Source organism: Mya arenaria, chromosome 17 (assembly GCF_026914265.1).
Source record: "Mya arenaria isolate MELC-2E11 chromosome 17, ASM2691426v1".
In the NCBI taxonomy this organism is placed as follows: Eukaryota; Metazoa; Mollusca; class Bivalvia; order Myida; family Myidae; genus Mya; species Mya arenaria.
This window is the reverse complement of record NC_069138.1, coordinates 30,831,830-30,903,918: the sequence shown is the minus strand read 5'-3', so window position 1 is coordinate 30,903,918 and position 72,089 is coordinate 30,831,830. Positions and strand designations below refer to the sequence as shown.

Sequence of the window (72,089 nt, the reverse complement as noted above, 5' to 3'; positions counted from 1 at the left end):
CCTCGTGGATTAGCCGTATTTTTTCCTTTCACATTTAATGCCGTTATGGACAAAACTTATCACTATTGTGATCTTAAAATAAGTCTATCAATATATGTTCATTTGGGCCACAAGTCATCACCATGACAAGTGATCGTGATGACATTTTGCTTTTATCAGTGAAAACTATATTAACAAAGTTGACATTAAGTATAAAAGGAAATTTAATATCAGGAATATTTCATTTTTAAAAATATGTGAAGTTTTAGAAAACGTCTGATATAAAACATCCTATGTGGCTTGTTTCACTAATTTATTTTTTTCTGCAATTTGCAGATGATATGAGGTCACCACATTTTTTAAATATATCTTTGTCTGTTTTAAGTTTAATTCCAAACGCTCGTAAGAAATGCATTTAAATGCTATTATTTTTGTTTCATTTAGGGATGTGTTCTTGGAACAACCACTACTGTTGGCCTGGGAGCTGCAGCACAAATGGTCTTACCAAGGATTGCACGTGCGCAACGGGGTTTTACAAGATTTCAAATTCTGCGGAAACCTCGTGTCATCCAAATAAGAAACCATCTATCTTAACTTGTGATACAGTTGCAATCGGTCCAAACGGTGAAAAGAAGAGGGCAATGCCATCTAATCTTTTAAGTGCGTGTCAATATTTGCAAGACATGTACGGAAATTATCAGCCATCTACACTTCAGTTTAACTTGAGCACGGAATACACAATTGACATGTCCAGATACTCGCCTCCGTCATTTATTGTCGAACAGGCCTTCGGAATAACGGACACAACAGTATATATCAAACGGCAATCCGTATCAGGTAAGTACAGCTAATCTAATATTCAGAATTTCTTTTCCGAATATTAATGTTATTTTTTTCCATGCTCAGAATAACATACTTGTCAAATGCATTCATTGTATATATGAAATATGCGAGTATGTATGTCTATTTTTTAGTACATGTTTGCATCTGGTTTTCATAATATGACTTTACCACAAATGAATGCAAGTTCAAATATAACGTTGTTCGTGCATATATACATCGAGTAGGTTTGTTAGAACTGAAACTATTTTGTGAAACAATCTTGTATTATGTATGTCATTCGCTGTTATATGTATTGATATATTTATAATCAAAATGTGTCTGCATTTGGGACAGCTTTGCTCACTACGTTAACAACAAACCGACGGCTTATTGATAGAAATTTGAGCCAGTATGTTAGAAGAACGCATTACGATTCACGTAATCTTACTGTTTCCTCAACTGCATACTCACTCGCAAATGGCCAGGCGTAAGTAAATTGTTGATTATAGTATTCATGGCATTAAATCAAAGCGATAACATTTTTTTTTTGTGCAAAAGTACAAGTGTTTTATAAACTTGTATTTGATTATTTGTAAATAGGTTGTGTTTAGAATTCGAAGCTAAAGGCGGTGGTTACTTAAAAGCCAAGGATACGAGAACCCACCTTGTTGTCAGCTCCAAACCTTATCGTAAAACTGTGGAACGACGAACAATCTGCTATCGGTATGACAGCCAACCACCTGAACACTGTTCACATCTTTCGGCATGTAGCACTAAGCCACTCCAACTGGACGAACGGATAACAAGATCAAATCTCCATCATGTTGAGTTTAACGGTTGGGTAGATCCTGTCCCTCCAGGGGGAGCGTCGCGCTCCGCGTCATCAATTGAGAGCTACGAAGTTCGCGTAAATGAGGTTTTGCCCTCTGGCGGGAAATTACATGTAGATTACACAACCAATGTATTAAATAAAAAGGTTAGTAATACAGTCAAAAACATGAATCTAAATCTTACTTCAGAGACACCAAGGCTCTATTGTTTTACACTGGAGGTTAAGGATGTAGCAGACAATGTCCGTCAGTGTCGGCGTTTTGTTCTCTACGATAACTCTTCGTCAATTCAAATTTGGAATGATAAGCCATTTAGATTTACATCTGCCTCACATGACACAGATTACACATGGCAAACTCATCACAACGATGTCTGTGTAAACTGGAAAGATTACTTTTACAACGATTTCTACATTCATAATGAACTTCTGAATCCTATTGAGCCCGACCCGCTCGGTCTCATCACCGGTTCATGCGAGCAAACAACTGGAGAAATTCCTGTCTCCGGAACATCAAATGTATACGGTATTGTAGCATACGAAGTTTCGTGGAGCCATAATAATGGTACATTTTCAGGAGAAAATCCTGTTCCTGCGTTCACGAACCAATCGTTTTGCAAAGATTTGATGGTTAATGACGGGGATATATACACACTGAAAGTAAAGGCTATTGATATAGCTGGAAATACTCTAAGCGATAAGCAAACTGTGTTTATCGATCGCTCAGCGCCACACCTAAGCGAAATTAGGCTTGAGAAAGATGGATACGAAATGCTGTATGTACATTCCATCACGGACTTATCGAAGATGAAATTGGCTTTCAATGCTCTTGACAAACACAGTGGAATTTTCAGTGCAACTTGGACATTTGGCGATTCAAAAGCTGATACAGAGGTTTTATCAGGGCAAATCGTTTGTCAAAAGGCTTCTACGGTAAATATATTTAATCGTTTTACTAAAGTAGTAATACAATACTTTGAAAGCATCTCAATAATCTGAAATCATCTCGTATGCAATATGAAATGTAAGACGTAGAATGTCCATGCTAAAGTATTTATTACATTTTATTTAATTTACTTTAAGGCTTTAACAATTTGTACTGCCTTCCTTCATCCGGCATACAAAAGTTGTCTGACAAAAAGCAAACAAATTTCGCCCGATATTTCTTGCAGGAAATTTGTGATATCAAGTACGATAGCACATGTTATTGTCCGAAGATTGGGCATTGTGAAGTCTCCAAGTACAACATAGACCTATCCGAAAGCGTGAATGATAACATGATCATCGGTGTACAAAATGAAGAATACTTCTTCAATATATCGGTCAAGAACAAAGCAGGCTTGATACGTGAAAAACGTATTACTATAGTTGTAGACGAAACACCGCCACTGCTGGGAAATGTATCCATAGAACAATCGCAATTCAATGGTAAAACTGCTCATTTTTAATATGAATACGATTTCTTGCATGCTTTTTGGTGAAATATAGGTTTTGCCATTGAAATAACAGCAATGAAAATTTCACTGCAGACTTGGCAGTGAAAATACAAACTTTAAGAACTACTTTTTGAAATCAATAGTAGTAACTTCCCTTTGATAAAAAGTAAACCTCACTTATGAATCAGTTAATTATGTCCAAAAAATAACTCGATCTTAAAAAAGATTGCATGTGTTTAAATAAGTTTTTTTTTTAGGAACGCAACACAATTGACCGTCAATCCCCTTATTGAAATGTTTTTGAAGCTGAATCCTCGACTATTTACTTCCGTCCAAAACAGTAGAAAATTAATATTCAAACATAAAAGAAACTTTCAAATACGCATTCATAGAATGGCGAATAGTGTAATTCGAAGTAGTAATAAAATGGATAAATAAAAGTTCATGGGTAAATTTTTAAAAAAACTAAACAAGACAATAAAATTCAATTTAAAATCAAATCTTTGAAAACTTTTTTATCCACGAGCCGGCGTTGGAACGAACGTCATTCATCAGCGATCAAAACTGCGCATAAGGGGCGTCCCAAGGCTGGCCGGGAAGCAATGGGGTGTTCCAAAAAGGACTATCTATCCTCTATTTAATATATTTTTCGATGAATCATGAACATCAATATGTAAAATTAAAATACTATTTCACTTTTTCAAACATTGAAATAACAATTTGAAAGTTTTCAATATTTTAAGATTTTAGACCGATTTCACGCCCAAATCAAAAATCATCGCGCACATGGCTGAGACGCAAGACAACGACGCATTCGCCTACGATTTCGTGAACTTTCCTTAACCAAATACAATCATCACAAAACATACTACCTCGTTAACACAAAAAGTAAATATTTCACTCGTGGCCACGCCACTATAAAAATATAGTTTTACATGGTCACTCAGTGAGATGTGTTGCGATCTTACACCCAAACAAACAACTATCAAACAATCCTGCTCTATGTGTTGTTGAAGATTGGCGTTTAACCCATGCATATTTATTTCTTAACTGTATTAAATTCGCTATATTCTCTTCCATAACGTCAATTGATATTTTATTTCATGTATCGGAAAAAAAAAACTATCACTATTGCAGATACAAATGGTACACAACTATTCTCAGTTGTCAACTGGCATGGATTTTCTGATCCGGAAAGTGGAATAAGATCATACCGTATAGGTATAGATACCCGATGTTTGATGAAAGAAGAACTGCACAATTTCTCGAACACAACAGAATCGGCGTTGTATGCTGAGGTTTCATTCAACGATGCGTCAACAAAGATAGTCGACAATTTCACCTGCATAACTTATATCACTTTCATTGCCATCAACAACGCTCTGCAGCCCTCGACGGCCGTGTGTATCGAAGGCATAAATAAGCCTGTCGTTTGTGAAGGTAAGCTTTGCATGTCTAAACTGGAAATTGCGATTAAGAAAACAATCTTTAACAGATGCGAAGATATTTGTTATTATTTCGAAAGAGTCAATGTATCAAACTTAATTGAAGGTATGTACACAATGTGTCGATACTTTTCATGGTTGTACGTTTATCAGGTGAAATTCTCGATCCCTTAAAGCATATATTAGCAAAATTATAAAAAAAGATCTTTTTTTACTGATCTTATCGGGTTTGGAAATTCAATAAATGTTCTCTATTTATAGCTAACCTTACACAAGGGAACACATTACTTGTTTATAAAGTGTCTATTTGTTTAAGAAAGCTTTGTGTTTTAGCTGATCAAGTATCCATGCAAAAAGATGATACTACAGTGATCTCAGTTGTGCTTTCTACATCCGGAGCTATAGTTGTTATTCTTGGTGTGGCTGCTGTTGTCTATCTTGTGATCAAAAGGTAAAAGGTATTTTACATAAAAAATTGTCTGTTTTGAAGATCAGACTATTAATTTTTTGATAGTAAGTTGTGTCTGTTCGTTTGCATACCTTTTAAAAACTAGCATTTCATTAGATTAGTTTCATTATTTATATGAAAAACTACATACACAAAACAGAAGTCGAAAGTTTAAACATAAATTCGGTTAAATGGCACAGGGTCAACGACAAAGACATAGAACACAAAAATAAATAATCACAAACCAGAAACATAGAACAACAGCACCAAAAATCCACAAACCCAACACATTACATATATACTATATACAAAATAGGGTTCTTTATCGAGGATTGTTAGAAACCGCCTAGAAACGGTCAGTAAAATGGGGGTTTAAACTAGTTTGTATTCACTACCTCACTCTTATCCCAACAATCCCGAATAAAGTAAAAGCGTATATGTAAATCTTATCAAAGTATGCATAAACTTGAGCAAACTTAATAATACAACAAATAATAATGATAAACTATTACTAAAGGTAAACCCGAAGTACAGTCTGCCTTAGTATAAATAAAAGGTTTAAAACTGAGAAAAGCATCATTGTTTTAAAACTGGGAACAAAAAAACAAAACACCTAAGTAAAATAAACACGCATCATATATTTGCTAAAATCTTCTTCCAAATAATTTCCTTAAGTAAATTTTGGAACAAAGTGACATCACACGCTAATACATTCCTAGCGAGCCAGAAACGGTTTTAAAGATAACACGAATCTCTAAATGTTTCATTAAATCAAAGCACTGAAAGCGTAGTTATGTTAGGACACCGTATTTAACTTGTTGTTTAGTATGAGGAATGTATTATAAAAAAAACCCAGAAGGCAAGTACTCTTCAAACAATTGCCATTATTTCCACGGCTTAAATTGGATCCAAACAAGTCATTTAGTCGATCCGCCCAACTAGCTGCTGGATTTTTTAAAACTCTTTTCAGTTAAATAATCTTCAAACTCAAATCAAAAATCGTTTACAACTTTAAGTGCATCTATCTATATCCATTATAGACCATTACAAAATGATTTATATTTACTCAATATAGGAAACGAACAAGTTTGTAAGATTATGAGTATAACAGAAACACATAATTCTGTATGAACAGTTCTGATACAATTTGATATACTCGTTATACCATCTTAACACTTGATGAATCGAAATATTTTTCCGGTTAGCACAGTGGTTAGCGCACACGCCCCTCATCGTCCCAAGTTGAATTTCCGGCCTGAGCCTGTGAGTTAGCTTTATGGTCACCAAGCTGGGACAGTGAGTTTTGTTGGAGTTCCCCGGGTTTCCCCTCAATGCAAGACCACACTTTTGCAAAACATTGCGACAAGGAGTCTGATTTATATAATAATGCAGTCACTTCTTACACAAGCTTTGTTAAATAAATAATTTAACATTTTTTAACAGGCGCCGTTCCAATGCTGAGGACAGAAAGGAATGTCAAGTATCGTATCATAAAGGTACACATTCATCTTTTGGATCACATATAAAGCGTTAACCTTAACAAATATAGACTTTTTTCCCTAATTGTTATACAGGCTTAGAGAGTCACCAAACCAGAATTATATATATATATATATATATATATATATATATATATATAAATAAACAGTAGTTTATTATTATATTGTTTTTGTTTGGTAAACAACCGGAAGCCATGTCTTTCATAGTCATTACTATGAGATAAGGGTTTTAGAATATACTTATACGGCTCAAGCAAATCCCTCCGTAATTAAATTTAGATTATACCTAAGTCATTTAGCTCGACTTTGACAAAACTTGGTAGAATGCTTGTGTCGATTTTCAGAGGCTTTTATAAAATGATTGAACTCACATCTTGTGTGAGAAGTGGCCACATGTACCACTTCTCCAGTCTCAACCTGATGGGGATCGAACCCACAATGTCTAGTATGGGAGATAGCCACACGTATCACTGTTCCAGTTTCCCTTGAATGGTTATCAAACCCAAAACATCTAGTGTGGGAGGGGACACTTTTACGAATACGCCAGTCTAACCTGTTTTATATGTCTCCCTGAAAGTTGTTATCAATGTTTGTTACATCTCATATTTTATGCTGTTAAAACAACACGAAGTACTTAAGCAACGACGTTCTGTCGTTTTCTTGTGCAGACAACCATTAACCAACGTATGCACATTGCATTAATACGTTTCGTACTTTCAGATAAAGCTTCCTACGAGTGGACTGAGCAAGAAAATGATAGTGCTTACTCGCCGTACAGTGATTTAAGCAAAGGCTGTGAGGAGAACCCCTACATCTCGCTTTCGAATGAAATTGAAGGAAGAAGAATTTTCTCCGTGGAGAATGCAACATACATGAACCTTAAACTGAAAACCTTCTGAATTCTTGAATTCTCCGCTTTGGATTTCAAATACATTTTGTTTTCAATTTTTTGTTGAACCTTTTGTAATTTTGGATATAATTTACTCAATTTGATTTGTTGATACCTGTAATAAAAATGAAATGATTTATATGGCGTTAGTTGTAAATTCAAATTTGCTTGTTAAACGTCTCGAATATGAGTGGAATATACCAATAATTCGTTGTAAGAACTGTACACTTAGATCTTGATGATCATAAGCAGCATTTCTTTTAAACAAACAAACAGAGTATTAAACATAATATATAATTTGAAAGGCTCATCCGCTGACAGGTTCCGCTTTTAAATTCTCAATGTGTAAATAATAATTTATCACTTCAAAAGAAAAACGAAAATATCAGGTGCTTCACTAGATATCTTTTATACAAATATCTTAACGGAAAAAGAATTTTGTTTTCAGCAGGATGGCTTTCACTCTCTGGACAAGATGTGGTATTTAAATACCAGAACATTGTTTAGGGAGCAATGTTGAATATGAATATCAAAATTAAATAACAATGGCTAATGTTTATTTTTGTTCGTTTCAAATATATCTATTAAAACTATTGAGGTGTAACGATACGGTATTTCCAATCAAACTTTTTTCACAGTTTGGATGTTTAGGTAGTAATTGATTTATCATCGAAGCAACCATGTCTTCATAAACTAAGGTTTCTGATACTGTCAGCACTAGATGGAGTACTTTGAATTATATGATAATTTAAGTACCTCCTCATAGCAAGCCCTTTTCGCAAACTACACATTTCTATGCTGTATTTATCATGTGCATATAATGCTTCTTGCAGCTATGCTGTGTAAAATGCATATTATTATTATTAAAACAATCATGCTCTTGAAACTGTACAGCCGGGAAAACTAGTTGACCTTATCATTGTATACAGTGCTCTTATTCATTTTACTTTCTGTAAGTGTCTGCATGAATTAAATTAGAAACGGCCTTTGTAAATATAGGTTAATTACTTTGAACGATATGCTTTATTTCGTGGTCATCTATTCATTGTAATGTATTCTGATGTTATGCTAAATATGTTTGTTAATCATGTCAAAACTTAGCTTATTGAGCAAATGTTGTATTTTTTTATCATAAACCCGACTATAAAAACAGGTTTTTGTATCATGTATCTTTAAGTACAAAGGCGAGCTCAGACCTAAATTACACAAGAGGCGCATAACTGTTCTGCTCGTCGAGGGATAACACTGGAAAGGATATTGGATCCCTTTATATGTCTGTCGTGATACTTAGACGATACTTAAACCCTCAAATAAAACAACGATCTACCTTAAATATCGTATTGCTAAAAGTATGACGATGGTTTTGTTCTACTGTGTAAAAAACTGCTATAAACAAAAGCACTTTGTCTCAATTTTCACCAACTTTTACACCCTGGTTTTACTTGAACTTTTAAACAAATTTACAAGATTTATATATATATATATATATATATATATATATAGTCCTTTGTTCATGAACCAAGATCGTTAAACAATGTTCGTATTAGTTTGGACCTCGAAATTATTGCCAAAATTCAAAATAAAATGTTATTGTAAACAATATTCAATTGCCATTTTGTTTAAGAGTTTCCTAGAGTTATCTATATAAACAATATTTCAAGTTATAACAATATCGAATATATATACCCAAACGTTGTCCATTGGCAATAAACTAATAGAGCGGGGATCACAAAATAAGGGCGGGTCAAACAATCAAAACAAACGATTTGTTTGTATTGAATATCTTTTCAAACTTGCCGGAGATCATTGCGTAGGAGATTTATTATTGCAGATATATTTGTTTCAGAAACAGCCGAGCGTGAACCGGATATTAATGCATATCCAGCAATACCAAAGTCTCAAAACAAAGCCCTTGTAGATATGGCAAAGATGGATATTTATCAGCTTTTTATCAAGCAAACTTTCGTAAAACCTTATATTCCTGTGGAATTGACTTGTAGGACACCATATCAAATGGAAGTCATGATTACAACTAGGTGGCAACCAAATTGAATTTATTTTAAAGCTGACCGATTGTCCGTGATTTGAATACATTATTTAGATCAATATTTGCCATGGAACTTTTTGTAGGAGTTTTTATCTAGTGCATGTTTATAAGATCCAAGTTTGTCACATAGCCTGCCATTTATTTTCTGATTGTGAAATCCGATCGACCCTCCAAGTGATGATCGCACATTTAGACCAATGTCCGTATTGATAAAGAAAACGTATTACTAAGATACAGTATAGAATAATCATGATAAACAAGATTCAGTTGGTAAAACATGGGTCACTTCAAATTGCATAAGCGTGTATGAGTCCTTATATAGTAAGATTCTTTTTACCTTATTATACCCCCACAAACGAAGTTTGAGGGGGTATATAGGAGTAAGCTTGTCGGTCGGTCGGTCGGTCTGTCGGTTTTGATGGTTTCCGGACGATAACTCATGAAAGGCTAGACAGATTTGAAATTTTTTTGGGACACAGGTGTAACATCAGAAGATACAGGTCAAGTTCGATATTGGGGCTGGTGGGGCCAAGGTCAAGGTCACTGTTACTAAAAATAGAAAAACGGTTTCCGGACGATAACTCATGAAAGGCTTGACAGATTTGAAATTTATTTGTTTCACAGGTGTAACATCAGAAGATACAGGTCAAGTTCGATATTGGGGCTGGTGGGGCCAAGGTCAAGGTCACTGTTACTAAAAAAAGAAAAACGGTTTCCGGACGATAACTCATGAAAGGCTAAACGGATTTGAACAATTTTTGGTACACAGGTGTAACATCAGAAGATACAGATCAAGTTCGATATTGGGGCCGGTGGGGTCAAGGTCACTGTTACTAAAAATAGAAAAATGGTTTCCGGACGATAACTCATGAAAGCCTTGACAGATTTGAACATTTTATGGTACACAGGTGTAACATCAGAAGATACAGGTCAAGTTCGATATTGGGGCTGGTGGGGCCAAGGTCAAGGTCACTGTTACTAAAAATAGAAAAATGGTTTCTGCTTCATAACTTTAATTGGGCATGAGATATTGTGATGAAACTTGCTGTATAGGCAGCCTCTTTGAAGACAATGCTTGTGATTGAAAATAGGGCCAGTGGAGTAAAGGTTTTTGTGCACTGTTACGAAAATAGAAAAACGGTTTCCGAACAAGAAGATGCAGTGTGCAGTAACCTTGGAGTTATGGCCTGTTTTCAAAGGAATGGTTTGCCATTCCTGTGTCCAGGCGGCATTTGGGGTATTCGTCACTCCTGTGACAGCTCTAGTTTTTCCTAGACTCAACGCAGTTGTAACTTCTGATTGTTGTACGATCCCCAAACCGGACGCACTATTTAGTTTAATGAAGGCACCGGTAAACACCGGGACTGCCTCTGTCGGCCTAAAAGGCGGGGAGAATAGTATGCGTGTGGAAATTTCACCTGGTTAGCTCTGGTTGTTAAAGCGTCGTGCTAGTGATCCCGCGATTTAGGGTTCGAGTTTCACATCCGAAGCACTTTTCCAAAGTTTATTATAGATAATATACCAGGTATGATAATTTGATGTCTTTCGATCATATTTGATAATGTACAAACCTTATTGGAAATAACAAAACTAGGTTACCATATAAGTACATTTACTATTTACGTTAGTGCACATTTCTCATTAACTAAATAAATGTTGAATAACTCAATACACTTGATAGAATCAAGTAAGAGTTTCAATAACTATTTAAGTATTTATAATTACAGAAATTGCACTGTGAACTAAACCTTCAACTGACTTCAGATAAAAAAAATTCCATTGGTCGAAGCTGCTTTGTTCCTTACTACCTTGATCATTCTCAACTTACATATCAATCATCTCTCTCGAGGCTGAGCGATAATATACCGTAACATATACCTTGTCTTTGGTACACACAGATATGTGGTAGGTTCCCGTCGATGTCCTCTACAGTCAGTTTTTCAAGGCGACCGTTGGCCTTTATTTACCGCGAAAAGGTTTCGAGAATTGATAAAGTTTCACACCAAACAATCGATGTCAGAATACACAAACCCGACTGACATAATTTAACTATTTGGATAATCGTAAAACTCCGACATTAAGACAATGCAGACGACGTTGGTGAAAAAAAGGCGCCGACACGGGATGCTGATGGTGTGTCGTAATCCTATATCTGTTTGGGTGAGCGTGTATTTTGATCGCCAGATTGCGCCTGTTTACGTAAAGTGCGGATAATTACATATACATCATAGTTTATAAACAATTTATTTGCATCATCGATATTTTATTTACCGTCAGTAGCAATAATTGTTTACATGACGACAACTTTGCTTCATACATAATCGGAAATTTTTCATCACACCAGCGAAAAGTAAAAATGTCGAGAAAAGTTTGCGATTTAAAAACGGTTTTAAGAATGTTAGCCTTATCAGAATTCCCGGTAGAAAATTGATCATGGTGATTTAGCACAGGAATATTCTGGTTGATAAAAGAAGTTGTTTTATTACGTAATCGTTTATAGGTGATCTAATCGTTGTGGACGTCTGATAGGTTGGCTTTGTCGTAGGCTCTTTTCTCAAGACTGCGTGTGTGTACTCTAATATAGTTCTGCATTAATTCTGAAACAGATTTTCGAAGCGTAACTCTTATATGAGGATCTGCTGCGTGACAGGTTAAACAGACTTGCAGTTAAATTGTCAACAAATTTATCAATATATAACGTAAAACAGAGTTCCAAGTTGAATTCAGAAAAACTACGTCGTAAAAGGTAGAAGTAACCGTGGTCATACTTCCATCCGTTTTTTGTAAGCCGATGAACATGGCTTTGAAATCTTAAAGCAACAGAAGATGGGACAATGAAAGCGCATATTCTGGTCTAAAAGTGTTAACATGTTTTGGAGTTTTGACTAGAAGAAGGTCATAAAAGAGAACTGGAATTTTCAGTGAAGTTAGTTGGTTCTGATATGATTTGTGTCATAAATTATCTTAGAATTGTATTCAACTCGGCTGCGTTTGCATGTTGTCTAGCCCTGCGACCAGCGAAACGAAGAACGGACGATAGAAAACGTAACTTAAATCTGTACGTACGTCACCGATTGCAACATGCATACCAATTTTGCATATTTAGAACGTCTCAAAACTATATATTCTCTTTATTTTCACCCGAGGGTGATTCCAACATATTCAATATTTTAAACAATCATAACTATACAATATATTCATCAGTACAAACATGTATATATACAAAACTAAATAAATGCAACTTATAAGATATAACGATATTTATATATGGTATCGTGAAAGTGTTATAAAACAAACAAAAAAAGCAATGATAATAATGATAAATAAATCTGAAAGAATAACGTAGAATGTGAAAAACATATGGCAATTACAGTTATAACCGAGTAACGTTATAACGTTGTTACAGTTATTTGAATGATAATAATTATGCCCTAAGGTTAAATCGCTAAGGGTGGCGTCACGCAATTATTTCACAAAGGGGTGCAGCCACAAAATTACTTTTTCTTTCATTTGTCTTAAAGTATGTAATGTCTGTCCACATAATAGATGCGAAACAAAGTCTTGCGTTGTTGCTGGACGTAATGAGGGATATTAAGAAGTGGTATACATGGCAACATAGTGAGCTCGAATGTCTTCTGCCTCTGTTTCACAATGTCTGTAAATAGTTCGATTCTGAGCACGTGTGTCTGTCATGATCCGCACAGTGCTGCGTGAAGAACATTGTCAAAGGCAGCGGAAGTGTCCAGCAGGGAAGCATGAGACGGTGATTATTATTCTGCATTCGAGGCTATTGATTCTTGCAAATCAAAAGAGACTGTTAATGACCCAAGTTCACGCTGATAAGCGTTCTGCGGAGGGTTTGGAAAATCGTTGCCTAATACATTTGACCAAATGATAATTCGATCATGTACTATTATTCAAACACCTTGAATACAACAGGTAACAAACGTTATCGGTCTGTAACTTTTCCATTCAATATTTGGCTTATTTGCTTTATGAACAGCTATGATAATGCCCGTTTAACAGTCTTTTAGTATGACTTTGTTAGAATCATTGTGAAGAGCTTTTGGAGATACATGCGAATAGTTGTCCCTATAGATAAGATGTTCATTTACAACATTATCATGATCGCCGGACTTTTGATTTTTGAGATTACGTAACAATGGTTCATTTTCCTCGGCGGTTACGTCGCAGTCCAGTATATTGTCAATTGTCTGTATTTTTCGGACGAAATACGTTTGTTTTATATTTGCCAAACGCCATGGATATTTCATTGGGGTTTCGCACCTTGGTTTCAATTTCATTTATAGTTTCCTTTTCTTTGTTTTATTTCATGCGTATCATACGCCAAAATAGACGCATGTCGCATGCGGCCTCGTCATTAAGCTCTTTGTAAAATTGTTCGTTGCAAGAGGCTTTCGCTGATCTCTGAGTTTGCCTAAATATTTGCTTGAATTCTTTGTATTTGTCAAAAAATAAATTGCCTTTGATTCGTATGTTGCCGTTCGTTAAGAGTTACTAACCACATCCTAGTCGTCATAGTAGATATTATTTTTGCAGCAAGGCTATCCCGCTTAGTGTCGATAAGCCTGACCCCAGCAGAATATATTCTTTTATCTGTGAAATATTGCATGAGGCCTGCGCGTTTTAAGAAATACCACCTAAGTAATACCGTCCTGTGCGCCCCGAATGGGCACTTTCAAATACGGGTTCTGTTTGTGGGATTGATATATGTTGTGTATTATAGTTGACCCGTCCTGAATGATCAGACCGCATATTTTCAAAGACATGAGCTTCCGGTGTGGTACACGCGCGAAGTTTGTGTCCAGACAGGTCTCGGCTGGAGGTATGTTTCTGTATGGCTGAAGCGTACAGATAGTTATCTTCGTTTATTTCTCTATTACCTTTCCGTGTATTTTTCATCGGATTCGTAAAGTTTTTAGTGGGAAGTCGGTTAGTGACACGAACGGCTATATTCTCAAAAACTAGGTCGATATGAGGAGATTTTAGAATTGTCGCATACAATAGTTCCTATGAGGTAACAAGATGGGTGTTTTGCTGTGGCGAATCCTTTATGGATTTTGTCTTGGAGTTATTTCCACGACCTGAGATATTTCCGCGATGGTTTGGGGCTCCGAAATGCTTTGTTTGGCATTGCTTGTGCTCAAGTTGTCTTCGAAATTAATGTGTTTGAGTTGAACATGAGTTGTTTATTCAATTGACTTAATACTTCACCCAGTTGTTCAGGGCCATCACATGATGAGGTAAGATAACTCCATATTATTCTTTACACAGATTATGGCCCCTGATTGACTATGGAACTTAGGTTAAAGTGTAAGGGCAAGTTGGAATATTGTTTAATAACTTCTATACCCTTTATTCAATTGACTTAATACTTCACACAGTTGTTCAGGACCATCACACGATGAGGTTATATTACTCCATATTATCATAAATACAAGTTCTGGCCCCTGATTGACTTAGGTTAAAGTTTTAGGGCAGGTTAAAGTTTTAGGGCAAGTTGGGATTTTAATAAAAAAACTTCTATACCGTTCATTAAATGCACTTAATAAAATTCAAAATTATTTACGACCATCTTACAACAAGAAACATAACTCCGTGTTAAGCCTAAATACAAATTATGGCCCTTGATGTTTTTTAAATTTCCTTTGAAAGGCATATTTGTATATTCTTAACCACATTTTCATTATGGGAAATCAAGTTATTTGAATGACTTGCGTCATTATTTGGGCGGGCTGGTGGGAGGGTAGCATCAAAGTCACCATGTGTATCGAATAATTTTAGTTAGGTTTGACATAAAGAGATATATAGTATGTTTTTGCTGAATTCCAATGGTATAAATATCTAACCAAGCGTTTCGTTTGCTTTTCGACCACAAACAAGGGGTTCTGGAATGTTAGTACAATACAGTAAAACTGCGATCACCCGAGGACGCCGGGGCCCGAGCTAAAACCTCGAGTGATTTAATATTTCAAACGACCGAAGTATACATTTTAGTCTGTTATGGGTTGTTGTAATAGCTCATAAATTTTTAGGCTGTAAGAATGTGAACAAACCCCCAATAAATTAATAAATAGCGAAAAATTTACATAAAAGCACCATTTTTAAACAAGCAACATTGTAATATGACAATGCATATTATGGCACATGTGAGATTTATGATAAAAAATTAAAGATGGATAATTGGCGCATCTTCACTGTCTCGCGGAACTGTTGAATGATAAGAACTCACTATTTTCAGAGATTCTGGTTTTTGTCCGTAATGAAAGTGCTTCATTACTCATTTATTACTCATTTATATTTCTAACAATAAAAGTCTTGTCATCAACTTCCAACATTTATCTTCTCAAACTACCTTATCAAGAGTAGAGTAGAGGCGGTCATGTATACACGTTTATAATAGGGGTTTCATACCTTATCAAATCTTCCCTCCATCTGTCATTGTACTATTTACAATTGCGAAAGTTTTAACAACTGGCAATTGTTTGTTTATTTTTGAATATGCTTTGGAAATTGTGTAAGACCTCGAGCGAATCATAAGGTTTTGCATATGATTTGTGTAATTGGGACCTACAATGGTGCCCGACTCCTCGACTTTTTAAGGTTTCGATCCAGCGTCCATATATTTCATATGAAACCAGAAGGTAGGACTTATCTCCGACCTCGACTGACCGCCAGTTTACTAACGACCGCCTGTTCGAACGACCGCAGTTTTACTGTATATGTGTTTTCATGGTGAGTGTGAAAGCTCGTTCGGAAACCGGGGATATTCAAATATGAATATACATTAATATGGAAATTTCAGAATATTTTCTTACCATAAATATAATTTATCACTTCAAAGCAAATTGTAAACATCGTAAGACCTTTGCGCAGTAACGGACAAACACACACACACGCACGCACGCATGCGCACAGACACGCACACAAACACACACATACACTCTCTCTGACACACACACGCGTGCACATACACACACACACACACACACACGCACACGCATAGTATATATATTTAATTATTTCAAATTGTTCTTATTGTAAGACATATGAACATCCGTGATATGCATTAAGTGTGTTTTGAATTAATAAGCAATCAACATTACACGCATAAAAAAAACTTTCAATTTATACGATTATTTATTTACAAAGTCTCGAATAATCCATTATTGGAGTGTTTGGAACAAACGTCAATTCAAACAGTATTCATTCTTATATAGTATGCAACTACGTTTACTAAAAACAACAACATCTGAATAGATACACAATCAAACAAAATCATGCTAAAACGCCATATTATAAGAACGACATGTACTGATTAATTTGTCGACACAGTGTTTAAATGAATACTTTTAACCAATGAAACTATAAACTTAGTAACCACTGGCTTGGTATTTCCTCTCAGATACTCAAATACAAGTGTTCTTCTTATTTATCTAGTATATGACAATAGCGTTCAAAAGCATTGTACTTCTATCAAACCTTATGCACGTGGTGCAATGTTCCGTGATAATGAGCTTTCTGTCAATAACAAAGAATATCGTGATGTTATTGACACCAAATATGGATAGGCTTGATCAGCCGTTCGAAGACGAAATATTTGACTCTTTAAACAACAACAACATAATGACGGGTAAAAATTGCAAAAATACAGCCTCCTCAATAAAAATGTTTACAAAATACAAAAAAACAATAACATCATGATGAACATCTCTGTTTTACGTTTTGAAGACGACGTTTTCGTTGTTTCCCAGGTAACAGATCAACTCATATGTTTCCTTATCTGCCGCTCCCAGGTTATTGATTATATTGCCGATTTCATCAGTATTTTTAGCTGGTAAACTGCCTTGCTTATGCGACCACCTATAATTGTTGTCGAGGCGGTAAAAGTGGAAATCCGTCCACTTTTCGCTGAAGGTCAAGGCAACGGCACCAGTGTTTTGACTCATGGAGGGTGGGCTTCCATCTGTCCGCTTTACGTAACCATCTTTGATGCATCTGGCGAGAACCTCTTTTCCGTTGGTAGGCAAACATTCACCAGTACCCCCTAAGAAAACAAAATACAATCAACACATTAAATATGAATATTATTACTTCAAAAAAGAGCTAAAATTTAATTTGATTCCGATGGATTATAAGATGGATTATTATTATTATACAGATCGGCCTAAGTTGTCAGTCAGGCGCAGAATCTGAGTGAAATTTGCATTATGTCGCAACAACGGCTGTCTGGGACTACTCATTTGTCTATCGTGCCAATGATATCATTTTTGACATTAATAATTGCTTGATTACATTTAATTGCTATGACCACGCCTCCCTTAGGGCATATCATCGGCTTGAGGCATATGTAATGTTCAAAGATGGCTATACTCGAGATAATGAGACGGTGCCATATCCAAATACTGGTAAGATTATATCAGTCTGTGGTGTTAACATATACTATGCTTGGTTGTTATGATGATGATGATGATGATGATGGTGATAGTGGTAGTGATGAAAAAATATACAAAACCTATTGCCATTATGCATGTTCATGAACCAGCATTTGCAAACTAAATATTTTTATGAATAACATACAAATTTCATGTGTGCAAATATCAAGCAGGTTAACTGCAGAGGGAATTGTTCAATTGTTTTATCAGACGCTTTATTAATTTTTATTCCATGCTTGCGGGTAAAAACAATTAAAAAGTAAATATAAAAATGACCATGACATGTGAGGCGATTCATCGTTCAGTAGAAAAGGATACTATGCCTTTTAAGCCAATCATCAAGTTAATTTATGCTTCGATAATTAGAAACCAAGTCATATTGTGTATGTGAAAACAATGACAAAGCTATCATCGCCGGCTCATATTAAAATGATCTTCAATACCGTGTTACCTGGCTGTGCGTATTCGACTGTCGTTAAGTTTGTCGCATAGTTGTAACAGTTGTTCTTGGTTAATTTGTCAGTACTATTCCAATAAGCGGGATCATATTTGGGCAATGCATACAATTCAATTGGTTCAGAAGGACCGCCTCCGCCATCTCCGCCACCTCCGCCTCTACCACCTCCGCCGCCTTCACCATCTCCACCACTTTCACCACCTCCCCCGCCTCCGCCACCTTCATCACCCCCGCCACCTTCACCACCTCCGCCACCTTCACCACCTCCGCCGCCTCCGCTTTCATCTTCGAATCCGCCTCCGCCTTCGCGACCGGGTTGGCCACCTCCGTCACCGAGGTGGCTTCCTGCGCCACCGAGCTGGCCACCTCCGCCACCCTCGCCACCTCCACCGCCTTTTCCATTGCCTTCGCTTCCACTACCTTCCAGCACCTGTAAGGATTTATTTCCGTATTGTATATGGTTTTGCTATTGACAATCATCACTCAATAAAACTCATAAATCTCTAGTTTTGATTTTGATAAACTACAGCTGCTATTAATTGAATTGAATCATTCTCACTGCATCAGCGATTCTATAAAATCAGACCATAGTAAGTCGTATCTTTATCGAGGCCCCAGAGTTATATAATTAGAACCACCTTACCACAAAGTAAATGATATTGCACTAACTACACTAGTTTCGCTCATGCCTTATAATTTCAGGAGTTGGACGTAGTAACTGGTTTGACTGTGGAAATGGTATAATGTATATTCAATAAATATATAATTAAGAACACGCTATTCAACTGACAAAATCTAATACTTTACTAAAAGGGAAACATACCGATTGATTTTTTTTGACAATTAAATTCACGAATTGTGAAATGTTCCAATTATCAATATTAGAATTTGATTACTTCAGTCTGATAATAGCATTACTTTGTTACACTTATAATACAATTTCGTGCATCAACGTGCGTAAAAGTGTTATAATCGGTATGTATCGACATATTATGTATACGAAAACCATGTCAGGGTGTGTTTTTTGTGTCTATTGAAAACCAATTATACGCACGCGATCATGCACAATCATTAAAAACATGTTGTTCGTATGTAACGTATGATATCTGTAATACTACACCTTAATTATATAAAAAAATCGCGCAATCTGTAAATCGCGCGTCGCGTTATTTTAATTAGTGTATTATTTCCATAATTGTGACAGAAGTGGAGGCGAGTGCAATAAACCATTCATGTATTTGTTTAATTAATATTATCCAGCAGTTTACCAATTACTTATGTTCACTTACAGTTGTTTGGCTCTCCTGGACAAGTTCGGTCACATATTTGCCAAGGTGAACAAATTTCTTCAAAAGAGAATTCTCGAGGCCAACATCTTTTCCTTTCCCTATTGTCATCATTTTGGTTTCTTTGGATATTCGTTTATAAACGCTAAGACCTCTGTATCCAAGCTTATTCTCGAGGCTAAAAAAGACGTTTAAATAAATCGCTAGACACGACTAATATATATTGTTTAATACATGATGATAAAGCGAAACACTAAACCGTTGATGCATATGGTATATTTGTCGTAGACCATTCGTACAGTTGACCGAATCCCAAAACATATGAACTCGGAGAATAAATTATATGATCTTGAGTATGAAGTGTTCAATTGAAATTTCACCTTTATCATTACACTACTGTGTCTAGGTACCTTGTGGAATGAAAGTGCTCGTGATCTGTGAATTCCGCCATTTTCTTTTCATTGTCTATCTTCACAATTGGATTCGGACGACCGGAGAATATGTTCAATTCGACCACATACGTATAGTCTTCTAAAATGTATAATGTCAGTCTGATGAAAAAAAAGAATTCGACCCACAAACACGCTAGTTTTCGGATAGTACTAATAACTTGAATGTTAAATATTGATGCTTGGTGACCCTTTATAACTTTTGTCTCATTTGAAAGTTATTTGCACACTGATCTCCAATAAATGACCAGCTATACATAAGGTTATTAGAATTTGTACATTTACTGAAACCGTATGAACAATTATCAGTTTTGCAGTATTAAATGAACACAACACGTGTTCTTTGTTTTTAAATAAGCTTCGGTAATTAATTACTTTTTTCTATTTCTGCACACCAAACCAAACAAAAGTACGAAAGATTTACAAATTCGTCCGTCGGATTCCTTAGATAAGGAAATGTTTCACCCTTGCGTTCTACGCTTCTTATGCATGATTGTTCCTTGATTGTCGGATAATTCATGAAAACAGTAATTAATCTGTTGTGTAATCGATATTTGCGTATACAACTTTGAAAATGTAGGATGCTGCTCATCGTCTGCTGTACCCGGTACTTTAATCCGTTTATACTACATAAGTACCGTGTGGAAATTTACTGACACAATTCCGTTGTATAGAGTATAGATAAGGTAGAGCAGAAAGCTCTTCGACAAATAAAATCTTACAATTTAACAGTCAGTATATCAACTTTAAGAAGTTGTTATGGTTTTTGTTTCTAAAGGTAGAAAAGAACACACGACGTGATTTCATTGGTTTAGATGCAGTTGAGATACCTAGTCAGCACATATGAAATGATAAAGAGATGAATGCGGGGATATGCGCCGATTGTAACTGTTATCATAAACAAATATTTAACAAAAAAAACAAAATATTGTTTTCAGTCGTCCAAATGCCCTGTTGTTGACTATTTATGCAAATATGTGGATAATTTCACCATTTGCTCCTTGCTCAATGCAATATATTTTATCATTACCAATGAAAATGTCATATGAAATTAGATTTTACATACGCAAAAGAGCTTAAAAATAAGTCTTACTCAATATTTCCAGAATGTCTGGCCGAATCATCCGTTTTGATGCCATGATGTCTGAAAAGGAACGTATCAATTTTTTTTAAATGCTTACGACTCTGCCACTTCGTGTTTACGCCACGAAAATGCAAAATGCTCCAATTTGTGGGCAAAAAGGAGACTAAGTGATACAAATAAAAATATTTTCCAATATTGCATACGCAAAAGACCTTAAAATAAGTCTTACTTAATTTTCCCAGAATGTCTGGCCGAATCATCCGTTTTGATGCCATGATGTCTGAAAAGGAACGTATCATTTTTAAATAAAAATGCTTACGACTCTGCCACTTCGTGTTTACGCCACGAAAATGCAAAATACTCCAATTTGTGGGCAAAAAGGAGACTAAGTGATACAAATAAAAATATTTTCCAATATTGCATCATATTACTAATCTTAGACTATAAGAATATACAATTGGTCAAATCGTGCTTTGAATAGTTATGAGAAGGTGCAACTTTATTTCTTCAGTGCAGCGACAAAACGTGGTGCCATTTGAAGCTAGAAATGATATATTTGGATTTTAAATATTGACACAAGACAAGATTTCCATAGGGCTGCAGACAACATTAGGCAAGATAGAGATTTCCAGCATGGCCAAACGCTTGGATCGAACTGTCTTTGGTGGGAGAAAACAATTTTCTTTAAGTAGAATATCACATTCGCGACTTCCAAAGTAAAAGCATTAAAGAATAGATTTTCAAAAAGTTATTTAACTATCTGTTTTTGAATATTGTTTAAAGTTCACAAGGACAGATTTTATAATTGTTCAAACTTTCAATTGGAATATCAACGCAGTTTCCAACTCCGTACCGAGTAAGATTTTTGTTTATTTCATTAAACGTATTATCTTGAAAGTCAAACATATTCTCATTTCATATGCTAAAAGGATCGACCTAATGCAAACAAAATCCATTCAAACATGTCGATGCAGTTTGACAAAAGACATTAAAATATTTTTCATTGAATGTCAACACAAATTTTGAACGCCATTGTTTTAAAAAATCAAAACAAAATCTGCCATGCCATGTGTGCACGTTTGTGAAGCAAGTGCATTTCTTTATGTCTAAAAAAGTCAGGGCCGCAGAATATACCAGCATTTTGGGAATTTTCGACCTCGTCGTAGCGATTCCGGTTATAAGGAGACCTCATTTTCAATCTTATATTGCTATTTTCAAACCGTCTTCAACTTACCAATAATCAATCCAAAAGTCTTAAAAAAGACGTTTACACTCTTATTTTTAAAGTAAACTCATCCCAGCCGATATCCAGTGACAGCGACACATCGATAGGACTGTAACATAACTCATTAAAATTTCCAACAGCGATAAGTGTACAAACACTTCAGATTTCTATCAAGAATTGTATACATTACATTGTTTCAATTTCATACAGACAAAAATGGAGAGGTATACTAAGCGGACTACAGAATTTCAGTAGACCGTTTTAAAGACCAGTCTGTCAATTGTTTAATGAAGCGTCCATTTTTCACTGAAACAAGATCTAATGGGTAAGCTTGTATTGTAAATAAATATCTAATGCTTTTGAAATTACAATCACGAGCAGGCATAACTTACATAAACATGCATACACATTTTGTCAATTTAGTAAGATATCCGACAGGTTTCATATACATACACACCTGAACCTGCCCTTGCATTAATTTGTAATGATATACGATTTTTGCCAACCCAAACAAGTTTTAATATGTAAATAGTATTACAATTACATAAATCAGTTTCAGAAATACATCAAATATCAAAAGTAACTCAGTATTCTTGTCTCAAACTAAAACTATTACTTTCTAAATTAAAACTACAGCCATTAACATGCAAGAACCATCAACACACCTTTCTAGGTCCCACATGGGCTCTCTTACAATTCCATCCCTGCCAATAGCCTCTGTAGTCTTGATTTTTATGACCTTGTATTCGTTGACCTTGATCTTCAGCTTGCTCTCATTGAACGCTACCAGTGTTGTCACTGTAAGCGCCAAATCCCCGAGAGTGATATGCACCAGCGTCACCATAAATATCACCAAGGTTGTCCCAAATATCACTTTGAGAACCCAAGATATTATCACAATAAATACGATTAAAATGCACAATATTTGAGTTTCAAACACGTCAGGTACCGTCTGACTTCCACTTCCACTTAACACAGGGATTCCAAAATTGGACAGATGACGTCCTTGTTTATAGCGTTGGCTATTGCCCATAGATTTATAGTCGCAAGCTGTTCTTCTTTAGATTAATCTACGTGAACAAATACATCCTTATAACCTTTTTTCTTGTAATTTTGCTTTAGCTTTTAGGCCTTTGTTTACATCATCTTCAATGATGCTATGAGGACATCAGGAACTCGAAATCCTGTGTTATTTCTTTCAATTATTCGGACACTTGACACTTTTATATCATCAACTTTCATATACTCATTGATAATCATGCCTTTGTTTCTAATCTTATTACAGCTTCTGGAAGCGTTCGAAAGAAAGCATCCTGGGATTTTTATGATATTTTTGCATTTATCTGGTTTGACCGCCTGAACAGCATCAATAAGAGGGTTAACCTTTCCATTTAATGAATCTAAAAGAATACCGTTATCAGCCTGCCATGTGCCTATGTGTTCGCCAAGAGACTTTTGTAAACGTTTTACCTCGTTGTTTATACGTTTACATCCATCGTTTTTTGGGAAACCTATCTGTAATTCCATTTCGTTTCAAGTTCATCTTATAACCTGTCTATTCTTTCTGTTACTTTTTTGTTAAGCTTTTTGAGCTATGTGTCTGTTTCGTCGATTTTGTTCAGGATTAGTTATACTCTTTTCCCATTAGCTTCTTCATCAGATTAACTGGGTGTATCTCTATACAAGGTTCTCTGCGCCTAAGCCATTATGCGGTCATAGCTATCACCATTTAAAAGTTCGGAGTCACTGGAAAGACTCGTGCTCTTCTGAGAAATGATAACTTAATCACTATTGGAGTTGTGTTTCTTTCTAGCAATCACCGGGCTTCTTTCGTTGAATATTGACTGCGAATCTGACATAGTATTATCAACAAAATCCATTTCATATATCACCTTCAGGGGACATAGATTGTTTATAGGCTTCATAGACATTTGGCAAAAGTCATAAGTGAACATTCAATGACATACCGTCACAGAGCATACTTTCTAAATAGGATATAACTGACAAGTCGCCCAATCAGTAAGTTACATTATTTCTAAATAAAACAAAATCAGTTAAGATACGAGTAAATCGATATTAAATGTTGAATAAATGCATATTTCATTACGTCCTATATGAAATTAATTCATAATATACATGCAACACAAAACTTTTATCGCGAGCATAAATAGTAATGCTCTCATTTTGACATATTCTAAGCAGAAATGGCAATCAGTTGTACACGTATATTTAAATATGCAATATAATAACCAATTTTAAAAGATATGAATTTGTTTTAATACATCATTTTGATCTGAAGTTCTTACAGTAATATTTAGGTATGTCCAAACATATTGCCACATGTATAAAGAGAGGTGCTAAACGTTTTTGAAACAACATCCACTTTGTGTTTGCAAATCCTGGACTTTGCAAACTCAAGTACCCTTTAATAATTATGTAGCAGAATATTGGCCATTATTTCTATACAAGGCATCACTAAGATATGATTTGTGTGTATTTTGTTTGCGAAATGTGTTTAAAAGCTAGTTATATTGACCCGCGAAAGTCGGGCCCCCGCGTTTTTTTGCTGAAAATATACTGGATGTTTCACTCTCTCATACGGAAACCGGACTGTGGTTCTTCAAGTGAAAACGAGATGCAACCATAGTGTTTTTATGCTGCTTAAGTCTGAAACTGTTTACCAATAATATCTCAATTATTCTCAGATTTAACTTAAATAATGACAGGTACGCTGCGTTTATTTACATGAATAAAGTTTGATGCTTAGTGACTGTGTATAATATTGCTATCCATTGATAATTATATGATTGCTTATAACTAGTTATAACTAATAAATGACCGAAATAGAGTAGACATACATATATCACAGCTTGTACAGTTATTCAAACAGTGTTAACAACTACCAGTTTTGCATTCTTTAAAGAACACAACACATGTTGTTTTTCGGTATTTACTTACATTTTCTATTTCAAATACAGCATTTACCCATGCATCAAATACTCACACATTCATCAACTTTGATGTCATAATGTCATCTGGATACTCTTGACTTAAGGTCGGTTCATTAAAGCTGTAAGTAACATATAAAAACATTTTCAAACTATTGTGGCTGATTTTATTTTTGGCATTTTGAGTCGAAAATGCAAAATTCTTCAACATTAAAATCAAGAAAAGCATCTTATGGCGGGGTAAGAGGCGACAAAGTACTACAAATAAAAGTTAGTTAGCAAACGAATTATCATTTTACCAGTCCAAGAGAAAGGCTTACTTTTAGTAGATAATATTCTAAGAATATACCTTTAAATGCTCTTTTCATTGTGTTTCTATTTATTCATTTTAGTTTTGAGCTTCTTGAATACATATACACCTTTTCTTTCTGATCAACCTTGTCCATGTTTTTTTCTCCCACCGCAGCTAAACATAATAAAGTTAAACTGTATTTTATTCGCCCTGGAACTCTTTTATAGGCAGTGAAATTTATTTGCATATAGTTGTTTGATAGTTCGTGGTTGTCATAGATATGCGCGCATTTATTAAGATTATGTTAAAAGTCAAAGCGTGAAAACTATATTATGATGCCTTAAGTAATAATTAATGATTTTGAATATTGCCACATGACGAAGTTTCCATGATGCTACAGACGAAGGTCAGCAAGAAGAAGGTAATTGTTGATAACAATAAAATGGAGCTCCATACGGGTACTTGTTTTATCTTTGCCCGTGGGCAAGATAGAAGTTTCCTAACATAGCCTACGTTTTTGGATCTACTTGTCTGAGGTGAGAGAAAAAACATTCATGCATATTTTGATCTACTTATCTGGGGTTGTAGAAAATTGTGTACTCATCAAAACCTAATAAACCTGTTTGTCTTGTTTGAAACGTTCATTGTTCTTTAAGTTCTACAAAAATGAATTTGTTTTACGACAAAATCTGTTTTCTTCTGTCGTTCTTGTTTATTGTTTTATACTTACTTTATCTTTATTAAAAAATATAAGGCACTTTCGTACGCAAATGAGAACAATGATCATATCATCCTTCGACATGTAAATACGTTCATTTCAGAGCATAAAATGAGGATAATATACTTAAATAACAACATTTTACGTGTTTAAATATTATAAAATTATTAAGAATGAATTGAGGATAATGAATTTGAATATCAAATATTCTTTGTTACGTTTACATAATTCATATCCATTCAAATAAACCATACGTTTTACAAAACAGTTCTCAAATAACCAATTCAATTATAAAAGATCAGTGAATATTGATGAGGCTTGAGTTACGCTTTGTGAGAAGAATTAAGAGTTTATGGTACATAAATGTCTTATACTACATTATAATGAATAGTAGTTTAAGACATTTTCACAGTCGAATGGTGCCACAATTTCATGTTACTTCAGGAAAATACATTTTTCATGTAGCAATCGGTCCCGTCATGGGTCTGTTCAAAACACTGTTTTCCTTGGCCATGTCCTTATTTTTATTATACCACATGTATTGTTTATATTCAAACACACAAATAGGAAAATCTACTTTACAGTCGTTGTGTAAACTACAATTTTCGTTCGCGTAAACTGGTATCCTAAACAATACACACGTTGACTGATTCATTCAGATTGTTTGTGATTCATTCACTGTGATTTACGATTCGTTTCGTAAAAAACCCATAAAGAATGGAAGAACTGTACAATAAATCATTATGGCATGTTACGATATTTGTCAAATAAAAAACATTGACTTATTAATTGATTTCGTTCTTCATGGAAATGCCTGCGTTCTGCAAGAACATGTATTTCAAGGTGCGGAACAATTTACAGGAAGATTCACTCGACACTCGGTGAAGGTATATCCCTCCCAGAATGTATTCCCCACATCCTGCCTTTGTTACGTAAGGAAAGGACCCTTTATTCACCAATTGTTAGTTAATGTGCATCAAAAATACAAGAAAGAATTAGATTCGGCATAAAATTGCAATACCAACTGTCAACCTCGAAAAATACCTACACAATAATTTATATTGTATCACTAAAGTTTAATGTGAAACAAAAATATGACATATATAATATTAAAAGTAACCTTGACTCCAGGGGCAACGCGTAACTTGCAGACCAACATGCATATTAACTTTCTCTTAAAGTTTTAAGGCTCTAACTCGATCAGATATATGCCTTATGTATACATTCGAACCCAGTTGGCTCGAACACCAAGGGACCAGCGAAAATATTGGAGCCATGCGGGATTTTTTTTTCCATCAGTTTAAATAAATCGGTCTTCAACATCCAGTTCGAGTCAAACCGGCTCGAATCAACGGGGTTTGACGATTTTATATATACTTAACGCGATAGGGGAAACAAAATTGCCTCATACGAATTGTATACCTTAGTCAACGATAATGATATTACTCTTACGGGTAGTTGTCAAACAGATTGCCGAGGATGCAAAACATCACAAGCTGGTTAATAGTCATGTTAAGGGTTACATTCTTTTGAAGATATTAGCGGCACAAGATAACCGAGTAGCAGCAAATTCTAACTTTATTTTAAGTGCTTAAATATTTAAGCAAAGCAAAAAAAAATACATTCCTACGTATTATAACGTATATAAAGTGTTTTTTTCAAAAGTTCATTGATATTTTTGTTCTTCCAGTTACTTGATCATTAACTATTTTTGCTTAACGCTTCATTAACATTAACTGAAATTAACGCTACCCGAGTCGAAACTTAACAATCAAATATATGAAAACAATAGCTACGGAATAATACAATCTAGTGTATTAAATATCAAATAACAAGGTTTAAAGCGACACAAATCTCACTGTTTCACTCTTTGTATAATGTTTTCAATAATCTGAATAAATCTCTGGCCGTGTACCGAATTTTGTTTTTATTGAGTTGAGGGAGAGTGAAAATGTTAATGAATATTATTTGCGATTCGAATGACATCGAAACAATGTCTGTCATAAAACAAATTCCCATTTCACAATAACCTTTTGTTAACGTTTCATTGTATACTAAAACACATGCTGTGCATTTGTGCTTTTGTGTTCAAAAATGTAAACTAAACTCGGTTATGGAGAGTTATAATATTTATATAGTTGGTTAGGCGATTTTAATGCATATTTCAGCGAATGCGTCATTTAAATCCGTAGTAGACATGAACTAAATCTAGCCAGGTGCCTTAATGTGATATCAGATTAGCATTTAGGGTATTAAGTATTTGTTCGCTTTTACTTGCTAGCTATGAAACCCGGAGATAACTCTTGCTACGACAAGTGTTTATATTTGGTTGCAGTTACAGCCCTGCCATATTTGAAAAATTTACAACGTTGTTGCATTCAACGATAATCGATGCTTAACGCATTGACACAATCTATAACAACTCAGCTGACTTTATAATGCTTGTCAATCGGATTCTAACAATAATGTTTCCAACTAGTTTTTTCAAGTATTTGTGATAAACTCGGTGATCTGATCATACAACTCGAATAGATTTTGAGTGGACTGGTTATAGTTTCCAACTCCATTAATACGTGAACGATTTAAAACAAACGATTGATTCGCTTGTGAGACAGAATAAGTTCAAAAGGCGTCAAACGGCACGGCTATTTTATGTGTCTTTTGGCGCCATAAAATGCACGATGTTATAGTCAACTTTCCCCTCAACCTGGAATGGAAAAGTCCAGATTTTGGAAAAATATCCCCCCGCCCCAGTGAATATTTCAAGTGATTGACCAAAAGCAACAAGGTATTTGATTCAGGCACAGCCTGAATGGTCACTGTTCGTTTTTTTTTTCAAATGACCTTCACCTTGCTGGAAAAAACATTCAATTTTGGGAATATCTGCCACTTTTAGACGCGGGTTTGTTAGCTTTCTATATTTGAATCGAACACATTGCTATTAAAACTAGTGATGCTATCTTATAAACTTGGTTTATTACGAATTCTTAATATTAAGCAAACTTGTAAAAGAGTCATGCAACCCTAACATGCGCTTTCTACTTTTAAACAACATTTATTTATATTTAAATCGCAGCACAAAGCTACTCAGCACAATGTCGTTGTGATTTTATTTCTTGCAAACGCTGCGACAAGTTTTGTCTGGCGGCTCCAACTGCAAACCCAGCACCGGACTCAAAACCACCGGCGTCTTTGTACAATAAAAACATTTACAAACTACTTTTTTTGTATAGTTCTCAGAAAAAAATATTGATAAAGACCCAGTTTAACTATAATAAACTATATCACATACTAAAATCTGCCTTATCTACTTTATTTTTACATTTGTTTATGTTAAGGAATGGATTTTGAGTTCAATTGCCATTGCAACATATTTTCAATAGGGTCCTTAATATATAAAACATTGTTTCACTCTAATTTAATCAATATCAATTGTGCTAACAATTTTGAGTTAATCTGAATTTTCCTTATTTGCCATAGAAAAGGTTTCACCTGTTTGCCGTTTTTGAAGGCATGGGTTGGTATTCAATATACAACATCAGTTAATCTTATGATTATACATCATTGAAACGAAAAATTAGAAGGGTTTATAGAGTAAAACTATGTCAATCTTAGTATTGTTTTGGATACCAATTTTAATGCATTGCTGTAAAAGCTGAACCCTGGCGGCGACCCCCTGGCGGAGTGCGAGACTTTGATTGAAAAGATAAATGGACGGTTGCGGACCGACATCATGGCTTTGTGAGTGATCGTGACTGTAAAGATTAAGAAAGTGGACGGGGAGGGTGGTAGGGTAACCCCTCCTGTAAGCGGAACCCTGGCGGCAACCCCCCTGGCGGAGTGCGATATTATGACTGAAAAGATAATTGGAGAGTTGCGGTCCGACACCAAGGCTTTGTGAGTGATCGTGACTATAAAAATTAAGAAGTTGGACGGGGAGGGTGCGGGAGGGATATCCCCTCCTCCCAAGCAAAACCCCGGAAGTGCCCCCATGGCGGAGAGGGAGATTATGATTGAAAAGATAAATGGACGGTTGCGGTCGGACACCATGGCTTTGTGAGTGATCGTGACCGTTGCTGTGGGCCACAGATCGTGTAAAATAGTGTATCTAATAAGTCTGTCCAGGGTGTGGAGAAGGTGATCCATCCCGCCAAACACCACCATGGCTGAGTGAGAGTTCCGGTACCCTTTCCATGGAGCAACATGGCTCGGTGTGAGAATGTTACTGCACCTTTAAATTTAAAATGGAGGTGCACCTCTTTGAAATATACAACTGCACCTCTTTATTTAGACCGTCATGCCTTTTCTAAGACATGCACCTTAAAAAATTAAGTGCAACTCCATTTTCAACTGACATTGCCATTTAGTAACTTTTCACCAAAATGGTATGTCAAGCTGTACTGGCTTGCTCAGACTCAATCCCATTGTCAAATAAATAGCCATTGTGCCATTCACTCAAATCTGCGTGCGATAAGACCCCAACTTCTCCATAAATCTTAAGCGTAACCGACTTTAATAGCTTGAACCTATTATAAATAAAATATTTCCATAAATTTGGGAAAAAAACATGACATACAAAATAAAAAAGTCATGTACATACAGTGTACTAATGCTCAAAAGCAAGTACAGGACAATCAGATTTCAGTGTAAATCACTTGTAAATTGAATATGTCAGATAAGCACAAATTTCAAACTTTTTTCTATATTTCCGAACGCATCTATGCCACCTGGGTTTTTGACATTTATCATATAAGCTCATTGATATACTGTTTGTTTCTTTCCTAATTGAATTTCTTTCATGCCGTTTTTGGTGCGACTTTGAGATAATATCATTTTCTAATGAAACTGCTGACCTGTATTTGTCTTTGGTCTGTATTGTGCATTTATTCGCACATTTTGCTTGCTCTTCTAAGTTTGCGGCTTAACATTTGATGGAAATGGCTATTTCTGCTGTATTTTCTACATCATGTAGTCACCTCATAGACATGAAAACACTAACAATTGTCATGAATCTTTCAGTTTTGGTGGGGGGTTTTGCCATTTCCTTTGCTGCGCCATTTGTCCAGGAAGCAAATAATTTGACATATAGTGGTGTTTAGACTGTTTATAAACACATGATCACTAAAATAAATTGTTAAACTGAACAGTTATGTTCCCTTTGTGTATCAGTGGACCAGAAAAACCATAAATTTGACTAGTTGAAGCATTTCAGTTTGGCTCTAAGTCATTTTTTGTATAAAATGCTAAGCCGATAAAGTGGAAAAATCTATTTTTGCTTTAAAATAAACTTAAAAGAGTAGACAGACCATTTTTATGGTGCTGTTTTATAGACTCCATTGAAAGCTACAAGGAAAACTTTACTTGGTCAGATTATTCCAATGCATGAGGAAATAATGGCTTTTCAAAAGTTTGCGGCTTAACATTTGATGGAAATGGCTATTTCTGCTTTTTATGAAAACACCACAGGTGCTTATACTCATTCTTTAAGTGTTTAATATATCATTGCCAAACTTTCATTATGAGTTGCATACAGCCTGAAATTGAACTATAGGAGTTTTGAAGTCTGTTTTTGCAAAAATGATATATGCAAAGACTGTTTTGAAGAGATAAGCAGGGTAAGTGTCAATATGAAACATATTGTATAGGTGACTTCATTTTTTGTGTGATAGCCTCTTCATCTGTGTAAATGTGAACAAATTGACCCTTGTGTATTACTTCAGTTAGGTGTTTATCTGTTTCAGATCGGGATCCATCACTTCAGTACCAGGATCCATCACTTCAGTACCCTATTCACCAGTAAGGTTTTATCCAGGATACCAGAGTGGCATCTGGGATTGATCACTTCAGTACCAATGTCACCAATAACGTTTTATCCAGGATACCATATTGGCATCTGGGAATGATCACTTCAGTACTATATTCACCAGTATCATTTTATCCAGGACACCAGAGTGGCATCAGGGATTGATCTCCTTATAACCGTATTAACCAGTAACGTTTTATCCAGGACACAAGTATGGCATAAGGGACCGATCACATCAGTACCCTATACCAGAGTGCATTATGTATCTTGGATCAGTGACTTCAGTACTGTAATCATCAAGAACATTTGAAATAAGAGACAAGAATTGCATAGGCATCTCAAAGTATTCTCAAAAGAGCATCATAAACTAGAATATCTTTTTAATTTTAATTTACAAGTTAAGTTGGTTAAATTTTATGAAAACACTAGGGTTGTTTTTTTGAAAGTTTTTGTAGAAGATATTTATTTCCTTTACTTTACAAATCTTTCTTATCATATTATAAATTATTGAAATTGTTTTTAAACATCTTGCAGAATTGTTTTTTGTCAGTATTGTAGAATAACCATTTCATGTTTTTTGTACCAAATGATGGCATATCTTCTTACAAAAGATCCTGATTCCATTATATTTCCAAATTTCATAGATATATGTTTAATTTGTATATTCGCACAAAAAACAAGTTATTGGATGTTCATTTCTGAGTCGTATAAAATAATGTGAAAGCTCTGTATGTAATGCTGGAACTAACTAGCCCAGGCACAGATTCATCCCTGGCCTTTAGTGCTGAAGCCCCCCCCCCCCCAGCTGGGCTCGAAGATATGCTTAGGGGAGGGCTGGTCTTTTTTAGTTTATTTGTTAACAAATGCAGGGCGGATGTGTCAATTTTCTTGCAGATTATTCCCTTATCACTAGATCAATACATCATAGTTTATTACAGTCATATGGTCAGTAGGCCGCTAAACCCTTGCCGGGGGGGGGGGGGGGGGCAATTACTTATGTCTAGAATACCGTGACTTTGTTAAAATTAAAACAAAGCCTAGTACGTTCTGAACAATTATGTGTATTGGCAAAGGATAAACATTTTGTAGCTTTAAACTGAATGAGTTAATGAATGAGCTTATGTAAGCATAATTATAGTACAGTCTAGTTCTGATTATGTTGTGAACTGTTAATTTAAAACTGCTATATTGTGAATATATTACGGGTTTACAACATATATATATATATATATATTAATATCAATAACTAATGTTTTGTTGAATAATCTAGAGTATGTGCTTGTTTGTTTTTTTTTGAAATGTTATAGATGTATTGTTGTTGAATGTTTATAATTCAGTTTAAAGACTCATACTTTAAATAATTAAATATTTTCATACTTTCTGCATACATTGTTATATTCAATGATGAAATGGTGCTAGCAACATCAACTACAGGGAAAATATATTCATTTCAAACTGCTGAGGGGGTCAAACCATTTTTCCGGGTTATTTGCAGAACCTTACAAATCTAAAATATACACAATGCTGTTTTACATATTAAAATAGTTAAGTTCAGGTTAATTGTCAGATAACTGTAATAATTAGTTTTAAGTAAACTCAATCTGTTTCATTTACCTTGTTTAAAGCAGGAATCATTATTTTGTACTGTAAATGCTTGTATGATATTCAGTTTTAGGTAAATTAATATAATTGTGTTTGTAATTATGACTTTTCTCAAACATTTAATATTACATTTGCTTTGCATTGCCTTAACCTTACTTGCTATGCACCTAAATGATCTAATTGGTCATAGTCATAGTCATAGTATGTCATATAAAATGAATTTTGCCTTTGACACTTGTTTACCTAAGAAAAATGTACTACAATAGCAATTTCTGTTGTTGATAACATACATAGAGCCCGTCTAAGGCAGTGTCTCATATCAAATTATATTTGCTATGTATATGAAACACAAAAATCTGTAAAGTTTACGTATAATAAATTCTGTTCTTTTCTCTTTTGTTCTGATAATAATCTACATGAATGCTCTTTTAGACTTGTCATCAATTGCTGTGATTAAAGGTGGTACAAAATGAATGAAATGTTTTCATCTATTTTATATATATATATATATCTGCCTCCCATCTAATATGTACTGTCTAAAGTAGTTTCTTTCATTGTCCTTTCGTTGAAAGATCTTTGTATGAAATTTGTACTCTTACAGAACTGTATTTACTATTGCGAGTATCCACCTATTATGCATATGCAAAATGGTATGTGTACAGCACCTTTTCCTGACATTTACTCCCGAAATAATGCTGTAATTATTTGTTCCATGAATTTTGAATCTTAGTAAGGGTCCTCCGACATGAACACAGAAGCAATGTGTGTGTGTGTGTGTGTAAGCTTATTTATACTCGCACTCGGGCATGCCCATTTGGCGAGTGCTCCGTAAATATTGTTAGACATTTCAGGGTTTTGGAGCATAGTGCACAGACAGAATGTAACCCTGGTTAGAGCTATCCTGGTTCTATAACGTGCACCAGTGTATAGCACTGTCACACGGGACCCCCATTTAACGTCCCTCCCGGAAGACGATTAGTATTTTGTAAGTGATACGACCGGAACTCGAACCTGCGACCCCTGGATTGATAGTGAAATGTGTCACCACTAGACCACAGATCCGCCACCACAGAAGCAGACGATAATTATACATAATTTATACTTGACAATCAGACACAAAATGCATAGAACATTGTAAAACATAGCAATAAAAGCATGTATAAAATTAAATTAGTTAATTATTATCATTATTATTTAAATTCAATGTTTGATTAAGGTAGAAATAATTTAATGTCTAAACTTTAAAATTATTAATTTCTAAATGACATCGGAGTTTTGTTTTAGTGGAAAGACAGTCTCTATTCACAGCTCAAATTTAGGGAAACAAAACATGTTTTAATATGCTTTACGAAAGTCAACAATAAACGACGTTTGTTTAGATCAAATGGATTGTTTCTGTTTTTCTCCATTATAATCACCTTTTATCCAAGTTTAGTGAATTATTATTATTGATATAACTACCGTAATGTTTCTCTCAATGAGAAAATATCCATATTAAATGAAATGCGAAACTGTTTTAACAAGAAACATACATGTAGGAGTTAAAAATGATCATAGTCATTATAAATGCACAGGTTTATACATTGATTTGCGTCATTTACGAATATGATTTTGTTTTATCTATACATAAATACTTTTGTGACCTTAAGCTATATGATATTTTATCTTTTATTTATACTTAACAAAACAATGTAACTCAAATTAACTAAATTGTCGTTTTCACTAACAGTTTGTACAAACAAACCTAAAAGCAAATGTTTATGCTTCGAATTTACAACTTTACGCACAAGAAGGAGAAAAAAATCAAAATCAAAATAAATCGCAAGATGTCGTCAATATTTTACATTAATACAATATGGACACACCATTTGGACTACATCAAGAACTCAACAAACATAATATGTTTGGCCGGTAGCATGCACAAATGCTACGGACAGTTTATCTTACAAGCATGTATCGTGTAATGCAATATATCCAAAATTATATGCAAAAACATTTGTACAAAATGCATTCATTAACAGTTTGTGAAATATACATCACAAAATGAGCATTATTAATTATAACTCATGATTCTTACACAGTATTAAAAGCATTCAATTCTTATATGAAATAATACCGAAAGTCCTTTAATCAACAAATCGTCATTTGTGGTCATTTTTCTTATAACAAAATCAAAACATTATAGTGTTAACAAATGTCATTTTCAAAAGCCATTATCTGTTTATAACTCATTACATTGATAACCTTTTTATTCAATAATTCATACATTGAAAAAAGATAGTTGCCTGCTCATGTGCGCGTAAGATATGAAACCATTTTCTATACCTTAAATACATCCTACACCTTATGTCATTTGTATTTATTTATACTACCTATCATAACAAAACTCAATTGCCTTTTGGTCACTTCAACAAACAGACCGCTGGTCAAACTGATGGCATCATTAGACAATACTTTTCAGCAATGATGTGCTGTTATGTAATAATTAGATTTCGAGTGGGTAAAATTATCGAACAATTGCTATACCATGAATTTAAAATAGCATTATACAGCTACAGACTGGTGTTGAGGTGTTTATATAGAATTTGTCATTAGTCGTCATATATTACACAATATTATTTAACGATTGTAGAACATAAGTAAGCGAGTCTTTAGCGAGCTTACTTTCCTATTTGTTGAACGAGTTTAATACAATTATGTATTTTATAAACAAGAGTCAGATTATTTTTCTCTTGTTGATGACGGCATAATTTGTAACACGTACATGGTTTAATTCCCTCTGTAAACACATAATGAACCTTATGTCTTTAAACGTTTTTGTATTCACAAAATCAAGTCGGAATATCACGTTTTGCTCTTAATATTTAGATGGAAGAAATACTGCATTCAAAAGAAATTTCGACAGGAATTACATAAGAGTTTAATGTATGACTTTCTAGAATATTTCCAACTAAGATGACTATTTTTTTTACATATATTTGCTTACAAAAATGCGGAGTGATATATTTTCTGACCAATAGAAAAAGAATGTTATATTACATATGTAATACAGAAACATAATTATGTAATGTCTATATTCAACTAGAAACAATGGAATGGATGTGATACAATTAGTTTTGCTAACTTTTGAAAGTGAATTTAATATCACTTCATTGTACTATCACCGTCAGAGATCAGCAATAAGATGTTTTCGTGGAAGTAAGATATTGATAACGGTAACTCATGCGTTGTGATTCGAACCATATTTTATTCCATGTTTATGTATTGTTACATATGTTATGTTAAGTTTTTATATTGTATGTTTGTATGTGGGTTGACAGTAGTAGAGCGGTATAGGTGTCCGCCTTTCGCTCAAGAGTGTATATAATCGATTTCCACCAGGGGTACTTTATTTTACTTTTAATTATCATGGCTACTCTGAAAAACTTTATCAGGAAACTTACTGGAGAGTAGTGTATATCAGGTTTTAGTTGTCTTCACCATCGGTTTTAAAAAAGAAAAGTAAAACACGAATATGTTGATATGACTCTTTAGGTTCTGGGTATTCCATCCTGTAACGTTTTTGTTTGTTTCAACATTTTAATGGATATATGGTCTTGTCGTTTCTAAAGATCTCTAGGTGGCGAAAAAATCAAATTAATATATATAACATAAACTGCGGACCCTAATGTATCTAGGTCACCGATGAGCCCGTCAATTTTCCTGTTAAATTCTTCTAATTTTAATTCAGCTCTGATCGTTTTCTCTAAACCCTTGCCCACAAAGTCATACTGTGAACAGCGAGGCTCGTTCTCAACAGACATCGACTGTGAAAACAGCCCAAACAGGGTCATTATGAACACAATTGTAATCCTCATTTTCTCTATTTTCAACAACAGTTGTTCGCTGCTTATTTTCATAAATGAAACACCAGGGTATGTGCATGTTCATGTTTATAAAAAAAGTTAATGAGAAATATGGGACACGAGTGACGAAAAGGGACTTAAAGTTCTTAAACAAAGTAACATGTTTCACACTTTTGTCATTAAATATTTTGGCTGCACACAGGTGCAACAAGAATGATTTACCTGTGTTTATAAACATATTTCGCATAAACACTGGATCATGCTAGGTTTTGTCTTGAACTCAATTTCTGATGTAATAAACCTCCAGAAAGTACGCAAAATAACTTGATTTTAGCTAATAACTTTTTTGTCATAAGTTGCAAACAAACAAACAAAGTTTTTCTTTCCGGTTTCCCGACCCAACCTTTTTGTGCACCCGGCTCTATTTGTGTATTGCCAATTTGTTAACTTTTTTAGTCTGTTAATCTTTAAATATGCTTTTGATATTTTATTGCACCGGGCAGACCTTTAAATATACTGCTATTGCAAAGTACTCTACTTAACGTTCTCAAAATCAAGATTATTTCTATATGGATAATACAAGAAGCCAAGAGGAACAAATGTTCGAGTTTACCTTGCTGCTATTCACATTCACATGATTTCTTTTTCAAACCAAAGCTGTTGCTTTCTATTATAATTGTGAAACCCCCCCATCACTTCTAAACTATAAGTGAAAAATAGTGAGAATACAAGCTTTGAAGAATATTTGTTCTGTACAAAATTAAAAACAACAACATAGCTTTCGTTGATAAAAGTGACTAAAATAGTACTTAGGTACAACAAACCAAATATAGCTTTAATGTCGAAAGGTTATGAATGCATTTTAACAAATTCCTATTTGAGCCGGCTAGTTACACGAGACCACAACGAAAATATAAGATAAGGTTCTAAATGTTAATTGTCTTAGACAAGAAATGAGGACGACCTTCATCTTTAAACCAGTATAGGTGTCTCGTGATAACTTAACGTTTACCGTAGTTTTGATAATTTATTTTGCAGATTAGTAATCAGCAAGTATCTTTCACTTTTACAACATTTAAAACGATACAGTATAAAACTTACATGTACGTATAAATGTTACTTTGCACGTTTTGTATACATTTTGTATACGTTTTTGTAATTACTGTTTGAATAAACGAAATCATTTAAGACAAAAATAGAAACAAATAAGTTTTTTATATAATGTAATACCAAAATAGTATGATGTCACCAGGCATCCTAAATTCACGTATTAAGTGGTATGTTATCTTTCAAAAGTATGTTTCAGTATATTTTATATAACTAAATAACAAGCACACACGAAGCATTTTCTACATCCAAATAAGCGTACTTGCTTCTCACAAGGGCTTCCCGGGTTCGATTCCCGGCTTGGACGCGTGTGAGTTCGGTTAGTAATCACAAAGCCGGACAAGTGGGTTTTCACCGGATACTCCCCACACAACACAACACAAGAACACTCTCTCGCAAACGATAGTGACTTAGTATGAGTTAGCATAACGTTCTCCACAATCGTTTTATAGATGTAATGTTTAAACTAAATAATAGGGAAACAATGACCACTATTATATGAGTTGACAACAGGATTGAGTCCATTTGAAAGCATTTATCGGAAGGGAAGGAAGGAAACAGCCATGGATATCGGCACTTTGTGCACTTTCTTCTCCTGAAATACAAATGGAAATAGCAACAAACAGGGCTGGGTCGTAATACTTTTGTTGAGGGCCCAAGCATTAGAAAGGATTAAAAATAGATAATGATATATGCATGAACCAATTTTGTGTTTGCTGTCTTGTATATGGTTAACATACAATTTGGCGTTTGATTGACTTTGATTTTTGTTCCTTTACAGGTTCCTGATAAATGAATGCTAAGTACCAAGTAGTGGTCCAGAATGCCTTCCGTATAATTTAGCTTGAGAATGCTTCTTCAGATATATATATACATTTTCTTAAGTCTGAGTGATGCAAACAATTTATAGTTGTTATACTTTTAATTCAGTCCAACAACTGCACTCAGACTCAATTTTATAAATGTCTCATTAAATATTTCTGCTGGACTCGAAATTTACTGTCTTCCGGACTGATGCCACATGGATTCCTTGAATATTAAATATATTTTTTACCATTTCAAAACCCACGATTCGTAGTCTGCATGACTTATCTATTTGTCATTTGACGTAGGAATATTAGCGGGAACGCACGGTTTGGGTTTATACGATAGTGGGCGACGTGGTTTCGTTACTCCAGGCTTTCTTATAGACAGGTAATCACGTGAGTGAAATATGTCGGACAGTGAGCCAGATATTGGAACAAAGAATAGTGAAAGCAATGGGCACTAGTTTACAAACAAAAGTCGTTCATGAGTTTAAAGATTTTATTTTTAATTCAAATTTCGATGAACTCAAAAGGGACATCAAAGAGGATATGGAGTGGATAGCAGACAGTGTCAGAAAAAAGTACGCTCTGATAGTTTTGTGAATGTGAAAAGAACAGCCAAAAACAATACGAGTTTAATTCTGATACAATACGCCAGTCTGAGCAATATGATGTCACCAGTGACAGTGATGATGACAAGAAAATTGTTCGTGCAACCGCTACTTCCGGATTCACACCAGCTAGCTCAGACACCAATGGAAACAGAAAGCCTCCCATATATGTTTTGTAATAATTTTAAAAGATCCGTTTCTCTGCCCCAAAACTCTGTTTAATGAAGATTAAGACAAAATTAACTGTTCTGGAAAGACAAGATTGGTGCTAATAAAGATATATTCTCTGTTAATTGGAAGCGGATTTGTTATTCCATTGTAAAAAACAACAACAAGTTAATGGCGATGATTGCAAGTAAGTGTGATGAAAAATAACAGTTCTGCATTGAAAAATAAGCTTTTTGTAGAATCTGCAATTGGTCTTTAGTTCAGAACCAGTGCGCTGATGAGGTCGCATTCATACCTCACAATGCCAATCCTTTGTAGCCACAAGAACGTTTTATCTTAGATTTGAGTGTTTTAAACACGTTTGTTTAAAAAGACAAATTCAAGTTTGAAGATTATAAAGTTGCTAAAGATTATTTGATTCTAAACGGTTTTATTTTTAATATTTGATCTTGCAAGTGGATGTCACACTGTGTTTTCTCTCTGCTTCATTTCGGTTTATTCTCTGCTCCTTACTTGTTTTCTTAAGAATTGCGTCCTTTAGGATAATTTGGCTCTGATGAACTGCCGCACAATTCAGGGAGCAAAGACCAGATACTTCAAAAGCCCCCCTGGAGCCCTCTTGACCGAAGCCGGCGTGGTCTGGTTTATGGCGAATCGGTCTATTGCAGGACTCGTTTGGTTTCCTATATAAAAGGGATGTTCAAGATTTTCAATTATCTTTGCAGCTCTGCCCTTCCAAAGTCAAAAAACCTACAAAGAAACAAACACGTCAGTATCGAGATTTGAGTCAACAATAATAGGTAGGTATTCAATGTAAGAAGGTAGCGAAGTGTATTGTACAATGTACATACTTTTTATGAGGACCAAAACTCGAAGGAGCGTTACATTTGTCTTGCTCATTTCACAAAATGCAGTTTTTTTAATTATTATTAATTATTTCCGTTCTAAGTCAGTACATGGATATGTTTCTGCTAATATACACGTCAAAAGGCTAACGATTATGAGTATCTTAACCTGGAAGGCAAACAAGGTTGACCCCATAGTTTATTGCCGTGGTTGAACAAAAAACGGGCCTATCTTTACCGCAGTAGGGAATGAATACTTTTACCAACCACTGGTGAAATATTCTTGTATTTATGTAACCCGTTTCGCTCCAGGTAAACATCTTCGACTCTGGCACTCCTTCAATTTATCGCTGTGATATGCTGCCCTGAAAAATAGTGTTGTAAACACAAAAAATGTCTTTGAAACAAAACGTTTATTCACTTAAAATACCCTGTCTGATTTGTTCAAGAGGCCATTCTCTTGTATGGCACTCGAGAATAACTGATAAAACTGGCCTATGATTTTTTGAGTAAACATTTCCAATCGTAACAACTCGGCCATCTCCGGCAAGCTTTCGGAGATAGACTTCGTAAATAGTAGTAAAGATATACGAAAGTGCGATGAGGCCGCCGGCGATTAACACCATTATCAATCCGCGCAAAGAATGCCCATTGTAACAACAAAGAGATGGATTGTGTTGCATTAAAAGTGCTTGTTTAAGAAAATATATTCATTGTAACATCAAAAAATGTTCGTTTTTGAACATTAAAATGTTTTCTTTTATCTGAAGCACTTTGTTCCCTCTAGAAAAATCGTGAGCACACAGATAATGTACTTGACAGTAATTAAAAAGATCATACGGATCATGGCATGCATGAATCATTACATCGGATTAACTTTCGGGGTTGTAGAAGGGTGGGTTTGAGCTTGACACCCAGTCAGCTTTATCAGTTGATAGCAATGCGTGCCTTTGCTACAGCATTATTGGATTTTGACTGCAAACCGAATGTTTTTTGTGTAAACAGTTCTATGGGGTTGGGTAGGGGCGGTGACTAGCCACCCATTTAGTTCAATAGGTAGAGTACCGGTACCATACAACGCTGACGGTTCATGGGATTGCAGACAAAATTTTGAGTTAGCTAAGTTGGCAGAACTTGTCTTCAAATTGTACTTGTTCATGGCAGATCATGCTTCATTTCTCTTCCTAGGCTGTGAATATAAACCCACTCATTAAAAGTTTCCATACACATAATATTTTTCTTAATAATTATTAGTCCTATTATCTATGAGTAAATTGTCATTTTTATTAAAAAACACAACACCAAAACAGTAACTGATAATATTCTCAATTGAACATTTTTTTTTGTAAATAAAAGCCTTAAACAAAATAATATTAATAAGCCAGGTTATTAAGCTTTTCAGCAATGTATACCATAACTTTTTTCAATAATACTTAACAAGAGACCTATTTTGAATAATACACCTTTTGATCACTGTTCACACATAATGACTCTTTTTAATGTCTGACTCCATAAAATACAAACAAGTATGATTCCAGTAACTTTCAGTTTTGATCAACATGTCCCTTAATTTTATATTAAATATTCATCCAGCAATAACAGAGCCATCTGTATGCAATCCAATGTTATATTGAGTATAATTTAGGTTTTGCTCTCATTTTTAAATTTCATTTCTGTGCTTAGTTCTTCTAAGTGGATTAGTATTTTGAGAGACTTCAAAATCTTTCTGTTTGTTCCCCTCATTCATGGCTTTAAGTTGCCAATACAAAATCAAATCTTCATTATAAAACAATACTGAATGTCTCAGTCTTCACCAGAAACTCACAATAAGAGAACTAAAGCGTAACTATGCGTCAGAGTTATAGATCTTTCTATGCATTGCATTTGTCTGAATAAATTACCGGTCTCTTTGGCAATAACCTTGTGCCTCTTGAGTACTTGGCTTGACCGTATGGTTTTTATTACATTGTTTGGATGTTTTTTATTTGCACACAACAAGGATGATGACACTATGCTATGCCAAAACCTGAACACTTTTTATTCAAACAAAGAAACGGAAATTCAGAATAACTCTTATTACATCATTTTAGAAAATACATCCATACAATCGATGAAAAATATATGTATCAGTAAAATCAAAAGTCATGTTATGTGTTCGTTAAATTCAACTTAATAAATAAAATAAATATTCGTTGCAGTAAGGAATGCTCATCACTTCTTATAAACATTCCAACAGACTGAAAAACAAATTACCACAAATGTTTGCAAGTCAGCTGGTATCTTATTTTATGCCTAATCATTTCAGTTTGCTACGCAAGCTGAAAGCTTACAAAATTACTCTCAAGTCTTTTGCCTAGTACGGACATCCTTTTTCTGAGGCCATGAGAAAGTATCTTGGTGGGGCTTGAACCCACAACCTTGGATTTGAGGCAGACACCTAGGCTTATCATCTAGATCACTTTTACATTTTAAAGAGCCCAATTTATAATGTGGCATTTCTAAGAATGTGCCCTATTAAAGGATTTTCTGAAGTATTTACAATTGAACTGAACAAACTAGTTCTCCTTTATTTGGTCTGCCAATTCTATCTGTTTCTGTTTTTGCAGTTATCTTCCCTCCTTCATAGGACAACCGCTTTAAGAGTAGAAAAAAATCTTTACTACACAGTTGAATAAATATATATATATATATATATATATGCACTTTCCGTTGTTAAAAAAGTTCCACAGTGATAAAATATGTGTTCACTCAAATACTCTGAAAAATATATTTTAAAACAGTTGACTGCATGAGGGTCACCACTGAGTAGCACTACCAAGCATAATTAAGGAGTCTGACTCTATCTAGGTTGTAAAGTAAACTGCCGGCTTCGGATTGTATTGCCTCAGGCATGGAAGGTTTAATGTTACGTTTTGTATTTAATAAACACGGGTCATTAGTTGACTTTTATCTGCAACTTCACATCAGTATGTATTAAGTCATATAAATATTTGCTCCACGTTGTTTCTTTCTTGCACTTATTTTCCCTTCCGGGTTGGCTTTGCAGTTGTGCTACATGTTTTCCAGGTCAATCCTCAGTAAAATGGCATTGTTGATTACATTCCAGTGCCGGAAATAGAAAACATAAAATACAATAGAAATAATAGGAATGAGATTTTCAGACCAATTATTTTAAAAGCCTGAACAATAACATAGAAAAATATTCACAAAATATTAAGTGCCACACCAGTTTAAAGCTGTATCCTCACAGATTTACTGTTCTGAAACCTTTTTTTATTTTTGTCTTTTGATGAGCCAATTGGCAATTCTTGTGCAAATGTCTAGAAACCAGTGATATAAGGCTGCGGAAATAATATCAGATCACAGTCTTTTATATTCAAGTTTGAAAATTTGGTATAAATTCCTTTAATTTAGTCATAAAAGGTCATGCATACTAAAACAGATTTCAATTGTTTGGAAAACTGCCGAAAAATAATAATTTATCGCTATTGCTTTAAGCCACATATTTGTGTACATTTAATTTGATAATCACCCCCATTACCCCTTTGATATCAATTGAAAGGTTTTTGAGAAATGACCAAGAAGAACTAACTGTCCATCTGTGAGAGAGCAGCTTTAAGCTTTGGACCAAATTTATGAATTGATATAAAATGTAATTGTTATCATGTTGAAATTCCACTACAATGTTGATATTTTAATACCGTCATTCTTTGTTGAATAATTGTACAAACATGCAGGTACTTTTTGGCTAAAACCAGTGGGGTACTTGATTTTTGAAGTAGTGTCCGAATTTTGAAAATAGCACAACCATTACCTCATTTGCCATTTTTCAATAGAACAAGCCAGGAATTCAGAGCCGGCCGCCATATGGTACCATACTGCCCTCTGAAAATAATGATAAGATTAAAATTTAAATATCTGCAATTCATGAACACAGCAAAAGTGTCAGCAATTTTCAATGTTTCTGCATCACCACCATCGTTTGATATTATAGAATTTAACCTTAACAAAAATGTGTGCTGGTTTATGTGTTCACACCCTTTTTGCTAGACCACTAGCATGATAAGTTAATTTATTTAGAGAACTACACCTATATTAGTGAACAGGCATCCAATTTTGTGCCATTACATTGAGCTGATTGTTACCAACACTCACACTACAATATTGATGAATAAATATATTTAAATATGTCACTGACAGTCATAGATTATATTTGTAGAAAAAGTATGTTTTAGAACGGACAAATAAAGCAAACGTCCTTCATTAAAGAAATGTAAATTTTAATTATAAAAAATAAAGTTTGTAAATACACTGAGTTAAGAAAGTCTAACGTATTATCAATCTAAGTAAAGTCAGATTCAGACTTATTTGTATTTTAAAGAAATCAAATCAAGTATTTGTGTTCTTAATTTTTGCCACTGATCACTGTTACTATCTCAGCATCAATCAATTGGAAGCAGACTTAATCCCACCCACTAATAATAAATGACATTTCCATTTAGTTTCGCATATGGCATGGTTGTTTGAACATCTCCTTGGTCGGCCATGATGGACTATTTTCGAATAACCCATATTATTTCCGAGACTAATTCCTGTTGGATACTGGCCGAGGTGTTCCGATTGTAAACAGTTTTTTCCACGCGGAGTCCATATTATCCGCCATACGTTCAGAGAGGATGGGAAGGTGTGTCAGAGATATTTGTATCCACTTGTTGGTCCCACATGCAACACAAATCAGCGAGAATAATGGATCCTCGCTGATCTGTGTTGCATGGTCGGATAAAGGAAAATTATTAAAAAGTTAAAACACAACCTTAATTGACTAGTATAAATATGTATTTTTGGTTAATATAGGGTTTTGAAATAAGTAGATTAAAGGGGGCAAGGCGTTAAAAAAGGTAACAGGTCAAATGTCGTTACTGGTCCATATCATATGCCTCCAAGACTCGAATGGAGCAACTCGTAGGTTTTATTATTTGACACAAATGAAATGGATAATGTATACAACACAAAGATGTGAGCATATTTTGTGCTAAGAAACTCTTATTAAGCATGATTTCATCATTTTTACCGTAGGTACGAATGCTCTAAATTATTGTTTGCTTCAAGATCACTTGTGAAGCTGGAACGCCATGATTGGCCGTTTGTTACTGGACCATAGAGGCCTCTTCTTCTAAATACAGATCCAGCCTCCTTCACCGGGGTACCTGCTCCTCCGTCTATGTTTTATCATAAATCGTTGTAATTGGCACGCAAATTTTGTTGATGTTTTCCGCAAACTCAACTCTTTACGCCTAGCGGCACTAACTGCTCGTTCTTATGGATTTTGGTCTGTATGCCATCTTAAATTGCTGTAAAGAGCAGATTGGATAAAACTGGTTTGATCTTTGGCTTCGTTAAACCTCAAAACTGATTACTAGTTGGTCAATATTTATCCAATATTGACAATTAACCGATCAGATAATCTAATTTAACAATTAGGGAATACTTCAAAATAATGAACATCTTATTAAAGTATTTTGCAAATATTTCACTTATGAGATCTCTTTAACTTCTTTACAATAAAGGAAAAGCAACTCTATTATAATCAGTTTAGGATCGATCAAAAGCTACTTCCCTTGTTTCAATGATATAATATTCCTTGTACTAATACTTCACGGCCACTTCACGCCAGATCCACCACTTATTGGTGGTGCAATGACAATGAGCTGTCGACACTTCCGTGGTGCAGTTGTGCCTTGTGTTTTTTCTACATACGTGAGTATGATTTGTATTTTATTTGATAATTTTATTAAACGGACATATTTCGAAAATCGGAGAATGTGGTACCGTGTAAGAACATTTTTACTGAAGGTTTGCTACGATTTCGTTATGTTAAAATATTGTGAAAACTTTGGTGCCAATAGCCTTTACCCCAAATCGGATTTGCGCATATTTTGAGATCTGCTGGCATTTCAAGTACACTTCGTTGCTTTCACGAATTAACATTCTGGCGCATGCACTTATAACTGTTATGTATAATGCTTACGCCGGAACACCACACAACTAATACGCACTTCTGAAAAAGGAAATATGCACATATTTAGTGTGGTGGCGCTGTTGCTCTAGTGTTGGCGCTGTCGAGTATCTTTAGCGCCCGAAGTTCACAGATATTTAACGCTTTCGGAAAGTGTACAATATAAAGATGACTATGTTTATCACACATTTTTATGCTTGTTATGTCCATCAGTCTCGAAAACAATAATTAACGCGAACTACCTTAACCACAATGAAAACTATTTCAAAAACAGTAGGCTTGGTGCCTTAAATTTTACCATAAAACTACCTCTTTCATAACAGAAGTCATCAAAGCAACGTCTGATGTGTTGGAGTGTTTGGAGTAGGAGCGCAATAAAAAGTTTACTTTTCTTTTTCTTATGTCTCACCAGTTTTGCTATATTACGAGTAGATTTACTAAATTATTAGAGAAAATGGGCCCAGGCTAAGCTTGCACTTCACACAATAAGCTAAACCTACCTTCTTGTGGGAAATGCGAGTTTAATTAGGAAATCAAGATCGCATTTACTGGTATATCCCTAAAATGTGTTTCTTGAATATGTTATCTTTGTTCGATTCTCGTTAATTTGATATAAGTTAAGACTTATTATACAACATCAGCGTTTGTTTACTTTACAAAATGGAACAGACCTCGAGAAGCTTAACCATCTTAGCTTGATCGTACCGTTAAAACATCAACAACATGTCAAGATGAAATTTCGAAAGACATGTTTTAGTGTTTTCCCGTACTTGTACATTTTTAAGTTCCATGTGTGAAAGTTTACATGGATACTATTGTCTCAGTTATTTTCAATTACTTTAAACGAAATCATTCGTTCGTATTAATATTTTTAAATAACACGTATCATGTGTCCGTTGGTATGCATTGATTTTCTTTGGGAAATGCCCTTATAACGCATTCACGCATATGATTTAATCGAGTAGTTAGCTACACGCCAATTTTAAAATAAACCGGAATTCGGATTTGTTATACGTGTTGATGTTTAGTGATTTTTTTTAATATTTATTTAATTAATTTATTTTACCTTCAAATATCACCATAAAACAGTTTTCACCCAACTTTCAAGAAATGATGCTTCACTCTCCTTAGAACTATTTAAAGATCGATTTGACTATTAACAAAAAAATGAATCCCTGCGCGCATATCCAAGACAACCACGAATTATCGCATATCCATACGCAATTATTTTCACTAAGCACAAAAGAGTTTCGGCAAAACAAATACATTTTTTACTTATTATTTTTAACTGGGGTGGGAGAAAAAGCATCTACCATAGCGGCTCGTGTAAGATAGGTTCATCCCAACCCTCGCGCAGGGTGTTTTGCTGAAACTCGAGGAAAAAGAGATACTTATAATTACAGTATGAACTCTCTATCTGACGTCATTGACCACCGAGTGTAACATTACTCTTAGGCTAAACAGATGTGATATATGTCGTGTTTATCATGCGTCATTGTTTCTTGTTCATTGGGTCGATTAGGCCCTTGCCTTGTGCGTGAACAGGGTTTATTTTTTATTTTTCGACAACTGGCTTTGTCCCTATAGTTTTTATTGTGTTAATAACCATTTTGATTGGAGCAGTGATGATATCTGTGAAACACCTTCTCGTGCTTCTTAAATATGTGAAATTTAATTATAGTTATATTCATTCTGAGACTATGATTTCCCTGTTAGGCTCAAATGATTACTAAAATTCTTTAAAGCAGTAATTATTTCGACTTTGCAGTGACTTTAGCTGTTGTTATAAAGAAACTTACATTGTCATGGACAGAAGGTGAATTTAAGGCATTAATTTCGAAATGACTTTCTCATTTGAAACAAGGCTTTCACGAAGCCAACAGAGATCTCTAGACATTGCTGGTTGAATGGTCTGGCAGATAAACATATTCATATCTATGATGTCCTTTTTGATAAAAACGAAATTTGAACAATTGGCTGATAAAATAATTCTTTGTACAATTTGTCTTACTCCTTAACACATCAAAACGTGAAAATATTAATGTTACCATTGCAAAATCCTGTACTCCAAATACTACATATTTGAAGTAGGCCATCATGACATGTGATCGAATTCATGAAGTATATAATGTCTTATGTGTTGATGTTTGGCGAACAAGTAAATTGTGACAAATATACATATATCTACCAGACTGTATTATTAGTTACACTGATAGTAGCTGGGGGGAGGTATGTGATATACACCCCCAGTGGCTTCGCTCTCGCATGGTATGAAACAACTGGGGGTGTATATCACATACCCCCCCCCCCCGAGCTACTAACAGTGTAACGAATATATCTCACCGAGTACTTTTAATAATAAAATTATATTAAGATATAAAGAATTTGTTATGAAAATATTCAGTGACGCTTAAATATTGTCTCAAAATTATATTTTAAGATATACAAACAGTTATGTAATCAAGTTTATTAAACAAATACAATAACAATGTAAATATAATAACAAAATTGTATAACAGCAAACATATTTCTTCAGTAAGTTTACAGTAAATTAAAACTGTACAAGAAAGCTGTATCAAAGTCAAAAAATGTATTAATTAGAAAAACAACAACAGTTTAGCAATTTACTGTCCATAACACTTATTTTTTTAACAATTTCTTGAAGGTAGCTCCTCAGCACATTTGCAGATTTCTTGTTGCATCGAAGCGTCTCTTCTGAATTTTTTTTTATTTTTTTTTCGACAGATTTGTCACTTGTTTTGTTTGTAAACCGTTTTTTAGTCGCCATTTTGAAACCAATGACTCATATAAACAGTCGGTTACACTCAACAGATAGCTTGAATAAAATGGATATTCAATAACGTACATGAGTAAGCTCCCCTACAGTGAAAAGATAAGCCGAGAGAGAAGTTAAAACAAATTCGGCCGCTATTTTGTTACGTCTTCTGCATATTATGAAAGTTACAGGGGTGGTATGAAGCATACTGGAAATTAAAGGGTGGGTATGGATTATACACGTCGTTCCCGTGACCGATCTAGGCCAATCGGATAGCGTCATTCATGTAGGAGGTGAGATATATCACGATACTCATTTTTGCGTTGTTTATTTTTTTTATAATCTCATGGTATCATATTTCAATTAGGAATGACCACCATAAAATTTCGCGCTGAATAATTGTGTTTAATGTGGCTGTTATTCTATTATGTGAATTAGGAGGCAAAATTACCCTATTAAAGAAAGTATGAGTATGTGTAGATATAGAATATGTAACCTATAAATCGAAATATAGTTTGCAAATACTTTTTTCGGCCTTGAACTTTGAACGATATGGAAGTATACAAAAGAGGTGGTTCAGGATTTGGCGTTAGAGGGGGTGGGGCAACTTAGTACCTTAATTATGACTAACAATTATATGGTTTACCCGAAATGCTAGTCACAACTTGTTGGTCGATGCAATTTTGCTTCAAAATAATCATTCATAAATGTTGCGAGTAAACCGATCGATGCCCCCAATGATATGAGTTCACGGCAATGTACGTCTTACAGAACTTATTTATTCATGTAGAGTCGTATGTTCGGCCTTTCACTAAGCTTTAGTAGTATTTTCGAAAAAAATGGCGCTAGCCAAGGAAAAAAATGAGCATTCATAAGTAAGCCCAGATAATTCATTTCAAATTTGCATTTGAAAAGAAATACGAAAGTGACACCAATAATAATAGGATTAAAGTTTACAGCGACACTTGCATGACCAGATCTCTGGAAATCATAAACACCTTAATCATATCTAAAGCCTACAGTCGACGATACAGACTCGTATTGGGTCGCATTGTAATTAAAGGGTACTTGAGTTTCAAAAATCCGGGATTTGAAATCGTGACATCGAGGTCGTTGTTTACTTCTTAAATGAAAGTCTAATTCAACCTTAATGTGTATGGACTGTTAGGTTGCCGTATAAACCTTGATGAGGAAGAATAATAAATAGCAAAACTATTTTTACGTTTTAGAATGGAATCTGTTCAAAAGAAATCGTTTAACGTCTTCAATCTTATTGAAGGCACAGAATCTGCTACAATGAAGGGGATCTCTTCATGTCGATTGCTGTTGATTGTGTCCACTGTATTTGTGGTTATTGTGCTCGGCATGACGGCAGGATTAATTTTTGTTGCAACAAACAAAGGTAAAAATAAGAATATTATGTGTAACAAGTATCCAAATAGAAATATGAAAAAGTATACGCTCATTATCCACGGGCGCGGAAGGGTTCGGGTTCATTTTTCGACGGATTCTATTCAAAACAAATAAATGGTATCAATACCTTCTTTGCCTGGCGGTTGGCATAGAGAGAGGATAATTCAATTAATTAATTAATTCATTTAACACAATGATTTATCAATAAACTATCGCTGTAGTTTTCATTGAAATATGAATACATAATAAATTATACACAATGCAAGACTTGTAACTATTCGAATCATTTGATATGTATGGCTACTGAGCGTGTTTCTGTAGTTTTAATCATTTATATTGCACAATCATGAGTTTTCAATAAACCTTTAGCTACGGGTGTGTACATCTATATACGTATGTTCATAAGGGGTGGTATTATTTTTGTTATTCTTTCCTAATATGAATATATTAAAGTCATTAATTTGCAGTGCTTTTCAGCATTACAAAGAATTTCAACATTGTTTTTGTACATGAATCATTTTTGAGAGCCAACAAGAAAGCTATTATTTGTAAATACTATATTGTTTTTAATAGCTTGCTGCTGGTTTTTAAGAAATATGAAACTTGTGTCTCTCAAAGTGTATTGGAATGAATGTCTAACCTAGCCATCCTTTCAATAATAAAAATACAGTATAAGGTCGATTGTACCAATAAGCAAATTGTTCTAATTGATTGTATATTGATTGCATGAATAGGCACATTTGAATTTTTTGTACCTTGAAGAGGATTGCTTACGACATTCTTTCCATATCATATGACATCTTTGATTGTATTTGAATGAATGAGATTAATATAGCTACCTGTATAGAACATTCAACGACTGAATAAACATCTTTACAATTAAACTTAAAGTGAAGCTCTTATTCAAAATCAAACATACACATGTATAACAAACATCAATTTTGACCGAAAAAAACTTTAACTACTTACTAAATAATGCATTTATGGAAAATATTTATTACTGATAACAAGATTGTAACCGTGTATTTAATAGCAGAAAGCCCAAAAATATTAAATGATCGGGCAATGTTTAAATATTTACTGTCGTCTACTATAGTCCCACGAGGTAGAAATACCGTGTTCAATGCTAATTTCTTTCAAATTAAACTCGGTATCCTTCATAAGAACCATTGTTTTCGACGTTTATTTATCTTTTTTGAAATATAAACACAATATTATTCATTGTGGTTAATCTTATCGGGGAGTAAGAGTGCATCTTTATGAAGCCCAGTGAGATTTTAGTGGTTTACAAACTATCACTTACCATTGACCAATTATCTCCCTTTTTATAAATTGACCACTTACTCCAAAACCAGTTTTGGTTGGACACAGCTATTTTTAGAAAACCGGTTTGATGAGAGCCTTTGTCAAGAACAGGTCATTGTGGAAGACAAGTTTTTAATAAGGATCTTGGATCATTTTATATCTTGTATGTATTCACTTATGATTTGATAACATCATAAATGATAACCATTGTGTTGCATTTATTCTGAATTTGTGTTTTTGGACATTTCCAAGTAAATTACATATTGTGATGGTTGAAATGGCAGTTACTTTGACACCCAGTTTTGTGCATGAATTGTTTATGCAATGATTAACTTGCATACCATAACATCACATGTAGTGGGACAGTGAGAGCCAGAGATGTTGCTGTAATGAGTTATTGTTGATGGCACTTGAGTCCATAAATCTGTAAGTAGGCAATGTATATTGTATTGTGTCTGAAATGTGTTTTATTGTTTTATCCATATTTATGTTAACTGGCCACTTGACATAAAATCGTTTTTATGAGACAATTGAATATAAGAATGTGTAATAACTGTTATCAAATAACAACAGTAAGATATGTATTATAGTTCTCATTTATTTATTATTGTATATTGTCCATTTTCAATGTGTTGACTATTCGACTTCGAATTTTTTAGTATTCGAGTGTTTGATTACTCCGTATACCGTTATAACATACACACATTGATTGGACATTAAATATATGTGAACCCTGGACACCTTGTGCAACTTTCCCCTTATAAGTAACTATATATATATAAGTGCTACCGGCAACCAAAGGTTATATTTAAATAGTATTACTATTTCTATTTGACACTTGACATGCACCATCCAAATAAAGAACAAGTCAGTTTTAAAATATACACATATATTTGTGAGTTACTCTTACGCAATGTTCCTAAGATGTTCGCCATCATCCTCAATATCTTAGTCGTCAGTCGGTAACACTCTTAATTGCGGACCATAAACACTATGACATAATTACAACTCGAGTGACAAATTATGTGTATCAACGTTTGAGTGCATTGTCTATTGTAAATGATGAATGAACTTCTTTGTCGTGATCATTACAAACACATGGTATTGGAATGGGTTCTATGTATATTTGAATGTATTTTGTATATCAAGTATGTTTCGGTATTTAGTTAAAACTGTATACAACCAGACATACAAATTAATCATGAGCATACAATCAATGCCCTTACAATAACAAATAGCTTGGGCTGTTTTAAGTTCTAACGGCATTAGGTTGAGCCAGTCTATTCTATTTACTGCTGTTTTTCTTTAGTAACAGTCATAACAGTTGGTGTAGCATTTGTTGGTTCTTGTTCTAGGAGAGATCATTGGTTTGCTAAATAAGAACCTTATTGAAGGGAAAAGGGCACAAGCAAAGAAAGTTTAAACTTCCTTTTATATGCAAAAGTATATGTGTTAGTTGACGTTGACGTTTATGAAATATTACAATCGAATTTCTAATTCAAAACTGGATTTAAAAAAAAATATGTTATGTTAAAACATATATAAAAGAAATAAACAAAATGGAATCGGAGAATTTAATGGTATGTTCAAATATCATTCCATAATCTAAGATAAATACAGCATGTCCATTTTCTTATGACTTTAGTGTTTATGGGAAATATTGGAAACTATTGAATTTTGAATAGTAATGAGAAAAAAGTGGAATGAAAAAGATGAAGGAAGATGCAACTTACATGAATAAAAAAAATATGATATAGAAAGGTAGCACCACAAGACAACGTTATGGATAAACCCGTATGTTTTATATTTTTTTCTTTAAGTAAAGATCGACGTACACCAACCATATTATTGCAATAGAAATAGATAAAGAGGATATCTAAAAATCTTTAGATATAAAACTAGAATTAATTCAAATGTGCTGCGATAGTAAAAACTGAGTAAACATGTATTTTCTAAAAATGATGGAATAAAATTGAGATATGAATATAAGTAAACTAAACAATAAACTGTAAATATTTTAAGTCAATGGTCTTATATTCTTAATATATTTATTTTCCCGAGATTATATAGAATGAGAATAATACCGATACCTATACAGATATCTCAAAATAATATATATGGTGAATATAAAGTAGATATAATAACTGTTCGTGATCCTACACCTAGATAAAACTATAATACTACTTCGTATTATTCTCAATAGTTAAAATAAAGAACAAAAGGCATAACATTAAATAACATTAAATAAGGCAGTTAAAATTACGTTTTTTTAAATCATTTGAAGATAAAGAACACGTTTGTTCTTTTCATTCATATGCTTAACCATTTATTAATGAGAACGATGCAGTCTAATCGTTAAATGATATTAATATCGAACACGTTAATGAATAGACGGTCGAAAATGCATAATCGAAAAATTATTCTGCAAACACTGCATTCATCATTTTTAAACATGATTTATACGCAAACTCATACAAATTCTAGTTTAGATGGTATGCAAATGTGACCAGTCACGGGATTTTTGGCCCGAAACCACTTTTTGGGCGAAAATGAGATATGAGTAATTTCTGACTGAACTATTCTTTAGGATAAAAATACTGAAAAGAAAATACAAAAATTCCTATTTCTAACGAAATTATGACAAAAACTAGAAGGACACTAGGTTAAGAAACAGCTGGAAATTCAAGAATTTATTGAAACATTTGTATTCACAGATGCAATAAATATTCATTACTACAATATACACAATTCCCACATTATAACGACAACAATATATTTTCAAAACCATTCTCAATTAGTATTGAGAAAACAAATGAAAATTAATTGGTTACCATGGCAACCATTATTGAAAAGGGCGTTTTTGGGGTTAAGTTTGCATTTTAATATACAATAAATGCCATATGAAGCATTCAATAATAATTGATTTGTTAATTGATATCCTTAAACCTTACTGTACATGGTGTATGTATTTGACATTCAAAAAAAATTCAGAATAAATAAAAACTGTTCGCCAAGTTCCGTAGTTTATTGGCAATTTTTCACAATAAATTGACATTAGGTTGAAACTTGCACCTAATACAAACCAATGTATATCTAGAAGTTAAAGTATGTTTCCCCTGTAATTTACTATAATTTATCTTATTTGAATGGTATTTAAGGGTTTATATTTTATCCTGGTTACCATGGCAACAGGCCACAAACATGATTATAATCACACTTTACCAATTTACTTCAAATGTATTATTTTGTATAGTCATTCATTGCTCATAAAACATGAAATGGTAGTATATATACTCTTAATTTAATAAACATAACAATCCTACACAATTTACACTATTGTAAAATTAAATCAGTTAATAAATGGGCACATTTACATTTTACAAAAATGAAAACAATTTATTTAACATACTAACTACTTAGCATGTACACGTCATTATCTAGTTTCAAGAGGTATGCAATTGGTCACATTGTACATGACAAATTATATTTTCGATGCTTATTCATAGGTAAAAGTTAAAGCTGAAAATGTTTATAGGGTTCAGGAAGGTTTTAAAAATAATGATATTGAAGAACAACAGAAAACTTGCTAAGGTACATTTTATCAGGCTGTGAAGTAACTAATATTGACAAACAATATTATAAATGTCTTCAATTCAAGCATTTATAGGCTTCAACTGCCAGATTGTTTTAAGTTTGTATTAATAATAATCATATAGTGGTCTCCATTATGGCAGAGGGGCTCTACCAACAAAAGACAGGGTGTAGCACCCTTCTATCACGCATTTGCTAAAACCACAGTTTTTCACTCAAAATCACTGGTCGCTTCATTTCACATGAACATGTTTCTATTGAAGAAATAATTGTCAATAGAAAATTGATACATGTTTTCATCAGCTCAGTAGCGGGCTCATTCTCAAATCTTATATTTAGTTTATAAAGATCACATATACGTATATTAGTTTTTTCACTTATTTAAGGGATCAGAGACTTTTTGCATTAAGTCCTTTTAGTTGGATGCGTTCAGGGTACTCTCCATGGAAAAGCCATTGTTGTGGGCTTGTCAATTTTAACTTCAATCTCACTGTCCTTGGCATGCTCTCTCATGAATTCACTCACTGGGTGGTCAGCTGAAGTTCTGCAAAATAATGTTCATATCTGTACATTACTTAGTGTTTGGAATAAATTATGCAAATTAACTTGAACATCAAAACTCACATCTGAATAAAATGGACAAAATATCTAACATTGATTTTGACTTATGTTCATAGATATACATACACAGGCAGTGATATTGTCTATAATACTTTTGTTATACCTGAAGTGATGATATTTCCTCAAGTTTGAAATGGACTTTAGGGGTCACTTGGTGTACTCCAACCAGTCAAAGAATATAACCAGTTTGCCAAGGTCATCAATCCACAAAGGATTGCTCTTGCTGTGCCTAGTATGGGTAGAAGACCTGCTCGGCATAGTCAAAGCTGTAATGGATTGTTGTTCTATGTACAGCAGGTGCTTGACCTGAAATTCACATTTGATAACAATGTTCTAAAAATATGTATTTACAGAAATACATATCTTTAACTGTTTATCGTTGGGGTGATGCCCCGGCAGATCAACATGTACACAATATTGCATGCCAAAGAAATTTCCTGTTAGTCTGAACGTCATGCATACTCAAAAAGCAGCTTGCATCTACAGTCATTCATATTGGTCCTGGCTTTAAGAGTATAAGAGCTCTAATTCTTTATAAACATTTCCCCCATCTGCATTAGTCTATTATTTTCATAATCATCATTATCATCTTCATCATAACAGAAATTTATTTCAATGTACCTGAACCTCATGAGATGGTTTGTTATGCACATAAATCAACATGAAAAAAAAGTTCATCTACAACTTTAAATTCATCAACATAGCTAAAAAGACAGTTAAACTGCAACTCAAAATTAATTCGTAAAATCCATCAATAATTGTATTGATAGTTGACCGCGGTAAGATGATGAAAAATTGATTATGTCCTTTTTTAGTCATCATAAGTATGCAAAAAGAGAATATCTGCTGGATTTTGATCTGTTTACATTTCCAATGTCAGACTGTCAAATTTCACTTCCGCTTTCTTTTCCTGCGATCAATTGCCATCCATTTGACCGAATTTAGAATATATTGCATTACATTAAAGATATACACATTTGTAAAATTATATGCTTAAACAATGAAAATAATTCTACTAACCAACAAATTCCTAATTTGATGTAAATGCCTTTGGTTCAGCTTGACCTACATCCTCAAATTTGGGTTAAAAAAATATCTCATGACAACTACGGGAGATAACACCAAAAGTAATAAACAATACGAAAGAAAGTGGTTAAAAAACACTATTTCTATGAACATTACATTTTAAAGAATATATTTGACTGAACAATCTAGGGTGACAAATTGTTTAATGGTTGTTTTTACGATAAAAACTTCATTACTTTCTTATTTTTTACGCTTCAACTTTGCGCACGTTTTTCTCGAAATCGAGGCTATCGGTTTCGGGCCAAAAGTCTCATGACGCGTCACAAATAATTAGATTACCGATTCGTTTACAAAAATGGAAGTCAAAAGATCTAACTAAACAAGAAAAGATTCTTCTAGTCAAAATATATGTCTTTTCAGCAATAAACAGTAGCCAGAGATACGCTGAAGCGGGAAAAAGTAGGAGAAGTAAAATAATGTTGCATTCCTGAATATAAACAAGCATTACAAATACAAATGTATGAAATTAATCTCTCAAAAAATAATAATTAAATTAACATAGGAAGGTATTGATTTGGAATATAAGAAAAAAAAAGCTTCAATACGAAATTTTAAATGTTAACAAATGAAAAAAGTTTAGAAAAAAGAAAATACCAAAACATTCAATAAGGGCCAGAAATTGGCCCATAAAATGAGAGCTTCGAGTTTTGTAACCCTTCTCACGTTATAGTTACATGGGTTACAGGCAAATAAACAGAACATATTATATACAATGAAAACAAAATCAAAGTTCACCCCCGAAAATCGAGTTTTTAGGTCGACATCTGATCAGAGTTATGCGGTTACATTAGTTACAATAAGTTACAGTTTTTGAAAAGTTTGCAAATGGGTTTTTTTCTATCTCAAATATCGGGTTACGCGGTCACATTGGTTACAACCGGTTATATCGGTAACATCGAAACTTTTCATCAAAAAACGAGTTTTCAGGTCGACATTTTATCAGAGTTATGCGGTTACATTAGTTACAATGAGTTACAGCAAACATTTTGAAGAGTTTGAAAGAGTGTGTTTTTTTTTCCTATCTGTATTTTCTGGTTACGCGGTTAAATTGGTTACAACTGGTTACATTAGTTACATCGAAAATTTTGATCAAAAAACGAGTTTTCAGGTCGACATCTTATCAGAGGTATACGGTTACAATACTTACAATGAGTTACAGCAAAGTTTTTGAACAGTTTAAAAAAGTATTTTTTTTCTATCTCAAATATCGCGTTAATTACGCGGTTACATTGGTTACAACTGGTTACATCAGGTACATTGAAAAATTTCAAAGTTCAACATCAAAAATCGAGTTTTCATGTCGATATCTTATCAGAGTTATGCGGTTACAATCCTTAAAATGAGTTACAGCAAACATTTTGAAAAGTTTGAAAAAGTGTTTTTTTTCTATCTGTAATATCTGGTTACGCGGTAAGATTGGTTATAACTGGTTACCTTAGTTACTTCGAAAATTTTCACAGTTCAACATCGAAAATCGAGTTTTCAGGTCGACATCTGATCAGGTTATGCGGTTACAATAGTTACAATGAGTTACAGCAAAGTTTTTGAACAGTTTGAAAAAGTGTGTTTTTTTCTATCTCAAATATCGGGTTAATTACGCGGTTACATTGGTTGCAACTGGTTACATCAGTTACATTGAAAATTTTCAAACTTCAACATCAAAACTCGAGATTTCAGGTCGACATCTTATCAGAGTTATGCGGTTACAATACTTACAGTGAGTTACAGCAAACATTTTGAAAAGTTTGAAAGAGGGTTTAGTTATCAGTTATATCTGGCTACGCGGTTACCTTGGTTACAACTGGTTACATCAGTTACATCGAAATTTTTCAAAATTCAACATCAATCAAAAATCGAGTTTTCAGGTCGACATCTTATCAGAGTTATGCGGTTACAATAGTTGCAATTAGTTACAGCAATTTTTGAAAAGTTTGAAAAAATGTTTTTTCTATCTCAAATACCGGGTTACGCGGTTACATTGGTTACAACCGGTTACATCGGCTACATCGAAAATTTCCATCAAAAAACGAGTTTTCAGATCGACATGTGATCAGAGTTATACGGTTACATTAGTTACAATGAGTTGAAGTAAAGTTTTTGAAAAAAAATGAAAAAGTGTGTTTTTCTATGTCAAATATCGGGTTACGCGGTCACATTGGTTACAACCGGTTATATCGGTAACATCGAAACTTTTCATCAAAAAACGAGTTTTCAGGTCGACATTTTATCAGAGTTATGCGGTTACATTAGTTACAATGAGTTACAGCAAACATTTTGAAGAGTTTGAAAGAGTGTTTTTTTTTTTCCTATCTGTATTTTCTGGTTACGCGGTTAAATTGGTTACAACTGGTTACATTAGTTACATCGAAAATTTTGATCAAAAAACGAGTTTTCAGGTCGACATCTTATCAGAGGTATACGGTTACAATACTTACAATGAGTTACAGCAAAGTTTTTGAACAGTTTAAAAAAGTATTTTTTTTCTATCTCAAATATCGCGTTAATTACGCGGTTACATTGGTTACAACTGGTTACATCAGGTACATTGAAAAATTTCAAAGTTCAACATCAAAAATCGAGTTTTCATGTCGATATCTTATCAGAGTTATGCGGTTACAATCCTTAAAATGAGTTACAGCAAACATTTTGAAAAGTTTGAAAAAGTGTTTTTTTTCTATCTGTAATATCTGGTTACGCGGTAAGATTGGTTATAACTGGTTACCTTAGTTACTTCGAAAATTTTCACAGTTCAACATCGAAAATCGAGTTTTCAGGTCGACATCTGATCAGAGTTATGCGGTTACAATAGTTACAATGAGTTACAGCAAAGTTTTTGAACAGTTTGAAAAGGTGTGTTTTTTTCTATCTCAAATATCGGGTTAATTACGCGGTTACATTGGTTGCAACTGGTTACATCAGTTACATTGAAAATTTTCAAACTTCAACATCAAAACTCGAGATTTCAGGTCGACATCTTATCAGAGTTATGCGGTTACAATACTTACAGTGAGTTACAGCAAACATTTTGAAAAGTTTGAAAGAGGGTTTAGTTATCAGTTATATCTGGCTACGCGGTTACCTTGGTTACAACTGGTTACATCAGTTACATCGAAATTTTTCAAAATTCAACATCAATCAAAAATCGAGTTTTCAGGTCGACATCTTATCAGAGTTATGCGGTTACAATAGTTGCAATTAGTTACAGCAATTTTTGAAAAGTTTGAAAAAATGTTTTTTCTATCTCAAATACCGGGTTACGCGGTTACATTGGTTACAACCGGTTACATCGGCTACATCGAAAATTTCCATCAAAAAACGAGTTTTCAGATCGACATGTGATCAGAGTTATACGGTTACATTAGTTACAATGAGTTGAAGTAAAGTTTTTGAAAAAAAATGAAAAATTGTGTTTTTCTATGTCAAATATCGGGTTACGCGGTTACATTGGTTACAACTGGTTACATTGGTAACATCGAACATTTTGATCAAAAATCAAGTTTACAGGTCGACATCTGATCAGAGTTATGCGGTCAAATAGTTACAATGAGTTACAGCAAACATTTTGAAAAGTTTGAAAAAGTGTTTTGTTTTTGTTTTTTTATATACCAACATTTGTTACAACTGGATACATCAGTTACTTTGAAAATTTTCAAAGTTTAACATCAAAAATCGAGTTTTCACGTTGACATCTTATCAGAGGTATGCGGTAACAATACTTACAATGAGTAACAGCAAACATTTTGGAAAGTTTGAAAAAGGGTCTTTTTCTACCTGTAATATCTGGTTACGCGGTTTCATTGGTAGTAACCTGGTTACATTCGTTACATTGAAACTTTTCAAAGTTCAACATCAAAAATCGAGTTTTTAGAACGACATCTTATCAAAGTTATGCGGTTACATTAGTTACAATGAGTTACAGCAAAGTTTTTGAAAGGTTTGAAAAAGTGATTTGTTTAATCTCAAATATCGGGTTACGCGGTTACATTGGTTACAACCGGTTACATCGGCTACATCGAAAATTTCCATCAAAAAAAGAGCATTCAGGTCGACATGTGATCAGAGTTATGCGGTTACATTAGTTACAATGAGTTACAGCAAAGTTTTTGAAAAGTTTGAAAAAGTTTTTTTTTCTTTGTGAAATATCGGGTTACGCGGTTACATTGGTTACAACTGGTTACATCGGTTACATCGAAAATTTTCAAAGTTCAACATCAAAAATCGAGTTTGCAGGTTGACATCTTATCAGATTTATGTTGTTACAATAGTTACAATGAATTTTAGCAAAGTTTTTAAAAAGTTTGAAAAAGTGTTTTTTGCTCAAAAGCAATAGAATTCTGCCTCCAGATAGGCTTTTTAATCTTTATTTATCAATAGACTACATGTTGCATTTATTTATATCGTGGCATTTTTTAATGTAGTTCCTCGGTATTTCTTCGTTTACGGGCATTTAATCATACATATGCATGTGAGTTTGGTTTGCGGTCACCAAGCCGGACTAGTTGGTATCCACCGGGTATTCTGATTTCATCCACAACACAATACCACAACTTGTTTCATAATCGGAATAGAATAAAAGAGCTTAAACTTAACACACAACTATAAACACATGATTATTATGTGATTGAGCCAGGTTTGTTAACAAGGATATATTTTCTTTGTCCTGCTCAAATGATGAATTGAATGTTCTTTTACTGAATGCAGACTCTCCAGCGTTCCTACTTTCCGAAAATACATCCTATTGTTTTATTCTTCTTTTTCAAACTTCCAATTAGTCCTATTATTGAACGTTACGTTTTATGTATTTACAGAAGTATACACTTCAGTCATGTTTAAGTGACTTTGTCGACCACTATCATGCAAACACACTGACTTTGTTCGATCGAAAATCGTTCGCAGATTACAGGAACTAATTTCCCGAAAATACTCACCATATTCATTTACTCAATATTTTACTCTACTCATCTTTACATCTTTGCATAACATATAATATTTCATGTGTTTACTCTATTGACATCATATTCTTTCATATTTTAGATCGATTCTTGGTAAAAAGATAAAAATATTGCTTAAGCAAAATATCTTTTGAGTATTCTTTGGATTTATTTTAGGACACTAAGATGTGTTTTCATATACACATGCAAACAACATTTCAAATGTATAAGAATCGTTTATCGAATAGTTGCATGATTGTTAGAGATCGAATTTGAAGCCTCGGGAAACGTATGTTTCATACAGCATTTATTTATAGGTACATCAGAGGAAGTAACCAATCAAAATGAAGGAGCAACGAAAGAGTGCAAGTGCAACTATTCGACAACTTCTCCTTCGACACACACATGTCCTCCACAAAGAGAATGCATCACCACGTGTCCCAAAACAACATGCCCTACAATGTCAACATTGGTCCCCGTTGCTGCATGTCCAGATGGTTGGATGCCCTATTCCGGTTCATGTTACTATTTCGGAAAAACTGGAGGTTCTTTTACAGAAGCAAGGGTATGAAATATATACTGAATCAAATTCATGAAATGTTTTCAGTGTTTTATTAAACGTTTAGACACACTTTCCAACAGAAACAATACTTTAATATGACGACGATGTTCATCTTGATATTACTCTTAAATTTTTAGATTAAGTTATATAAATTTGAGAACAAATGCATATGTTTCTATTAACAGCATTACTGTTCACAAAGAGAAGCGTACGTGGTGTATATCAGTGATGTCAATGAAGATTTGTTCATTAAAGACCAGCTTCTGGAAAGAACAGGTTAGATTTTTCACATTAGGTCATCAAATGCTCATTCTGTTCCAAGAAAGTGACGAATATAATCCATGTCAATAGTTACGACAGAAACAGTTAAATGCCAACCTTAAGGAACAATATGTGAGGCTTGGTTTCAGACCGTATTGATAAACGTTTTGTGGTCAATGCTAAGGTACACATAGTTATCACTTCAGCAAAAAAGGTTATACATAGTCCCTGCTCTACCTGTACCTGTGTATCAATCACTAACTTGAAGTTCGACAAAGAATGTGCTATTTTTCATAGACCATTAGCCATAGCCACCAGAGCAATGGAGACTCTTATAAAAAAAAATATCAAGTGCAGACATTGGAGTAAGATTTAATTAAACAGGTCGGATGCATTCGGCGATTTTATAAATCATTTATTAAACAAGATCTGCCACGAGTCATGCTCACAAACCTTTGATAATGACGGAAGAAAGCATAATATTATTTCTTTTCTTTAAGAAAATCCCATTTCTCCCAAACGTATATTATATATGTTTCTAACCCTATCGCTTGTCCCAATCAACCATTATGTTGAAGTATCATTTTAGTGGGTTTAAAATAAATTGGGCTGACAAGAAATTAAAGAGGTGGATTTTGAAAGCTGCGACTGTTGATATGAAATGGGCCAGGAAGTGTTTAACCATTCTGAGACCCCAGATTACCCAAAAGCTGTACGGTGGACTTCTGTAACAGCCATAGGACAAAAATCATTAAGACCAAAGCAATAGACCAAAGCATATTCTTTGTACCATTTAATTGGAGTATTAAGTTCATTACATACATCTAATATGATCTGTGAATTTTGTCAGATTAATTGATGTTAAAAATAGATCAACGTTTTCACACTTGAGATTATCACCGCATATAAGACGATTAGCGCATATTTGACCGATAAAGACGATCTCGTGCTATACTGACTTCATGTCTCGCAAATATGCAAATGCCCGCCGGATATGCAAAATTGTCACAAGCAACTTAAGCAGAAGTTTCAATGAAATAAAGTTGAAATTAGTGTAACTGTGAATGAGTCATTCTGTGATGTAATAATGAGTGCTACAGTGAGCTGGTCTTTACATGCTTATCGGTAGTAACAATAACGGTGAAAATATAGCTTTCGTTCATATGTCATCATCCTCGGCACCCCAGCGTATCACAACCTATCTGATACCCTGGCTAAATCAGCTGTTAAAATCTCGTTCTCATAAATAATTATTAAGGTGAAATCCAGCCGCTCGATTGGTTCGAAAATGATCGAGAAGTTACGGATGAAAAATCGGTTCGAAATAATCCAATGAGATCACGGCTTACAATTCGTTTCAGGTAGAATGTTGTTAAATATGCCGATTAGCAAGTTTGCCCAGAGTATCATATAGGTTATGATACGCTGGCATGCCGAGGATGATATGTCATATGATATCCGACAACAAACAAATATTGACATGACTTGACTTGTACCATAACTGATAAGATTATGTTGACCATGGGTTTTGGTCAATAATTGCCCGAGAAAAAACACGTTGGTGCAAATATCACAAAAAGCCAACAAAGTCGTATGTACCTCAAAGATGACTGTGAATTTTAGTGAATAATTCATTTGGTAAAACCACAAACATCCAAAGCAACTTACGTCTTTGTAGGTCGTAGGTGGTGGGTAGGGATCACAGACGAACACATAGAGGGCGTATGGAAAAGCGTGAACAATGTGGAACCAGAAACGGAATACAGAGGAATGTTACTTATTTATTTTTTCCGATGTTTTATTGCGTCTTGTCTGTAACACTACGCCACTCATGCAATATTGATTTCGGTTCTCATTTGGTGAATATATTGCAATTTTACACTCGATTACCATTTTCCTTTATTTGAGACTAGGGGGTTTGCTTCATTTTTCGCACCAAATAAGTAAGAACTGTTTGCTTACATATAACTAAAAAAATAGAATAATTCCCAATCAGCATACCGTCATTATCATTAAAATTAATGTTTATGTCAGTGACAAGGTTTAATGCTGAAGAAAAAACACGATGTTCCGTAACGGCAACGTTGATGGTAATAGTAATAACAACAATAAATGTGATGGTTATCATGACAAAAAAATGATGGACCGAATAGTGGTGATTAAAGTCGTAACAATTACGGCATAAGCATGGTACACGAACTAATGCCACTTTAGACTAAAATACGAAATTTTTCTATTGCTGTATACGTTAGCAAAATAAGCACCATTGAACAGTATTTTGTCTCTATCTTCTTTATATTGCGTTGCATGGTACTTTCTTAAACAGCATCGTTTGATATGGACGTCATTATTAGTATTAACCTAACTGACACCAGTATCCGTGTTACACGTCTCCACTATAAGAATGATTATAAAAGTTGCAGATGACATCTTTAATAATATTAACATTATCAAGTCAGAGCATGGTGCTGCTTATCATCTGTGTGTCCTTTCTTTTAGAATAACTTCAATGGACTATTAGGGTGAAGTAATTATCAAAACAGACGGAAAAGTCATTCTTTATAAAAACACTTTCAGTTCATACTTTAACCGCCTCCGGTTGATCGTTAAACTCTATACAGAATATTGTCCATGAATGATCAAAATTAAGGCATACTGACTATAACGAGCTAGAAACAAAAGCGGCAGCCAGGTTAACAGCAAGATATGAAAAGGGCGTAATATGGCAGTTTTCTTCTGAATTATACGATAACAAATTACTCACTGAAACAAAGAATATATGTTGTACACGTACGCTTACATGACGGTATCTACATATAAATATGGTACCGTTTCGTTACAAAATACACAATACCTTTTTTAGAACCCATTGCACAGTCCAGTGAGGGTTTTTTACGGAATATTTTATGTTGTAAAATTTGTTTTAATTCGAGGAAACATGTTATCGTTTTACATATTTATTGTGAAACCAACCCTTGGCTTCAAATTCAGTAAAACTGTAAAATCATAGCATCTACATGTTTATTTCTGCATCTAGGTTGGTCCTCTGGAGAACCTAATGACCTCAGGGGCGAAGATTGCGTGACATTAGTGTCCACGAATAATTTTCAGTGGAATGATGACGATTGCCAAACCACTCATTTTCCAATTTGTGAAAAAAGGTATGCAGTAAAATAATTATCTACAAAACATCATTTAAACGAAACAAACATTCACATATATTAGAGCCTTTTACTAGAACGGTATTTTATCGAATGTTGTATAAGTTTAATGAAGGATATTATAATTATACCTAACAATTAATTAAAGATGCACTTGTACACCCAAATGAGATTTAGCATATTTAATACTATTGTTTTAATTTACCAAAAGGGATTAATAAATGTCTAAATTTTCTAAGAAATGTGCAGAAAATATGGAATTTCTACCTCATGAGACGATAGTAGATCACAGTATATCTTTTAGCATTCACCAATCATTTATTATCTTTGCGTTTTCATCTATTAAATACACTTTTATAAACTTGTTATCAGTAATAAATATTTCCCATAAGTGCATTTTTAGTAAGTAATTGAATGAATGTGTATCACTCAAAATTGCTGTTTGTTATACATTTGTCGATTTTGAATAAGAGTGACACTTTAAGTAAACTCATTTCACTGAATACCATTCTATAACCTCCTATAGAAAACAAAAAAAAATCAATATATTTCAATGGTATTATTTTGGAAGTCACAGTAAAGCGATTAACACATACAGCATGAACTAGCAACATGAGCAAAGTATGTCTTGGTAACAACATGCCTGACAAAAATGGAGCTTACAGACGTGGTCGACTGGCCGAAGAAAAATTGAGATAAAACCCTCCTTCTGGGGAAAACTCAGAAACCTCTGCCCGTGTGTCATCCAGATTTACAGGATTTGTCTCGTACACTAAATGTCGGGCCTCATCACCCATAAGCTCCTTAACAAAGACGTATTGAAAACATATCATTTTTATGAGTCATGTATACCTACTTTATCAAGATATAGAAATGTATAATACATGGCAATTTTTTTTGAAGACAAATGAAAAACAGATTTATCATTCATATGATGAAAGTGAATAGCAACATAAAACTTTCACAGAAAGCATTTTCTTGTAAAATTTAACAATATATTGAATCGATGTGAACGGATCGGTTCCCCAAAGCTGAATGCCTTTATGAATGTCTCGTGCTTATCAATCGGTCGCTGGCGGTTATTTCATTATAAACAAGTGAAAATAATTTTCTACTAATTCGTTTTACTCAAACGTAGGAAATTATATTATGCTGTCACCCATTAGGAATACAATGCATATACACTAAGGCAGTTTATAACATGTGTGCGTTACGGTCGTATTCAATAATGTCATGATGTTACTTTTATTTCAGACAGAACAACACAACATAGTATTCATCACTTGCCAAAGCTTATAACACACAGTAAATTCAAAAGGTCATTAATTAAAAAGATATATGACGCTTTACCTGAAAAAAGAATGAAACGATCTAACTATGTCAATTTAGAAAATAAATCTTCTCACTGACAGTGAATCATGGCGCTTTATTAGTTAACTGTTAGACCAACCGTTATGTAGGATGGGCCAGCTTAACCACAGTGAGGACGAATACTATGCTGTTTCTTTATGTTGCATAGGGTTTTAACAACTTATAGCTAAATGGTTGAGGATTATTGCTCAATTTTAAAACATGCTGTATGGATTTGTTGTGTTTGAATTTTAATTGCTCCTTTATAAATAACTTACTTTTTAAATTGACGTACCTAAATTCTGGGTTTGAACAACTTATAGCTACATGGTTAAGGATTATTTATCGATTTAAAATATTGTTGTATGGTATTTGTTGATAAAAGTAAGTAAAATGACTGTCAACAAAGTTTTAAAGAAATAATCGTTGCCAACATGAAACAAGTAAGTGAATCTCTTCTAGGCATTTCTTTTACTATGTTTCATTTCTTGAACGATGTAATTGACTTGTTCATCATACGAGTTGTTATACGTTTGTGTGTTCCTGTTGACATATGTGTGTCTGCTTTTAAATGCCAATCAGCGTTCGACATTCAACTTGTAAGTTCTTTCTGAATTTATATTTTATGAATTTTATTCATTTGATTGATATTAATGCTGTATTTCAGTGTCGTTTTTTATTTTGCGAGTGTCATAAAAAGCACATATTTTTACTAGACGCGAAGCCACGAGTGTAAAATTCGTTTTTCTATAATAAAAAAGATGATCTTACACATAAATCAACAAATGTTGTATTTTTGTGATATTGTTAGACATGTATACTTATTTTAATTTAGTTTCTTAAATATATCATTTTAGTACACTCCATTACCACCCGGCTACCCCGGGGATGCCCCTCATATACATTTTCTCCCACTTCAGATAAGTAGATCCATGAATTGATCTGGAAATCCTTATCTTGCCCACGGGCAATGATAAAAAAGTACCCGTATGGAACTCCTTTTTTATTGTCATCGGACAATAAGCTCCATTGTTGAAGACAGTCGTCTGTAGCATCATGGACACCTTGTCATGTGGCAATATTTAAAATCTAAGTTAATTATTTCTCGTTTCAAATGGCACCAACAAAACATTTTCACGCTGCATTCAATAAACAATGCTTCGCCCTATCAGAAAGAATGATCAAAAATATATACTCAAATTATTTTCACTACGCACAAAAGAGTTCCAGCTCAAGTATACATTTTAACTTTATTTTGTTTAAATGAGGTGGGAGAAAAAGCATCTTCCTTAGCCGAATGATGTTATGTGAAAGCAAATGTTCGAGCTTTCAGCTTCTAAAACAGCTTAACGTTACAAGTTAGACAGTAAAGTATCTATATTCCAAAGTGATATCTTGAATTAAAGTGATGCAATCCTAATTTAATACATATTTATTTTTCCTGACAAAATTTACTGTTTGACAATCGAGAACAGTTGATTTTAAAGTTTTTTACTGTTTGGTTTGCAGGCAAATTATCAAATTGATGTTTTTGTGCTGTGATTTTCCCAAAATCCAAGTAAGAAATGTGTTTTTATGTAACTAGCATTAGTTTAAAATCCTTTTATTGTATACAATTTGTAACATTTAATTCAATGGATATTGAACGTCTTCGGCATATTTGATCATTGGTTGGGTTCATAGAAAACCAAAATCATTGGTTAATTGTTCTTTATGTATTATGCAAACTTTACACAAGCCTGTACCGGTTTATAGAACCTTGACTGTTAATATACAAATATAAATCAAGTGGTGTCCAAACACAAATAAAAGAATTAAAGGCTGGATTGCAAGTCATCAAAAGCTGATTAACATTCATGTAAATTAGTATCATTATGGGTAACATTCCTTTGGAGATACTCGCGTCATAAGATAACCGAGTACCAATAAATTCAAGTGCTTAAACAGTTTGTTAGCATGGCAAAATGAAATTCATTTCAACGTATTATCTGGTACATGTGTTTTCGATGGTTATTTTTATTTTTTGTGCTTATAATTATTTTACTGAACATAATACTACCCGTGTCGGAACCTAACATTTGCCTATAGATAGTTTTTACTTAAGATAAAGTACATCAATGATCAAATATCAAGTTTTCGAGCTACTGAAAGCACATCGTTTCTCTCTATAAGTAAAGTTTTAAATGCTGTTGAAATAATCACTGGCTGTTATCTGATGTTTATGTTAATGAATACAATTTGCTTTCGTGGGACATTGCTTCACGCCATCCTTTTGTAGTTATCGATTCGAATTACGAATTTTATCTGTCATGAAATAAATTTCACATCAACCTTTTGTTAACGTTTTATTTCAAAAGAAAATTTGCTATGCATTTGTGCTTTTGTGTCATAAAATGTAAACTAACTGGGTTCTGAACTATTTTGATATTCAATAGTTGGTTAGTCGATTATAATGTATATTATAGCGTCTAGCTATCATAACATTTCATTTGGACATATCAAGATAGGCTTAACTATCAGAGAAGAGGAATAAATGCTGGGTACTTACCTTGATTTATTCCTCTCCAGTATTTTAATATATAATTAACATCATCAAGTCAAAATGCAAATTCTCCAAGGGAAATATGTATCGTAACATTTATAGAAACCATTGTCATACTGTTCAACACTAATCCAGGCATCTAACGATACTATAATTGAAGCGCAGCTTCTTGCTTTAATCAATATTGCTAATGTTTGTCTTTAACCCTTATAGGCTCTACCTGTTGAACGTCCGTCCTTTCGGAATCCAATCTTCCGGTCCCGGTCACCACTTGTTAAAAAAAATCCGGACCCTCGTGGCGCGGGCAACACCCTGTGAGACAAATCGTCATTCCAGAGTTTAGTCATTTCCTATGTCGGTATCTAAATAAGACAGCATTTAAATTACCTTAAGATGGGTTTACAGGAAGAGGGGTGATTCAATTATTACGCTTCAAGATAATCAATGCAATCATGTCTGCAAAAACTCATTTTAAATAGAAGACATGATAAAAAAAATATCCTTATAACTCATGACTGGACCGTTTAGGAAACCACCGTAAGCAAATTTCCGCTCATTCCCCAAAAGGCGTTGTTTCGAAGGATTAGTTTTTTCCGGTTAATAACACATTTGTTATCTCACGGGGCGAATCTTGTGATCCGTGATATAAGCTTTATTTAAATCCGTGGTATACATGAAAGTGCACATTACGTTAGCATTTAGGTTAGTAAATATCTATTCACTCGTTTTCACTAGCTTAATGTGAAACCCACAGATAACTCTTGCTACGACAAGTGCTTCGGTTTCGGTTGCAGTTACGGCCCTGCCTTAATTGAAAAATTTACAGCGTTGTTACATTGGACGATAGTCGAAGTTTAACACATTGACCCAATAAATCACAACGCAATTGACTTTATGACGAAGGTCAATCGGATTCCAACAATTGTGTCGAACACATTTTACAAGTATTTGTGATAAACTCGGCGTTCTGATAATCGATGAAAAATCTTAGGGCCTTACAACTCGAATAGATTTATGTTGCACTAGTTATAGTTTCCATCTCCTTCATAACGTGAACGATTTAAAACTGAGACTGAATAAGTTCAAAGGGCGTCAAATGGCACAGTTTTTGTATGCGTCTTTTGGCGCCATTAAATGCAGACTTGTTATAGTCAATGGTCCCCTCTAGCTTGTCGAGAAAAGTCCGGATTCAGGAATAAATATTGCAACCAGTAGGGAATATTTGCAGTGGTTGACAGATAGCAAGGAGACAGCCGTTTTTCAAATGACCTTCCCTTGCCGGGAAAACATCCAATTTTTGAAATATATGACGCTTCGAAAAGTGGTTCAGTTTTGTAAGATCAAATATATTGCTATTCAAACTAGTGATGCGATCGGA

At 34.0% G+C, this 72,089-nt stretch overlaps 3 protein-coding genes and 1 long non-coding RNA gene across 5 annotated transcripts in view; 2 read left to right on the top strand and 2 right to left on the bottom strand.

Moving 5' to 3' along the window:
- LOC128223376 (uncharacterized) overlaps positions 1 to 1,292 on the top strand; it is a 3,914-nt gene extending 2,622 nt beyond the window's left edge. Inside the window, exons 4-5 of the mRNA XM_052932656.1 lie at positions 424 to 816; positions 1,156 to 1,292. Coding sequence (XP_052788616.1) covers positions 424 to 816; positions 1,156 to 1,292 — 530 coding nt within the window. The remainder of the gene's footprint in view (positions 1 to 423; positions 817 to 1,155) is intronic.
- A 15,244-nt stretch (positions 1,293 to 16,536) lies between these two features.
- Positions 16,537 to 22,572, bottom strand: LOC128223375 (uncharacterized). The gene is made up of 7 exons (XM_052932655.1): positions 22,361 to 22,572; positions 21,356 to 21,406; positions 21,136 to 21,186; positions 20,004 to 20,124; positions 19,597 to 19,771; positions 18,302 to 18,737; positions 16,537 to 17,462 (listed from the first exon to the last, which is right to left on the bottom strand). The coding sequence occupies exons 2-7, from the start codon at positions 21,399 to 21,401 to the stop codon at positions 17,134 to 17,136; spliced, it is 1,158 nt and encodes a 385-aa protein (XP_052788615.1). The 5' UTR covers positions 21,402 to 21,406; positions 22,361 to 22,572; the 3' UTR covers positions 16,537 to 17,133.
- Positions 22,573 to 50,910: 28,338 nt separating this feature from the next.
- Positions 50,911 to 70,577, top strand: LOC128223051 (asialoglycoprotein receptor 2-like). 2 transcript variants are annotated; one of them, XM_052932289.1, is made up of 6 exons: positions 50,911 to 51,290; positions 63,153 to 63,400; positions 63,583 to 63,673; positions 65,337 to 65,427; positions 66,697 to 66,819; positions 68,074 to 70,577. In XM_052932289.1, exons 1-6 carry the CDS (start codon positions 51,119 to 51,121, stop codon positions 68,090 to 68,092), a joined length of 744 nt encoding a protein of 247 aa, XP_052788249.1. In that variant the 5' UTR covers positions 50,911 to 51,118; the 3' UTR covers positions 68,093 to 70,577. The 2 variants fall into 2 exon arrangements, with proteins under 2 accessions (XP_052788249.1, XP_052788250.1); XM_052932290.1 differs by lacking the exon at positions 65,337 to 65,427 and having other exon boundaries at positions 66,696 to 66,819.
- LOC128223053 (uncharacterized) lies at positions 56,289 to 57,912 on the bottom strand. The gene is made up of 3 exons (XR_008259279.1): positions 57,839 to 57,912; positions 56,922 to 57,124; positions 56,289 to 56,741 (listed from the first exon to the last, which is right to left on the bottom strand). It is a non-coding gene; the product is annotated as an uncharacterized LOC128223053 (long non-coding RNA).
- Positions 70,578 to 72,089: the final 1,512 nt, after the last annotated feature.

Excerpts from the sequence above, each read along its gene's own strand:
- LOC128223375 (XM_052932655.1), bottom strand. The coding sequence starts at position 21,401 with ATGGCATCAAAACGGATGATTCGGCCAGACATTCTGGGAAAATTAA. Across the intron at positions 20,125-21,135 it reads AGACATTCTGGAAATATTGA|AAGACTATACGTATGTGGTC; the intron begins GTAAGACTTATT and ends TATACATTTTAG. Across the intron at positions 18,738-19,596 it reads TCCAGGAGAGCCAAACAACT|GTGCTGGAAGGTAGTGGAAG; the intron begins GTAAGTGAACAT and ends AAATCCTTACAG.
- LOC128223051 (XM_052932289.1), top strand. The coding sequence starts at position 51,119 with ATGGAATCTGTTCAAAAGAAATCGTTTAACGTCTTCAATCTTATTGAA. Across the intron at positions 63,401-63,582 it reads GTTCTTTTACAGAAGCAAGG|CATTACTGTTCACAAAGAGA; the intron begins GTATGAAATATA and ends TTCTATTAACAG. Across the intron at positions 65,428-66,696 it reads CCAGAAACGGAATACAGAGG|TTGGTCCTCTGGAGAACCTA; the intron begins AATGTTACTTAT and ends TCTGCATCTAGG.